This window comes from Vanessa cardui, chromosome 9 (assembly GCF_905220365.1).
Source record: "Vanessa cardui chromosome 9, ilVanCard2.1, whole genome shotgun sequence".
Classification (NCBI taxonomy): Eukaryota; Metazoa; Arthropoda; class Insecta; order Lepidoptera; family Nymphalidae; genus Vanessa; species Vanessa cardui.
In genome coordinates, this window is record NC_061131.1 from 7852094 (window position 1) to 7924182 (window position 72089).

The 72089-nt window shown below is 30.9% G+C and overlaps 8 protein-coding genes across 11 annotated transcripts in view; 4 read left to right on the plus strand and 4 right to left on the minus strand.

The window, feature by feature from the left end:
* Positions 1–3778, plus strand: part of LOC124532207 (dnaJ homolog subfamily C member 9) — a 4170-nt gene extending 392 nt beyond the window's left edge. The window contains exons 2-5 of the mRNA XM_047106957.1: positions 1–232; positions 997–1124; positions 1441–1582; positions 3509–3778. The exon at positions 1–232 is cut by the window's left edge and continues 38 nt beyond it. Coding sequence (XP_046962913.1) covers positions 1–232; positions 997–1124; positions 1441–1582; positions 3509–3675 — 669 coding nt within the window. The 3' untranslated portion in view covers positions 3676–3778. The remainder of the gene's footprint in view (positions 233–996; positions 1125–1440; positions 1583–3508) is intronic.
* A 44-nt stretch (positions 3779–3822) lies between these two features.
* Positions 3823–6817, minus strand: LOC124532203 (26S proteasome non-ATPase regulatory subunit 5). The gene is made up of 7 exons (XM_047106953.1): positions 6472–6817; positions 5857–6001; positions 5561–5782; positions 4834–5086; positions 4573–4761; positions 4173–4496; positions 3823–4103 (listed from the first exon to the last, which is right to left on the minus strand). Exons 1-7 carry the CDS (start codon positions 6645–6647, stop codon positions 3910–3912), a joined length of 1503 nt encoding a protein of 500 aa, XP_046962909.1. The 5' UTR covers positions 6648–6817; the 3' UTR covers positions 3823–3909.
* Positions 6818–7923: 1106 nt separating this feature from the next.
* On the minus strand, positions 7924–12251 carry LOC124532206 (zinc finger protein 830). The gene is made up of 4 exons (XM_047106956.1): positions 11580–12251; positions 11350–11462; positions 8216–8385; positions 7924–8121 (listed from the first exon to the last, which is right to left on the minus strand). Exons 1-4 carry the CDS (start codon positions 12040–12042, stop codon positions 7974–7976), a joined length of 894 nt encoding a protein of 297 aa, XP_046962912.1. The 5' UTR covers positions 12043–12251; the 3' UTR covers positions 7924–7973.
* LOC124532205 (ATP-dependent (S)-NAD(P)H-hydrate dehydratase) lies at positions 9064–10826 on the plus strand. 2 transcript variants are annotated; one of them, XM_047106955.1, is made up of 3 exons: positions 9064–9296; positions 9381–9551; positions 9669–10826. In XM_047106955.1, exons 2-3 carry the CDS (start codon positions 9399–9401, stop codon positions 10410–10412), a joined length of 897 nt encoding a protein of 298 aa, XP_046962911.1. In that variant the 5' UTR covers positions 9064–9296; positions 9381–9398; the 3' UTR covers positions 10413–10826. The 2 variants fall into 2 exon arrangements, with proteins under 2 accessions (XP_046962911.1, XP_046962910.1); XM_047106954.1 differs by having other exon boundaries at positions 9064–9551.
* A 4891-nt stretch (positions 12252–17142) lies between the features above and the next one.
* LOC124532234 (mitotic checkpoint serine/threonine-protein kinase BUB1 beta-like) lies at positions 17143–26246 on the plus strand. 3 transcript variants are annotated; one of them, XM_047107012.1, is made up of 15 exons: positions 17157–17198; positions 17397–17536; positions 17685–17889; positions 18275–18471; positions 18676–18925; positions 19378–19552; positions 21218–21357; positions 21474–22023; positions 22107–22297; positions 22375–22673; positions 22781–24806; positions 24888–25135; positions 25235–25331; positions 25445–25614; positions 25716–26246. In XM_047107012.1, exons 2-15 carry the CDS (start codon positions 17409–17411, stop codon positions 25888–25890), a joined length of 4851 nt encoding a protein of 1616 aa, XP_046962968.1. In that variant the 5' UTR covers positions 17157–17198; positions 17397–17408; the 3' UTR covers positions 25891–26246. The 3 variants fall into 3 exon arrangements, with proteins under 3 accessions (XP_046962967.1, XP_046962968.1, XP_046962965.1); XM_047107011.1 differs by having other exon boundaries at positions 17143–17536; XM_047107009.1 differs by lacking the exon at positions 17157–17198 and having other exon boundaries at positions 22110–22297.
* Positions 26247–29021: 2775 nt separating this feature from the next.
* LOC124532503 (tRNA (guanine-N(7)-)-methyltransferase non-catalytic subunit wuho) lies at positions 29022–30351 on the minus strand. The gene has a single exon (XM_047107415.1). The coding sequence runs from the start codon at positions 30208–30210 to the stop codon at positions 29086–29088; it is 1125 nt and encodes a 374-aa protein (XP_046963371.1). The 5' UTR covers positions 30211–30351; the 3' UTR covers positions 29022–29085.
* A 6995-nt stretch (positions 30352–37346) lies between these two features.
* Positions 37347–39094, plus strand: LOC124532384 (signal recognition particle 19 kDa protein). Its single transcript, XM_047107279.1, has 4 exons — positions 37347–37678; positions 37849–38026; positions 38204–38343; positions 38975–39094. The coding sequence occupies exons 1-4, from the start codon at positions 37623–37625 to the stop codon at positions 39045–39047; spliced, it is 447 nt and encodes a 148-aa protein (XP_046963235.1). The 5' UTR covers positions 37347–37622; the 3' UTR covers positions 39048–39094.
* Positions 39095–39153: 59 nt separating this feature from the next.
* LOC124532459 lies at positions 39154–50357 on the minus strand. The gene is made up of 4 exons (XM_047107363.1): positions 50331–50357; positions 49822–49921; positions 40557–40640; positions 39154–40355 (listed from the first exon to the last, which is right to left on the minus strand). The coding sequence occupies exons 1-4, from the start codon at positions 50355–50357 to the stop codon at positions 39157–39159; spliced, it is 1410 nt and encodes a 469-aa protein (XP_046963319.1). The 3' UTR covers positions 39154–39156.
* Between the last annotated feature and the right edge of the window lie 21732 nt (positions 50358–72089).

Genomic DNA, 72089 nt, shown 5'->3' on the forward strand with positions numbered 1-72089 from the left:
CCAGACAGAGTAAAAGATGATGAAAAATTAGATGCTACAGAAAAATTCAAAGTTCTTGGAGGGGTACATGCTATTTTAAGTGACAAAAACAAAAGGGAACTGTATGATGCCACTAAAAGTGTTGATGAAGATTATAATGTTTTGAAAGATAAAGATTGGACAGTGTACTGGAGATTACTTTTTAAGAAAATAACAGACGAAGACATCAAAGCGTACGAAAAAGAATATATTGGTAAGTAAAACTGGGAACCACTAGTAATAGGATATTTTCATTAAGACTAGTTAAAAGAAAAAAAATAATAGATATTTTATATTTGTTTAATATACCCAAAAATAAGTACTAGAAAGAACTTGGAGCTTAATTCATAAAACTGATCTAATGTAGATTGAAATATTTTTATTTGATATAAGGAAATTTTCTCACAATTTTGTGTCAACATTGAACATCAAGTCTATTCTAATTTATTTAAAGGTGTGAAAGTACCAGTCCGCCTCTGTTTCCTTTCACAGTATAACAAACACAGAATTTAATTTAATTTAATATGACGCAAGCTTCAAATCCAATTTCTATATGCTGCTATTTATACCTTAAACATAAAACCCTTATCACATGACTTTAAACTAGGGATTTATAAATTCAGGCAGATATTAAATTTAAAACTATAATCTTAAAGATTTACCATTCTTCTTTTTTACTGTTATTTGTTTTTTATAACTCATGTACATATATTTCTTTACATATATACACATCACTCACACTCTGATTAATGACAAAATATAATTAATATTTGTTATTACCTAATTATTTAATAAATATAAGTGCCTTCAGACACAAATAACAGTTAATTTATAGGAACCAATTAAGCATAATCGTATTATGTTCAGATTTCCACTTTATTTTTAACATCAAGTTTGAGTATTGGTTTGTTCTCTAGCACAAATATACTATTAGATATTTAAAAAACTCTCTTTTATTAAAGTGTACTATTATTGTAGGATCTGATGAAGAGAAGAATGATCTAAAGAATGCTTATCTAGCAGGGAAAGGTGATATGGATTATATTGTTGATCAAGTTCAATTTGCACGGTCAGAACATGAACCTAGAATTCGTGGCATTCTCACTGTAAGTACCATTAAATAATGAAGACTTGTTTTATAATTTATTTATTATAAAATTACAGAAAATAAATTGCCCCATCTATTCAGAGGCTGGCTTATAAGACTGCAGATACCAAAGACCTGGGTTTTCCCCATAAAAATCAAGATATTTCCCGTAAAGGAAATGTTTAGTAGCAACTTAAATAAACCCCACAATCAATAACAAATTAAGATTGATTTTTAAAATATTCATTTGTCATTTATATAATTGCTATGTAACCTCATTAATTATGTGTTTGTACAGAATAATTTTAAATAATAATAGCATAATAAATTTTCAGGAAATGATAGAATTGGGTGATATTCCAGCATTTAAAATATTCACACATGAACCAGCAAAGAAACGCCAGCGCCGTCACGCAAAAGAAAACCGTGAAGCTAAAGAGGCTGAAGAGCTTAAAAATTCACTTGGTCTTAATTCAGGTATGATTAAATTTAATTTTTGGGAATATGCTTAAACTACATATTACTATGACACATCAGATTATACTTTACTACCATGCTATATTATGATTATGTTATTTTATCATTTGAAAAGTTGGTTAAAATTTTAATGAGCAATATGAAATAAATATTGGACAACATCACATACATTACTCTGATTCCAAATTAAGTAGCAAAAGCACTTATATTATGGAAAATCGGAAGTAACGACGATACCACAAACACCCAGACCCAAGACAACATAGACATAGTAAAAGTAATGAACTTTTTCTACATCGAATCGGCCGGGAATCGAACCCGGGACCGTTGACTGACGTACCCAATGAAGACCGGTGTACACACTACTCGTCCACGGAGGTCGTGAATATGAATCATGTTTTTCATGACTTGTGATGTCAGGAATCAGAATCTTTATTTGATCGAAAAGGAAATACCTGATTTTGGCAACTATTTCGATTATTATAGTTACTTCACAGACTAAGAAGTCGGTTTGCATACCATTTTAATGATTGTTTGCATATGGTAGTACCATGCTGCATGGGTGGGCCAACATGGCTACCACTCTCACTAAAAATTATGTAAAATGGTAACTATGCTGTTTCCCCACTGATATGATGGTCGTATAGAATTTTATTTCCCTTTGAGGTTTCCTTCGCGATCTCAACTTACCCGACAACGTCTAACATACTATTTAACAATACAAGGCTCAGGGTATCTTAGTACTAGTTTTCATTAGTAAGTATTCAACGCAAAGCGTTTCGAACTATCGGCGATGAAGCCTTTTCGGAGAATAATCTGTTTGATAAATCTGCTACCGCATTTTGCACGGGATATATTTAGAAGAATTATTGTTTGGATTAATCCCGGCTGCTAAATTTCACGTTTGGACATCGCGCCAAAATTCGAAGTTCCATCCCGTACCTTTATGTCTCGCAAAACCGCTAAATCAGCGTTCGTAACTATACTATTTGCGAACCTTTAAAAAAAAGAGCCTTTAAAAGATACATTTCTTAAAGGCCTACGCACTTCCAAGCACTTGTTGCAAAATGACCATTGGCGGAGGTAATTATTTTCCATCATGTGAGCCTCATATGCCTACATAATAAATGTCCCTTTTATTGATTTTCGAAATGCATACCCTCTACTTAGTAAATAAATAAATATTGTACAATAAGTCTGCGCGAACGTGTCGGTTAATTGGTAATTTTTTACCTTTTATTTGATGGTTAGGCAGTCTGATAAGGAAAATATTGTGTTTATCATTTAGTAAATTTATCAACATATGTATTTGTAAAATATATTACAATAAACAATAACGCACTAATAATCTTAAAAATTACAAATAAAATACGTAGTTAGAGGTCGCAGCGCAAGCGCCACATGCAAGTAGTATGGAGAAGTTTAAATTGCAAGTTGGCACGGGTTATTGTTAATAAAACGAGTTCAAGTTTATTTTTAGGCAATATTGGGTTATTACGAAAGTTTTAAGAAGGTATGCGTAATAATATATCGAAGTTGAATTTTAAGGGTCTGTCTAATATATAAAACCTTATCCTGTCAAGTATGGAACCTGAACACTAGTGAATATATTTGTTAATAAAGATCTATTGTGAATGATTACTTACTCAATTTTGTTTAATAATAATTAGTAACAAGAAAAATCTTTATTGTATATCAATATTTTGCTTTTCTTTTGAGATTTGGCAATAAGTAGAACTGTATTTATCTTTTTTTTTTTCATTCTAATGTTAAGACTCTTTTAAACTTTCCATATTTTAATTCACATAATGCTTAAAATGTTCATTCAGCTTTGTATAGAAGTAATACCTTAAGTAACAATAATATCAATAAGCACTTGAAATTATTAAACTGTATTTCACTCATTGTTTTTCTTGATTATTTCAGGAGAAAACAGCCTAGAACTTATGATAAAACAAAAACAAGGAGCCCGGCTTAAACAAATGGATTCTTTGATTAATGATTTAGCAGCTAAGTATGGGGGAAAATCAAAGGCAACAAAACGGAAAGCCTCTTCTAAAACGGAATCAACCAAAAATAAGAAAAAGAAATAATAAAATAGAAGATAATATGTAATAAATTTATTTTACAGTTATTAGTACATTTATACTTCAAAATTTGCGAATAAAAAGTTTGTAGTTCTAATATTTATCACAATCTGCTCTTTTTTATTATCAACCTCAATAATTTATTACCATTTCGAAACATTGTAAAAATTTTCAGCATATATGAACATAGACACTGCAAATTAAGGCAGACATCTTGTCAATCATAAACAAAAACCATTCTTATTCTTCCTCCATAGCTACTTGAGTTTCTATTTCAGTGTAAAAAGGACCCTGTTCCACATATTTTTGGAGCCTTGTTAAAATATTTTCATCAAATACTGTAGAATGTGACAAGCGTTTAATTATTTCATATTTTATTTCTTTTGATTCTTTTGTGAAATTAACAGACCGATCAAGAAGGTACTCAATGAAACCTGGAATAAACATATTTGTGAAAATATTAAGGAAATCAAAATACATTTTTAATATGTAACCTAAAGTACCTGCTGTTCTTGCTACTAATTCTTCACCCCAGTGATGTTGACAAACAGCATTGAGTAAAGTTAAAGCAGACAATGTTATGTCTGGAAATGGATTTTTACAATTTTCAAACAATACATCCATTGCAGCTGGTTGGTTGCTAAGACTTCTAAACCATTCCCGAGTCATTAAGGTTACCCTATTGTCAATAGGATCACCTTTTGTTTTTGGATCTTTATCTATACCAATAAGGTTAGCTATACATTGCAATGAACGAATTTTTATTTCTGTAGGACTATTTTTAATGTTTTGTCCTAGTTTTTCAACAATTTGTGTATACTTGCTTCCTAAAAACAAATTAAACATATTACAACATGGTTATGTATATATTCCATTACAATTTGGTTTCATCATAATTTATACCTAATGCCATTAGGCACATCTTGCCCTCTATTGTGGTTCCTATGAAGCCTAGTGTGTCTAGAGCTACAGGTAATATTGTGGCATCTTCAGAGTCCAAAGCATCAAAAAGAGATTCTAATAAAACAGGATATTTCTGAAATATCTCATTTGGATAAAAGTGTGCAATGGATCCAAAAAACTTCATATAACCTACAAAAAATAAACAATATATGAGATAATTACAAGCATATTGATTCATTTAAGTTTTTACAAAAATGTTACCTGGTATTAAAAGACCCCCAAAAGGATTTTGGTGAGAGCCTTTTACTAACTCTGATATCTTCAATAACATTCCTTGTTTTATGAGATAATTAATTCCATGTGGTTTAATTGCCAATTGTGATAACAGTTCAAGAATATTCAATTGATAAAGTATATCATCTGACTGAAGTTCATTTGCCATAAAATCAATGTATCCTTGGTATATGCACAGATTGAATAGATCATAAGATTTTGAAGAGATATTGATTATTACCTGTAAAAGATTATATATGTACATGTTGGATATTTGTTTAGAAATTGATTAACAGATAGTTTCACAGCTAATGAACACTAACCAATAGAAGAATAAACCGACACTGTCAGTCAATACTGGCAGTGTCGGTTTATTCTTCTTATGTAAAATATTTAAACATATTTTACATACTACAATCTAATAAGTTTTGAATTTAAAAGTACTGATCATATGTAATACATGATTACATAAAGTGAGAAAGTTCTGTAGTCAAACTTCTATCACTCCTAATTTTTTTTAATATGTCACAAGTAAATTTATACTATGATCCGATTTTAAGGTACAATTAAATTCGAGAAATTTAAATTGGTGCACAAGTAATTAAAAGTATTTATACATATAGAAAAGACCAACTCAAACATTTTACTAATTTCTGATTTTTTTTTTGTGTTTTAATTCAACTAATTTGAAAATATTGTTTATATAAATGAGTACCTCATAAGCATTACATTTGCTACTGCTATTACTTTCCAAAGCTATCTTCATTTCTTCCAATACTTTAGGATAAGCTTCAGCTGGTAGATTAGAAGTTATTAAAACTGCTTTATTAGAAATTCCTACATCTTGATCACAGACCATTTGTGCTGTGGCCACATATAAGTCAATATATTTTGGCAAGGGCAATAAGATTGCATCATTTGTCAATGTTTTATAGACCTGAAATTAATACAAAATAGTTATTTTAAGTATTTGATAAATGGCAATGATTTTTTTAGGAATATTACACTTACCTCATCAATGGCCATTCTTCGGACACATTCATTATCATGTCGTAACAAGTACATAATATAACTAATGTATATTTTAATGACATCTCCAGGTTCGAATTTTTCGAAACATATTTTTAGTACTTCACAAGTCAATTCTATTTGAATCCTAAAATTAAATACTTAAAATATTCTCTAATAATGATAATAAGATGAATTCTCTATCAGCTTATCTTCTTTTTTTTAAAGATATGATATGATGTATGAGAAATATTGTAGGAATACCTCAAATTAATTAAGGAAGTAAATACTCATATTCCTATTTACCCTCCTTTAAGCTCATCGCTTGTATTAGGAGTGGGGACAATAGCCCAAGAGGTCAGGATTGATCTGGTGACTTTTTATGTTGCTAGGGGGCCATTTACATTGTAACCATTGAGCTATTAACACTTAGGATTACCTAACTGCTATTGACTCAAGTAATTAATCATGATTTTATGTTAAGAATATAAAGTGGGTGGAACTAACTCTTAGTATGAAAAAGGGAGATGTAAGTCTCAAATAAACCATTTAACTTCAGTAAGTAAATATATAGTTAACACTTAATGAAAAAAGTTTGTTAAAATGCATTAGACTTACTTATCCGAAGAATTTAAACATTGAAGAATTTTGGAAATTCCACTACTTTGAATTATTTCTATGACTTCGGAAGCTGGTTTGTAAGTTAGCATCAGCCTTAATTCCTTTAAAGCCGAAGGTCTGCGTTCTTCTGTTTTAAGGTCTTCTATATGATTCTCATAATCTTTAAGTGACATTGTTAGTATTTAATAAATATTCAGTAGAATAAGCCAGTAGTAACTGCCTTACTATCCAGTCTAAGTTTCTTTACAACAATATATATGATCAAACAAGTTTTTAATATTAATATTCTTGTAAATATTTTCAATCATACTCATCAAATTTCGATTTTGACAATTTGAATTATGGTGTTGTAGTGTAAAAATGTTGCCGTAGTAGAAACTAAAAATTATTTATTTTTTGTAGCTAAATTAACTGCCAACTACGCTTTAACGTGCGATTAATTTTTTTTTTCGTGAAAATATTAAAATTATCTGTTAAGTTGGCGTTTACATGATAAATAAACTTTCGTTTGATTTTCAGAAAACCAGTTATTATGCAAATATAATATTTATAAAAAAAAATCTATTAAAATGAAAAAAGTATAAAAGAAGGGCCAATATAAGCTAAACCTTTTTATTTGATATAATGTTGTTTTTTAACAATAATTAGGAATTAAAGTAACTTGAAATGGAACGCATTTCAAAAGTCGAACGTCAGTCGAAACGTCAGCGTTCAATGACGTCACTCCTGCTATAACTACTTATTTGAGGTTATAGTTGTAAAAAAAGTGAATATTGTAAAGAAAACGCAATTAGCATATTTCGAATAAAAATTGTTGGGTTTGTCAAAGCAGACTCCAGATTCCTCTTTTCAGCTTGAAACCATTTTTTTCTCACTTTTGTGTCAGAAGGTACACTCAAAATACATTTATTTGAAACCTTTGTTGAAGTAGATGAACACATAGGCACAAAACAGACATCAATACGGCTTTTTCGGAATATCGAGTAGTCCTTTTTAAATTACAAAAAAGTATCTCAAAAGTCGAGAAAAAATGCATAAATATAAAAGCCAGTGAGGACAAGTATGATCAATGGGCCAGTGACAGAATTCATACAAAATATAGATCCGTTTTCGCGCGAAAATTTAAATTGACATTTTGAAACCGCTTTTTTTTGCAATAAATTAGTGTTTTAGATTTTGAATATTATTGTGGTCTATTCTATATGATGTTCTTTAAAATAAACACAAAAATAAAAATATTGCATCTTCTCTATTCAAACCTCTGCAAAGTTCCCTTTTACTTTACCATCATTTCAAAGTTAATCATTTTGAATCAATAGTGTTTTTGACCGTAAGTTGCTGCTTGTATTTATTTAATATCTTAGATAGTGATATAGGATTTAGGTAATTAATGAAAAAATTTGTTTTTTTGACCATTGATAATTGACAAAAATTAAAACAGAAAAACAATAAATTTTCTTAGATATATTTATAAAATAAACTACAAATATTAACAATGATTAAACAAAAGATTTTTTGGCTCGCCAATCTAAAAATTCATCAATTTCAGCTTCATTGTCAGACTCATTATCATCCCCTTCATCTAATAAATCTACATCTTGTATCTTCTTTTTAGTTTCTTCTTTTTTCAACTCAAGATCCAAGACTCTGTACAATAAAAAAATAAATTAGTTGTATGCTTTTGTTTAACAAACATTATCTATGTTTGTAGGTTTCATTTATGTGGACTACTTTATAATACCTTGACCAATTACGAATTTGTTCGTCTATTTCATCAATTTGTCTTTCTGCAGTTGCTTCTTCTTGTTCACCAGCAATTATTTCCGCAGAAGTTGATGTCTCTTCTTTTATTTCTTTTTGAAATTTCTCCCATTCTTCTTCGACTGGATCTTTGTATTCTATATTTCGTGCCTGCAAGACATATATTTTAAAATTGAATATGGTTTTTCTAAGTTGCGACTTTCGACTTCAGCCTAAAAAACGTACGTAACGTGATACTCTCACCTCTCCTCTACTCAATATATTATTAATTAAGAAGTTCTTGACAAGGACAATATTTTGTGGCGAACTTCACTCAATGTGCTGCTGATAATTTAATCACACTAATATATATTTTATAATTTAAGTTGCTATTCTTTGAGTTTTAAAAATTCATCATATGTGAGGTTAAAACAGAAGCCTAAGCCGAAACTGCCGCCGAAACTTGATTTTTTTGCCGAAACCGAACTTTCGGTCAGACACTAATTAATACTAATGCTGCTTATGAGGAATATAAATTCGTTAAGATAAAGTACTCTCTGGAAATTCACCATTCTCTTTTGGTTACCAAAATACTTAAAAAATAATATTTATGTTGGGTACAATGGGATAACTTTTTGTACGTAGCTATTCTATACAATAGAAGTAAAATAAATGAGTATTTAGTTTAGATGAAACAAGGGACTAAAGAGACGAATACTTCGTTTACATACTTGATTCTGAAACGAGCGGCGAGCTGAATGTGTAAATGCGGCTTTAAACAGTATTACAATTATTTTGACGTATCTCTGTTTATATTCTGTTAATTGACATTGACATTTGACAGTATTAAAGTTATGTTGAGTCAAAATAACCAATTATTTTTGACGTCTCCCTAATGATATTCTACTTAGCTGACCTGAGAGTAAAAAGTTAAAATTATATTGTAATTTAATATATCACATTACAAATTCCAGTTCTTATTAGTAAAAAATTAAAATTTCTTCTAGAAAGTTCCAACGATAATTAATTCGATATTTTCGGATTGCGGTTTACGTGAAGTGCATTAATTTGATCAATAAAAAGTATGTAATTTCCAAAAATATCGTGCCATGATGTTGAATCTTCTTAAAAGACAAATTGTTATGAAACATTCTTACTTTTCACAGTTTTCTAAATATTCAAAAATGGATAGAACCAAAATTTTTAATTTATTGCTACCAAGCATACCACCTTTAGATGGAACACATCATAAAGGTCAAGCGGGAAGAATAGGCATTGTTGGTGGTTCTCTAGAGTATACTGGGGCTCCTTACTTTTCTGGCATGGCTGCTTTGAAAGTAAGTTGATTTAAACAAAAAACAAGTTTTTTGTTTTGTCATCGACAGTTATAAATTTGCTTAAATAAGAAGTGGAAATAATTTATTTCTATTAATAAATTATGTATTTTGTTACAGGTAGGTGCAGATTTGGTGCATATTTTCTGTACAAATTCAGCAGCTACAGTTATAAAGTCGTATAGCCCAGAATTGATTGTTCACCCTTTATTAGATAAAGTTGATGCTATCAAAGAGATATCTCCATGGCTTGAACGGCTGCATGTCATAGTTATTGGTCCAGGATTAGGTCGCGATCCAAAGACATTTGATGTGGTCTCAGATCTAATCAAATTAATAAGTGTGAAGCAAATACCATTGATTATTGATGCAGATGGATTGTTTCTAATAACTGAAAACCCAGACTTGATTAGAAATTTTACTTCACCCATTATTTTAACTCCTAATAAAATTGAGTTTGAGAGACTAAGCTGTAAATTGAATGGCTTAACAGGTTTACAAGGGTTTAATAAAAATGTGACACTTTTGAGAAAAGGTGCAACTGATGAATTCTATTGCTGTAACCCTGATTTAGAATGGAAAATCAACGAAGCAGGATCTGGCAGAAGATGTGGAGGTCAAGGTGATCTTCTTTCAGGGTCAATAGCAACATTTTTGCATTGGACTATAGCTTCTCGAGAGAACATTAATGTGGAAATACCAGTTGACAAAATGTTATTAGCTACATCTCTCTCATGTTTTGCAGCATCTTTATTGATAAGGAAATGCAATGCGAAAGCTTTTCAAGTAAAAGGTAGGAGCATGTTAGCGACAGACATGGTGGAATACATTCATGAAGCTTTCACGGAACTATATGGACAATAATACTATTTATACAAATATATCACAATGTTACTGGTAACTGGGAGCTTTTTTGATATTTATATGGGTTCTATTGTTAGCTGCTATATAAAATCATCATATATACAGGGCATTTATTTTTATTCAAAGATGTTATTATATACTTATTGTGTATGTATGTATATTTAAGTGTTTCCTTAAACCAAAATTAATACATAATAGCTTAACAAACATTATAGGGCTATATTTAAGTTAATAGTGCACAAAGATCCAGTTTATATAGTCTGTAATAAATTCTAAAGTTAGTATATTATTATTTATGGGTTTCATATATACATGTCATATGTATGTAAGAGGAAACACTCATTTTGTGTTTGTGTGTGACACATTGCATCATGAAAAGCAAAGGATTTTTCTGAAATCTACAAAAATTGTATACAGGAATCTCTCTTTCCAGTAGTTTTTTTAAATATGTTTACCTAAGCTTTGGATAATAAATAATACTTGAATATTTAAAAAAACTTATAAGGTCTACAGCAGTAAGGTATTCAAAATCAATTTTTCTTTTGAAGATTAGAGATAACATAACAGTACATATTTTGTTTTCATAATTAATTTTGTAAAATTTATCTTCTCAACAAAAATGTTCTTACCATCTCACTACTGTGCTATGTATAATATATTAATTTATTTGTTATCAGTCCTGATTCAGGCATTTGAAGAGTAATTTTTTTTTTTTTTTAATTATTTGTGTTGTATTTAATAAATCAGATATTCTTATATTACTGTGTTGTTATTGAGTATGAAATTAAAGAATGTTAATATTATTAAAGGTACTATGTAAATTGGTCTCATTGGTCACTAATTATATAGTATGTTTTAAAATATTGTAGTTGTTCCCAGGCAGCAATATTGTTACCATTTAACTAAAATTAAATATAAAAGTAAATAAAAATGTAACCTTTGCATCCAATATTGGATCATCAAAAAACCCCTCAGGAATAGGTTGAGGATTCAATGAGATTGTTTCTGTCTCCTCAATCTTGTTTTCAACTGTTGCTTCTGAAGATTCAACTAGAAATCAAATAATTGGGCAATTAGATATCAATAAAAAATAAAATCTACAAAGTATTTTTACTACTACAAAGTAATTTAGATTTAATTAAACTTATGACAAAATGTAGCAATTACCTTTGTGAGAAGTCAGGTTTTTACTTTTTCTTATAATCTTTTCATCATGATGAATAAGAATCGTAGGCATTTTATGTTCCGGAGTTTGTACAACACTGGGCATTTTTTGGTTGCTATTCTTTAAAATACCCTTAGGCTTTTTTTCTTGTGGGGCATCTGTTTGAAGACCACCAGGTCTTTTGTTTTTAATTTTATCATCAGTAAAATTATTAGTTAATTCCTTTAGTTTCTTAGCTTGTTCTACGTTTCCCTTGTGTTGTTTACTGTTTAGATGTATTTGCCATACATTCTCTGAGCGTACAATCGACGAACACAAAATACACATTAATTGTCCAGCATTATTGTACTTCGCAAGTGGATTGTTTATTAGAACTGGTTTCTTATCTTTATTTTTACGTTCTGCCATCAAACGTCGCATTTCTGCTTGAGCCTTCTTCTTCTCAACTTGCATTCGAAGTGCCATTATACTAATAATTAAAATTATTTACTTACATAAAAACGTATTAATAAAATGCTACTACAACTTTTACAATTCTTATAACTGCTATGTTGTTATTATAGACACATTTAAAAATAATTGTAAAGGAAATAGATTCATTTGAGCTTTGACAATAACTTGTGACAATTGACAAAATCAAAAGCAGAAACTAAAAGCAGAATATGTATAAAAACTCTGTCATTTATGATCAAATTTACGTCAGTTTCTTTTTAAATTTTGCTATGAGTCGTACCTCTTTAGAAAGAGCAAAGGTATTGCACCATACAGCTTTTAAAAAAAAAGTGAAACAACATTAACATAATAAGCGATGAAGAAGTAACAATTTAAGTACTATTAGGAAATTTATTTACATAAGAGTTATTAACATTAACATCTTAACTATATACATATAAGAATTTCAAATAGGTGCAGTTTCTGGCCAACCCTCCTTTTACTAGCGGAGGCAATAAGACGAGTTGTTATACTTTTAATAAAGCTTTTAGCACTTCTCCAATATCCATTATACAAATGGTTCAACAACAAAAGGGACAAAATTATACTTTGGAATAAACCGAGATGGCCCAGTGGTTACAACGCGTGCATCTTAACCGATGATTGTGGGTTCAAACCCAGGCAAGGATAACTGAATATTCATGTGTTTCATTTGTGTTTAAAATTCATGTCATGCTCGGCGGCGAAGGAAAACGTCACGAGGAAAACTGCATGTGTCTAATTTCTTAGAAATTCCACCAACCCGCGTTGCAACAGCGTGGTGGAATATGTTCCAAACCCTCTCCTTAATCACGGAGGAGGCCTTAGCCTAGCAGTGGGAAATTTACAGGTTATTACTGTTACCGTTTGTAAATAAGCCAAACATAAGAATAAAGAGAACCTGAAACGCTATAAGTAAAACCTACCATAGATAACTTACTCTAATTCTTTATAATAACAATTTAAAAGAGTAAATAAATAACATTTGATGTTGGGCTGGGCTAAGGCCTCCTCTCTGATTAAGGTGAGTGTTTGGAACATATTCCACTCTTAGTGTAAGTTTCAAGCAAATTAAGAAAATCGTCATCACCATACGCCTGTTGTCATCACCGCTCATTAATTATAAACGGTAATGATGCGTATGGTGATGACAATTAGGACGTTACATCGATTTTTCTAGAAAAGTAATAATAATAGTAGGATACCGCTACTCTTTTTGGCATCTTCACTTATAACTAAGTTTATATACAATTTATCGTAAACTTATTGAATGTACTTACCTTGAATGTAAAACTTGACGGAAATGACGTGACTTTGGCTAAACACAACTTTTTTGGACACTTACTCAAAATTTTTGGTGTCGGACCGCGTTTCGGCAGACTTGCGTCTCCTTTCACAGTTTGCTCAGAACTGAGGAAGCGGGTTGGGGTATCGCGTGCCCCGCAAATGCTATACATACGGAACTACCTCCACTTTGATGTTTCTGTGACGGTGTTGACGAAAGTCGGTGCTAATTTTTTATTTATTTATACACATATGGCAGATTTTCGATGAAATTATGCACATGCAGGTTTCCACACAATGTTTTCCTTCACCGCCGAGCGCGAGATGAATTATAAACACAAGATAATTAAGCACATACATATATATAGGTCCTTGCTTGGTTTTGAACCCGAAACCATCAGTTAAGATGCACCCGTTCTAACCACTGGGCCATCTCAGCTCAACATGCTAACGAACGGTGTATATATCTAAGTTATTTTCTATTTCAAACCGAGAATAGAGTTAGCATCAGTATAAGTTTATAGCAAACTAAGAATGGACTTAGCATCAGTATAAGTTTATAGCAAACTAAGAATGGACTTAGCATCAGCCACCACCATTCGTAATGGTCCCTTCATGTTATACCCTACCCTTAGAATTGTACGCTCTATTAATATGACTGTTTACTTTCAGATCACAAGTATGAGTAAAACAAAAAAAAGCGTAGGAGAAGTTCAGTTAGCAAAACAAAATATAGCTATTAATAAACGTGTAAAATATGCCACCATAAAGCAGGATCCTGAGTTATACAACATTATTAAAGAAAAAGAAAAGATATAAATACAGAAAAGAGGCATTAGGTCAGTTCGTATCAATAAATGAAAAAAGTCCAAGAGAGCAGAGAGTATAGCGCAAGAAATGGCGTGAAGCAGCTAAAAGATATCGGGAAAAGAAAAAAAATGAAGCAAAAGATAAGACTATTGAACTAAAACCAATATTGGTGAATCCCGATAATAGTAATGAAACGACTACAAAAGATCATTTAGAACAGGATAATCAAGACCCATTAACAACACCCACCAAGTCAAAATGTAACTGTTCAGTAAAAATTAAAAGAATTCGATATTTAGAATACAATAAACGAAGACAATTGTTAAAAATAATTATGGATTTGAAAAAAGAAAATAAACGACTAACACAAAATATTTATGGGCAAAAACTCAATGAAACCAAAGAAAAATCCAAAAATATTAACTTTAGAAAAAATTTGAAAACACAGAAAACCAAAATGTTACCAGAAACAAAGATCACTAAATTAATAAAAGAGTTTTATGTTGATGATGCAAACAGTACGATATGTCCCGGAAAGAAACAGTATATTACACGATTTAAAACACAAATGCAGAAAAGGACTCTCAAAAGTTCGATAAAAGATTTACACGAGAAGTTTATGAAGATTCATAAAATAAGAGTGAGCTACTGTACGTTTTGGAAATGTCGTTCATTCTGGGTATTGCCAGCCACTGCGGCGCAAAGAGACACATGCATGTGTGAAGTACATGCTAATATTGATCTCAAGCTGGAATCTTTATTTAAGGTGGGAATCATTAGAGAGAAGAATCATCACGAATTGCTGGAAAGTCTTTGTTGTTCAAGATATGCAGATAAATGTCTTAAAAGAGAATGCGGTCTCTGCAAACGCAAGAATATTCAATTCAATGAGTTCTCTAATGATGCTGAGATAGTTTTTTTATAAATGGATACGATCCCGAGAGTTAATTTCAACAAAAAAAGGTCCTAAAACTATCACTATCACCAAGAAAGACGAAATTAAAGCAAAACCCCTCGAAGTTATCAATGAGTTGGATACAGATATGAAGTCATTTTTCGAACACTGTTACTTAATCTATACACAATATAGTGAATTGAAAGAATTAAAAAATTCTTTGACTGTTAATTCTGCAGTCATACATGTCGACTTTTCGGAAAATTATAGATTGAAAGCAGCTAGTGAAGTTCAGTCATTACATTTTGGCGGGAGCCGCAAAGAAATTGTCCTCCATACTGCCGTTATTTATGCTTTTGATTTTCATAGCAGTGATATAAAACCAACATCAGTCTGCACCGTCAGCGAATGTCTAAGACATGACGCTCCATCAATATGGGCACATCTTTTACCTCTTATAAAAGAAAGTATAAAAATTAATCCATTTCTAGACACACTTCATTTCCAATCAGATTCGCCTACATCACAATATAGAAATAAGTACATGTTTTTTATATTATCACAATTTTGCCAAGATTTCCCACAAATTACAACAGTCACATGGAATTACATTGAAGCTGGCCACGGAAAAGGAGCCGTAGATGGGGTGGGGGCTGTAGTCAAGAGGACAGCTGATTTTCTAGTGAATCATGGCACAGACATTACTAGTATTGATAAATTTATGACTGTCTTACAAACACACACCAATGTAACAGTTATTGCTGTAAACGAAACTGACGTGCGGATGAGAGAACAGAAAATACCCAGTAAACTTGACACATTTAAGGGTACTCTGAAAGTACATCAGGTCCTGTGGCAACTTCACTGTGATAGGTTAACTTTGAGATCATCTAGCTGCTTCAAATGTACATGTGGCCAGATATGTGATCATGGAAAACATTTAGGTTTTATAAAAATACTACATTCAGCCGCAATAACCATAAATCAGGACGAAGACAGAGATCATGTCACTCTATTAGCAACAACAAAGCGTCGAACTCTTTGTAACGTTACCAATTTACCAACTAATCAAAAAGTACTTGTAGCAGGGCCTTCAAATATAAAAATACTCTCCAACAAATTAATCCAAATACAAAAAAAATAGTCCGAAATTTTATGGCTGCATGCAGGTAGATTAGTAAGTGTGAGAAGATTGCGAAATTATGAAAAAAAAAACATCTAAAGGACTATTGATTAAGTAAATGACTAAAAACTGAGAAATTTGATGATTACGTGATAATAATTAAGAATAAAATGCCTGATTACGGAAAGGTAAAGACATTAAATATAATTTTACCTCCATAAGACTGATTACCAAAAAAAACCAAATTAAATCTCAATGAATATAAAAATATAATAAGTTGATTTAAGAAAAAAATGTTTAAGTACCTACTAAGTTTAATACTTTATATTTTAGACTGTTGATTTATTTGTTGTTAATTAATCATTAATAAAGTTGATTTCCTTAAAACTTGTCATTTAATTGTGAATTAATGTATAAAGTGTCATCACCATACACTTAAGATCACCACCATCCATGTGTAAATCATCGCCATACCACAGTCGTCAACACCATCTCACCTCTTTTTATTTAAATGCTAATATTTTCTGATTTAGGCGTTAAAAATTAGTCTAATCACATTTTAGGAGAATTTTAGTTATCCTACGATTGTTTTATCTAGTTTTACAAGCATTCCAACGTGATTTCATTTTTTTTAATTTTTTACTTGAGGAAATTTTTCTTGTGTAAATCCACCCATATACAAAACTATAAACGACTAATAATATTTCTTAATTTAATGTTGTCCATTTCTAGGAAAAATTATATTAGAGTAAGTCATAGGAAATCCGAGGGGGTATATATAACTTTATTTTATAAATACAACTATTTATATTTTATAATAATGTTTATTTTATCATTTATGTAAATAATATTTAATTAATGATATCATCGTAAATGTAATTCTTTATAATTTATTAATTTAACGGCCATGTCTTTTAAAATTTGAAATGTGCCATAGACATCCAACCTTCTAGGTAATTTTGTCACTTTTGATGGTGAGTGAATTCAGGATTTGTGCTTCAGTTGTAACAGACATGAATATTTTGGAGAATATTATGGGTCAATCTTGCTATTTATGATTTGATATTGAATATTCGGTGTTTAATATTTATTTAATTCACTATTCCTTCTACAATTATTGTATAAAAGTGATTTGTAACAGTAAAATTCATCTCTGAAATATCAGTATTTTAAATCACGTATTTGTGGCCATTTATTCGTATGTTTTGTTGTAATGCATTGATACTTCAATTATAGTTAAGTACAACAATGGATATTGATGTTAGTAAGGAAAATATACAGCCGCTAAGAGGTGGAAGAAACCTTGTGCAATTAGGAACTGCATTGCAAGCTCAGTCAGATGTTGATGCTCAAAGGCAACTGCAGTTGCAAAAAGAGTAAGTTACTGAGTTCTTAATATTATTTCTAACTTAGTATATTCCTAATATAATTTTAAACACCATGTAAAAGTGTTCATCAGTATTTGAATGTGACAAGTCTTTCTATAAAATCTCAAATTTTTTAATGCACCTTACATCTTTGTAGAGAACATGAAGCAGCTATCAGACAATATCAAGGTTCTGATCCCTTGGATCCATGGTTTAACTATATCCAATGGGTTGAACAGTCATATCCAAAACATGGCCATGAAGGTAATATAGATAAATTAATAAAGGACTGTTTACAATTATTTGAAAAAGATGAGAAATATTTTCAAGATAGGAGGCTTGTCAAGTTGTGGATAAAATATGTGAGTATAAAAATATGTATTTGAATATTTATTTTTGTATTTTAATTAGATATTGGATGTCAACAACATTATTTTCTTATTCCCTCTACTATAAGCAAGGGAAAGAATAAGTTTCATATTAATATCCTGCATGGTTATATATTAATATTTATCCTTGATTTCTGAACAAGTTATCATTGTTAATTTATGATTGACAATAATATTATTATATATTTATTTTTCATTTAATATATTCAAGAATATTCCATTAAGCATAACAAATTTTTTGATATATAAGTTCATTGTCAGTAATTTTAACTTCAAAAACAAAACATGATGCAATTGTTGTTGTGATTTTGAATGCTTACAATTATTGAATAATTAATTTTTAATTACATAATTTTAGGTGGACTGTCTCTCAAATCCACTTGAAATATATCAAAGATTATACAATACGGGTATTGGCATAGAATGCTCAGAGTTTTACCGAGCCTGGGCTTGTTACTGTGAAGAGTCTGGAGACTATAAAAAAGCAAATCAAGTATACATGCTTGGCCTTCAGGCTAAGGCCCAACCATTAGATGAACTAGAACAAGCACACATGTAAGTTGAAACACACAGTTTGATCCAGATTTTTTCCATAAATTTTTTTCCTGCTATTTTTTATATTTCCTTTAAAATCCAGTTATGTTTTTTATGCTAAATCATGAATCTTACATACTTTAAACTGTTATCAGTATCTGATGGCAAAAGAGCATATACAATGTTATTTAAAAATTGCAAATTGCTAATAAGATTTTTTTTTAGGAATTTTCAACTGTATTTTGCGCAGAGGATGCTACATGATGATTCACCAACCAAAAGGAAGGCAGCTTCAGCATTGGCTGAAACTAGAATGGCTTTAACATCACTGAAATCTTTTAAAAGACGAAACATTGCTAATGTACCTGTTCAAAGAGTTGGTGACAGTATCAAAAGCACTATGCCTGGAGTGATACGACAGCAAGGAATAGACAACAGGTTGCCAAATTCGAACATCATGGTGAATGTTTATGAGGTAAAGAGCTTTATCACATGATATTTAACTTTTTAATAACTTATGTTACAAATATCCACAATTATTGCCTATGCAGTGAAACATTGGTGGTTATTGTCCATTTTCCTACATACACATTGGCAATTTAAGAAACATTAATCTATACTTATATTATAAATATGAAAGCAACCCTGTCTGTCTGTTGCTCTTTCATGACCAAATTAATGAACCAAATTTGATGAAATTTGGTGTATAGCGAGCTTGAACTCCGAAGAAGAACATAGGCTACTGTTTTACCTAAGTCATGAAAACCGGGTTGGTTAACCTAAACCACGAGTGAACCTTTCATATACAATTGTTGAGTTGTGAGTGCCTGTGTACTTTAAAAACATTACTATAACATGTCAAATTGGTTATTTAAAAACTTCTTCATCTATTTGTCTGCTATAAATGTTTATATTATTTTTTATTAGGATGCCCCATCTACTTCAAGAGGAGTTGTGCCCACTTCAGAAGACCCAGGACCTACCTCATTAGTGCAAGCCTACAGCAATGTAGAGAATGAAAAGGAAGTTGGTATATGGACAAATCCAAAAACCAAAATGGTTCACTCTAACGTTGTTCCACATCAACCTTTACCCTTTACTCGTAAGTTCACATTTTTTATTGTAATTATATTTAAAGAATCAAAGACACAAGAAATGGTCATCAACTTGGTGGTAGGTACAGCCCTCTCCTCAGATATTCAACTACTAAACAGCAATACTTAAGTCTTGTTGAGTTCTGGGTTGAAGGGGAGAATGAGTCAGTTTAATTACAGTCATAAGGCATCTTAGCTCCAAAAGTTGGTGGTTCATTAATAAAAGAATATAAGGAATGGTTAATATTTCTTGCATGGCCAGTGTGCCAATAGGTAGTGGTGACCACATTAGGTTGGCTCATTTACCTATTTGCATACAATCTGAATAATTAAAAAAAATATATATTTGTGTCTATATTTTAGTCAGGTAGCTTAAGGAAAAACATAATTGCACTAAATAATTAATTTTTTAAACCATAAACCACCAAAATATTCATACATACATCCATTTTTAATAATGTATGCTGTTTGAGTACAGCTTGGTTCTAATGTTACTATACTAAATAACATAAATTATTGAACTGTTTTATTGTAGCCATTGTTTTGTTGTACCCATTATTAAATTATTCAAAGAGTAACTGGTAACATGATGAACCTAATTTATTCCTTACACTTGATTACCTATGATAAACAAATGATACATTTATGAACTTTCAACTAAACAGAAGTTGTTATTTCTGACTTCCTGCTGTCATATTTTAGAATTTATGCAGTGTTATCCATTATTAATAGTATTCTTTATTTTTAAATTGATTTAAAAAGATTGATTCTTAAATTAACAATACCATCAGATAAAATTATATTTTCATACTAATACTGATAACCTCTTATTTAAAGCGAATATGGTGGATGTGAAAGCAATCCGAAGTTTAATTCATGTAGGTTTACCATTCTTTTGATTGACTTGTGACACAGTGTATTGTCTTGAAACAACATTTTCTTCTTCTTCATAAGCGGACGGTTCTTTACGATTTCGGCCTTCAGATGCTCCAGTAACGCTATTCATTGTTGATGTTTTCTCCCTAAAGATAGTCGATAAATATAACACTACGCACATTCTAAAATGACGAGGCCGCAACCTTTATAGTCGATTGTTGGCTTTCGGGCGCTTTGGATGAATTTCATCAGATTCTGTCCACTCAGATGACGATCGTTTTGACGCAACTTCTATTTTTCAATCATTCAAAATGATTGTGTTTTTTTAATTGTATTTTTTCCCATCAAGATACAATGTTAAAACAAAACGTGAAGTAAAACGCAAAATTGTTTTTGATCTATTGCTTCGAAAATAATAAAAGTATTGTCACTCTTAGCACAATAAACTAATGAAATTTTAACAACTGTCTTGTTAAGGTTCTTACTACCCGAAAAAACTAGCGTCATATATGTGTTAGGCCCGGAACTTTTCAGCCATGTAATATATGATAAAATGATTTTTATGCAAAATTTAATATCAATGGAATCATTTTGATATGAATTTGTGTCTTTTCAAGGTCTTATATTGTGATTGGTGGTGACACAGTGACTGTCGGTTTCTAGTATTATGTTAAACAATAAAAAGATAAAATTTAAAATCCTTTAAAGAGATATTAGACATTATGAAAACAATACAATTCATTTGGTGTTCCATAGATTATAAACTCCAATTAATAATGGATAACTTTTTTTTGCAGCCTATGAAGATGTGGATGATGATTTAAAGCTTTCATCAAACCATATGCCTTATTGTTTGGATGATTTGACATTTAATGTGCCTCTATGTGTACCTGATCCTGCAGACCCAACAAAAATACCTTGTTATAATAAGACGCAGGTACTCTTTACTAAATAATTATCTCTTGAGAAAGGATTTAGTCTTTAAATTATTTGCTGTTATTGTATGTATCATAATATTTGAATTATTAATGTATGGAAACTCTTTTTTTTTAGGTCTATGTTAATGATAAAGAATACAGTTTAGAAGAAATTAGAGCAAGAAAATATAGTTTAAAAAAAGAAGTTAAAACAGAAAATGTTGATATGGTACAAAAAACCTATAAAAATATTAATGAAACACTTGCACAGTGTAGTGCCTTAGAGACATTAGCAAACTGTGCATTAGATACTGAACAAGATCATATGGCACAGCTGATGCCATTATCTGTGCCTACATTGCAAAATGTAACTAAAATTACAAGTATGCATTCACCCGGTGAACCAAAAGTATTAGTTAATTTAGATTCAAATGAAGTCAGTGAAATGGCTGTTAAGAAAAATGATGAAAGTGACAGACCTCATAATTCCGAAACTGATAAGGAAAATCAAATAGCTACACAAGGTACTCCCAATAATAATTTTAGAACTGAAAATACAAACTATGGGAGAAATAATTTAATGGAGGAGTTTAATCGAAGTCTTATGAGTAATCTTCTAGGAGACTCAGTTACAGTAAACACTAAAGAGGCACGTTGGGAGTTGAGGAATATTTTTAATGATAATGGTGAGTTTTGTTGATAATTCCGGTCATGAAATGTTTAACAATATGATAATGGGATAAATTTCAAATAAAATTTGTTACTTTAGCAGAACCATCAATAATGCAGCCAGTTGTTCAACAATTTGAAGTACCTAAATTTGACATTCACGAAGATAGATCTATGACAATGGCCATTAATACAAAAAAGAATTATGAGATGACTGGTATCAGAAGTTTTCCTGAAGACAAAGAAAATGCAAATAAGTTTAATGCCCCACCACCAATAGCAACTCAACAAGTAATATATGATTATATTATAGTATAAATTATGTAATACATATAAACATTTTAATAATCAATCAAACTTATTTACAGGTTAATAAAACAGCATATTATGAAGAGCCATCTTGCACACAAATATTCAATTTTAACATAAAAGATGCGAGTACACCAAATATGTCACAATTTAAAAAACCTTCCAGTTCTATTGACCAGTCAAGTAAATTTGCTTCCGTGCCTAAATTTGCAATTGATGAGAGTGTTATAGAACAACCTGATCAAGTAAATAGCAAAAGAGATGAATGCTCCAGACAAACAACAGACCAACATGCTACTGTAGATAATCAAGGAGGTGGACTTTCCGTTATCATGGAAGCAACCAGGGAATACAATAGGTAAGTTGTAAATAAAAAAAAATACAGAGATGTTTTTTTAGGTTCTGAAAAACATATATCTTTTTAAATAATTATGGTTCTTATAGTAAAATATTATATTTTTGCAGTAAATCAGGCTCAAGTTCATCTGGTCAGTCGAGAACAAATTTTACTGGTTATACAACAAATTTTGATTCTATTTACAATAATCATGATCCAAATCAACCAAATACTGCATCAAAAAGAAATTCAATAACAGCTCAAGCAAGACTACCGAATGGACAATTTGCTAGATCATATCAGCAAAAGAGAGATCAAACAGATAGTAAAGTGGCTAATACGCCGTCCACTTCAGTGCCTTATCATTCTCATGATCATCAATATCAAAAACCGTTGCCAACAAACTATAGTGGGTATTCTCCACAGAGGTCTCTACATAGTCATTATCAACAGAATTATAACTATCAACAAGGATATTCCAATAATCATTTAATGGCTCATCAGCCACCTCAAGGCTATGGGAGCCCAAATCCTAATGCTTATCATAGTCCTCAACACCCTAGTGTACAAAGTTCCCATGATATGAATCCATCAGTCCCTGCAGGCTTTCAAAGTCCTACATATTCCAACCAAATGGTGTATCACCAATCTCCAGTTACTAGTCCTGGTCATCCTTTAATGAGCCCTCAACAAGGGTATACAAGCCGACAGGAATATCACTATCAAAATCAAGCTGAACGGAATGTCTACGCTAACCAACAACAACACCAGCCTAATCCAACAATATTTCAAAGTCCTCCACATCAGACCCAGTACCAAAATTCAATATACTACCAGAGAACTAACCAAGTATCAGCTCCAAATCAAGCATATAATCAACAAAACTATCATAATATTCAAAACCAGTACAATAACCCCAATATGTATGCAAACACTAATCAAAACACAAGTAATTCAAACTACAGCAATGCTACTCATAGCCCATATAGACAAGCTTCTAAACAAACTGTAGAAAATAATCAATTACCATATGGAAATGCGATTTCAAATAATCCGCAATTTCAAATTTATCAGAGCCCACAGCCTTCGCAAAGTAATTACCGAAATAACACAGTGCAAGATAGTATGGTTCAAAATCCTTATGCTGAACAAATTAGGCAAGAATCCGCCGACATATCTATGAAATGTCAAGAAGAAAGTGATAAAAGTTCAATGAATGGATCCAGTAGCCAATCTCAGAAAACATCTCAGCACAAGAGTCCAAACAGTTCAGTATTAAGGAATGTTAGGCATGATCAGCCTAATGTTAAAGCAGAGCAGAAATCTCCTGATATAGGATTTTCTAATCAGTTCCTCAATTTTATATCTAACAGAAATGAACCCAAAGACAATGCTAATACACCAAAATTTACCAACAGTCCCAGCATATCTCAGAAAATGCATAAAAATTTGTATGTGTCAAGTCCGGAACAAGCTCAAGTTCCGCCATCTTCAGGACTCTCCGATACTGATAGCAAAGATGGGTTGACAGCACAAACTGCTACACCTATTCAATCTGCAAAAATATCGCATTCTATTGAAAAACAGAAGGATATATCCAAAAGACAGTTGGATTTCGAGCATAGGGTTGAAATTCAGTCTGAGGATAGCAGAGATTCTGTAGGAAAAGAAAGTAGAATTTCCTCGATATATTCACGACAGTCTGATTTTCAATCAGATGGATATGGGATGGATGTTGATAGCGAAAACTCAATGGAGTGTAGTGCTTTTAAATCATCTCATTCTATATCTTTAGTGGAAACCAGTGATATACCTAGACCTGCTGATATCGAATTCCCAAAAGTTATTGACCCATTTAATAAAAAGATGTTAACTTCTCTGTTAGAGTATGTGAAATTTCCAAATAAAACACACGCCGATGGCTACGTAGAAGTAAGATCTATACCTAAAGTACAACAAGCGACTATAATGCGGGTTGGAAGTTCGAAATTTTCAGTTGAAAAACAATTAGGTAAAGGAAATTATGGAGCAGTATTTTTATGTTTGGATATTCATAACAATAAATCAGTTGCTGTTAAATTTCAAAAACCAAGTCGACCATGGGAATTCTATATTTGTCAAGAGATAAAAGCTAGGATAAAGGATCCTTTCATGGTAATATATAAACTGTCGTATGCAATTCATTTTTAATTTGAAATATGTTTACATTAATGATTAAAATGATTTTTATCATAGCTTCCAGGTTATATGGACATAACAACAGCTTTCTTAGGAGAAAATGCAAGTTTATTTGTATCAGAGTATTCACGATATGGCTCTTTGTTGGATGTTGCAAACAAAGTCAGGATTGCTACTTCTAAATGTATAAATGAGTTTATTGTTATATTATTAACATCAGAAATGCTCTCAATAGTACACTACTTACACAAAGCTCAAATTATACACGCTGATATCAAACCGGATAACTTTTTATTAATGAAAATGTAAGATTGATTTTAAATATTAGAAGTACATGAAACATAATACGAATAATGTATAATACATTAATTAAATAAAAATATCATTTTGTTTTTTGTTTATAGACCAACACAGGAATGGCGAACACCTTCTTTACAATTGATAGATTTAGGATGTGCAATAGATATGTCTTTGTTCCCAGAGGGTACCACATTTAGAGAGGTAAGTATTTTAGTCTCTTATTGAATAATAAGTGTGTTGTATAATCAATTTGTTTTTTTTTTTTTATTTGAAATCTAGGAGTAATAAACATGTTATTTATTACTTTTTTTTAGTTAATTTCTACGGAAGGGTTTACTTGTACTGAAATGAGAGAAGGAAAACCTTGGACTTATCAAACAGACTTGTACTGCCTTGCCGGTACGATACATGTTATTCTAATGGGTAGCTACATGAAAGTAGCAAATCGATTGGGGCAGTGGAATATTGACAAAAAATTACCCCGGTAAATATTTTGTAATAGATGATGTAATTTTTATAACATAAATGCGAAACTTTGGATACATGGATATTTGTTTGTGTATTTAATGTATTATTATATTCCAGGTATATGAAAAATAGCTTATGGGACAAAATATTTACCACCCTCTTAAATGTGCCTGACTGCAATAATTTACCTGACCTCATGGATCTCAAAAATGAAGTGGACAGTGTTTTGAACGAAATTGACAGTCTTGGTTCTCAGCTCCGTAATTTTGCTAATGTGCTTAAATCTAGGTAAACTAAGACGGCCCAACTGTATTTATTGCATTTAGATATTATTGTGACTGTAAAAAATATGATTGTATGGATAATAATTACAATTAAGTTCAATGAATTTCAGTAGTCATCTGTAAGGTTCGAACAGTTCGAAAAACCTATTTGTAAAATCAGATATCACTTTACGATAATCTTGTTGTGTTTAATTAAAAATGTGATATGTAATTTAGCTTTTTTGTTAGTAAATATAAAAAAATGGCTTAGCATATCTTGTTAGCTTAATGTTGAAACTTCACTTAGGTTTCATTTATTTTTGTACAACATATAAGACTTGCACTTCATTTTTTTTGTTCAAACTGTAATAAATAATTACGTGGTTATAAATGATTTTTTTTATTTTATAGCCATTTAAAAATACACACTTATACTTTTATTTTTAGGTCAAATTATATTTATTGTTTAAAACAGAAAAAGTCGACAGTATATTTTGCTTGTATATTAAACACAGAAATGTTTTTTAGTTTATGTTTGAAGTAGACTAAGATAATCTGTTTCGCGACGATGTAATTGGGAATATCATATTGTTTATACTTTTATTTTCTCAGATCAATAATCAATGGTATTTACCTACTAAGTACAAAATTAGAAGTCTATTACTAATGAGTAATGGGAAAATCATACATTCAAATATTTTGCTAAAATAATTTACGTAACTAGTAAAGGTCAATTATTATTAATCCTAATCAAAACAAATGACATACCTAATCATTTTCATTGCATTGTTATATAGTTTCAACAATAGCTTACGAGCAGGGATGTTATGAACACAGATATAATTTCAGAATTGTTCTGGGGTTGGTCGTCAGCGTTCGTCGATTTTTAATACGAGCACAAAAAGGAACCTATCTTCTTCCTCGGAGTTCAAGTTTGCTTCATACTAAATTTCATCAAATTCGTTTCATTAAAAGAGCAACAGGTTAAATTTTTACTTTTTTAAATATTGCAGGATTATAAGCAGTCCTCGTACTTAAGGCATGGTTAGGTTCTCATAATACGCGACCTAAGACGAGACATTTATTCATGTTTACATGTTAGGGTTCGGTTCCACACGGATCAAAATAAAAAGAAAAACTACATTTATAACAAATGATATACATATTTTATTATCAAAAGTAAGTCCTTAAAATAATTATATATAAACTTATGAAATATATACTTATATGTTATTTATGTTTTTTTTTTTTTTAATAATAATGATAAAGCTTGAATAATCAAAATATGTAATGAGAAATTATAAATTAATGTTTTGGCTTAGAAAAGCCATCCATTCTAGATTACTTCGCTTCATTCCTCTTGCTATCATATAGGTCTTGGTAACACTGATAGGCTGTACACATTTTGTTATTAACATTAAAACTTCTCTCAAAATTAGGATCATTCTCTTCAAAAACTTTCATGGCATTCTCCAAATTAGCAACAGCTACGGAAAGCTTTTTCAGTGTTACTAATAGAAGAAGCTATTTCTTGTGACTCGATTGCTTCCTTTTGTATTTGTGCCTCCAATTCAATGAGATCTTCATCAGTCAGTTCTTAGCGAATGTGAGCATAACAGATCATCAATATCATTAGCAGTAACTGCAATGTCAGGCAAACGGTTAGCCAAATCAACAATATCATTTGTTATCTCATCGATATTTGATCTGTTGATTAAGAACTTTCAGATGGCTTAAAAAAATGTGGGCATAACTTTTTCCAAGATCTTTTTAAAATGTTGGGGTGTCACCTCATCCCATGAAGCAGCAATATTCTTTACACGATGCAAGATATTATAACCTTGCCAAAAATCTCTCAGCTCCATGTCATCTTTTTCATTAGCCTTTACAGCACGTGAAAAAGTTCTCCTAAAGATAATAGGCCTAAACAGAAGCTATAAGTCCTTGATCCATCGGCTGTAACAACGAAGTGGTATTTGGAGGTAGGAACAAAACTTTGATATGAGGATCGATATCGGCAATACGCACAGGATGGCCAGGTATTGCAGGCAGGCAGCATTGTCCAAAAAAGGCAAAGCTTTATAAGCTAAATTATTTTTCAAACAGTACTGTTTCACTTCAGGTATAAAATGCTCAGTAAACCATTCTCCAAAAAGTATTGATGTAACCAATGTCTTTGGATTAGCCTTCCATATAATGGGAAGAGTACTTTTGACGTAATTTTTAAGTTCTCGAGGATTTTCAGACCTATAAACCAAAAGCGGTTTCAATTTAAGATTACCTTCAACATTCGAACCCAATAACAACGTTAAACGATCTTTAGCCGCTTTAAACCCAGGCATAGACTTTTCTTCATGCGATAAAATTTGTTTAGGCAAATAGTCTCCACTTTCAATAATTTCCTTTAATGTTCCAAGAAATCTTTGAGCAGCTGCATGATCGACGCTAGCAGCTTCTCCTTGCTCACGAAAGTTATATAACGATTGTGTCGTTTTAAAACGCGCGATACACCCGCGACTGGCAGAAAAAGATCTTTGTATTTTAAAATCTTAGATTCACTTCTTCACTTTAGGTACATAGTTAGATTAGGTGTAATAGTTAGATTAAAATTAACTTAAATATTTATGCAAAAAAAAGTATTACGCCTTGATTTCGTAGTCTCTGAACCAGCTAACTAACTAATCAAAAGTATGTGCTGGGTAATCCCTGTCCCGCGACACCGCGCCCCGCCGGCCCCATATTAACCTCGCGACAAGTAAATTCTAAATTCTCCGATGCCGAAAATCAAAACAATTGATGTATGCTTGAGGAAGTGTCAATACATTGCTCGTCGTAACTTGAAACGACGTAAGTCAGGGACAAGCATGTCTTTAGAATCGTAAAAGATAAAATTACTAGATGACTTGTAACTAGTAACTATTGATTGGGTATTAGGCATCAAACAAAAAATAGGCTTATAAGTAATTTGTTACTCATTTAAAGTATACCATTAATTAAAAAAAATCATAATTTTTGAGGTTTAAATACACCCTGCAGGATCCCACAAATACCTGGATTGTAATTATTGGACAGGTTTGCATTCCCTAGTAATATTTATTCTAATGTTTAATATATTTTTTTTTTATGTTCTTAAATATATTGCTCATTAAACACACTAAAAAAAGATAATAACTAAAAGGCAATTTAATCTTGGAAAAATATTTTATTTTTCATGTATTAACTTCTTAACTTGCTGGTTTTTCTAATCTCATCTTTTTTCTTTCTTTGTATTCTTGTACATTGTCAAATTTTCTCTTAAATAATAGTTTAATAGGATTATGTTCATAAACAACATCAGTTTCCATTTCTTGATTTTCGAATACTTGAAGCTCTCTATGTAAGTTAATAATAAAATTTTCATTTTCAGTAGTGATCTTATATTCAAAGATTTTAGAATTTATACCATCATAAACAAATAATGATAAATTGTGGAATTTTATAGAAACAGGGAAATTTTTAAATGGAAGCTCTAAAACAAGGTTATGACTGAATTCTTTATTTACTGACTTTAAATTGTAAACCAGTATCTTGGTGTAAGAATGAACTGTAAGAGCAATAAGGCTTGAAAATTTATTTAATTGTGTAATTGTGTAATCTACAATCGGTAAACTATTAATGACAATGCCTTCTTCGTCCATTAATTGACTAAACTTGTGTTTTAGGTCATTGTTGTTTTGAATGTCAACGTAAGTATCTATAGTATGATGAAGTTTTCCATTGGTGTAATCCCAAACTTTGATGTTTCCATCGCCTGAGGCACTTGTTAAATATTCAGTGGCATGAGGCAAAAGTTCTATGTGCATTACAAATTCCTTATGTCCCAAACAGAACGTTTGAATATTATATGCATTAGGGAAGCAAGACACTCTTATCTTTTCATCTCTGTCAGATGTTATGATATATTTACCATCATTAGTTTGCAAAATATTTAATAAAAGACTCAAATGTCCAAGAATTTTAGTTCCTTTGTCTTCTTTAAGCATTTCAAATAATAAAACATCGCCTGTTTTATCTGCTACCAATATTTTTTTGCTTGAAATGTCGAATCTAATTTTACTCGTACTTCGTGGTAATGTAAACGTTTCGACTTGTTTTAGATTAGGCAAATCGTAGATTATTAACTTTTTAGAAAACAGCACGCCTAATAATTTTTTATCAGGTGAGATATTAATATCCACTACAAAATCTTCTTCCTGTGATTTTGAATCCGTTTTAAACTGAAGGAATGCATGATTTGAATTATTGTATAATTCGATATACTGTGCCTTTGAAACTGCTATGATTCCATCACTTACTGCCATTAAAGACATATTTCTGTTAGCATAATTGTGATTTTCTGTTATATTATGATTTTTTGAAACTCGCTTGTTTCACGGAATATAACCTATTATTTATTTTAAATAACCTCATTCCTTAATCTTTACATTAAATGTCACTTTAAATAGTGACTGTCAGTCTGACAAATGTCTGACATCTATCATAATTTCTTTCAATATCAATGTACTGTGGCGAACCTTGTCCATAGGAAACTTAGATTCTCGAAAATTTGAAAAAAAAATTGCAAACCTAATTAAATCTTAAACGTACACAGTTTGCTATTTTTTTAATATTGCTATTTGGCGGTAGAAAATAGAAACTGCAATACAGTCCTGTACAACTTCGTGTGTTAGTTAAGTAATAAGATAAATGGGGTGCCTATATAATTTATCTCTATATATAATATAGAGATAAATGGGGTGCCTGAAAATAAAACGGAGAACTTACTCTCTGTAGTCAAACAACTCACGTCTACTGTTTCAGTTCCGTTGGCAGATAATGATATTATTAGCTGTGTAAGAGTGAGAAAGATGGATGATACCAACAGCCGACCCCGCGCTATTATTGCAAAACTTAGTAGCACTAGAGCGAGAGATGAGATATTAGCCGCCGTCTCAAGATTTAATAAATCTAAACCAAATGATAGGTTACATAGCGGCCACCTAGGCTTCGGATCCAAAAAAATGGCTGTATATGTGTCGGAACACTTGCCGCCTCACCTTAAGTATATACATGCCAGCACAAGACAAGTGGCACGGGAGAAGCTTATAAGGTATGTATGGGTGCGTAATGGGCGCATTTTTATTCGAAAAAATGACACATCACCAGCTAAACAGATTCGTAGCATTGAAAACTTAGACCATATTTAAATTTAAAGGAAAATTGCGTTTAAGTCCGTAAATTAAATAACATCATTCACTATTTATTATCAAAACGTCCGTGGTATGAAAACTAAACTACCAGACATTAAGCTGGCTTCTTTGAGAAACAACTACGAAATAATAGCGTTAACTGAGACTTGGTTGGATGATTCAATAAATGACAAAGAAATTCTAACTGATAGTTATACAGTATACAGAAGAGACAGATTAACAACTTCATCGGTTGGACATAGAGGGGGTGGAGTGTTGTTCGCGGTATCAAAAAATTTACAATCTCACCGAGTCAAACATCTGGAAAGCAATAATGAGGATTTATGGATATCAGTTCGCTTAAGTTCAAATGGCATAACTAAAAATGTACTTTTTTGTTTATTGTATTTACCACCACCTGTAACTTCTAGTAATTTAGAGTCAGTATTAAATAACATAAGTAGGGTAATGGAAAGTAATATATGTGAAACTATTGTATTAGGAGATTTTAATTTAAGTTTTATAAACTGGACTTTCAAACCAAATGAAAGAAATTTAGTTCCTAGTAATAGTACAAAACGGTTAGATTTTATGTTAGTGGATTTTATGGCCTTGAATCATTTATCTCAATTTAATCATGTAAATAACTATAATGGTAGAATACTTGATTTGATATTTAGTAATTTCTCTGGTGTAAAGGTTGACAGTAGCCCGGACACACTATCAAAAGTAGACTCCCATCATCCCCCTTTAGATATACAACTAGAATTAATGAAGTTAGATATTTTAACTGAGAAAGTATTTGCAAAGCATAATTTCAAAAAAGCTGATTATACGATAATCAATGACAAACTAAAAGAAATAAAATGGGAGTCCGAGCTAAGGTCAACTAATGGTGATGTTCTTGAGCTTAAGTTATTAAACTCTCGCATAGGCAAAGTGATGAAAAATTGCTTTAAAAACTATACAAACGGAATAGAATCAGGTGTTTGCAGTAACCCACGTAAATTCTGGTCCTTTGTAAAGACTACGCGTAGAACATCTTCAAAAATTCCCAGTAAAATGAAAATGTTGGGCAGTCCTGTTATAGCTGAAACTGGCGGGGATATTTGTAATCTCTTCAAACAAAAATTTTCATCGGTTTATTCTGAAAATATACTTAAAACAAATCAAATTCAAACATTTAAACAGCAGGACTCTTGTCACCAGTTCTCTTTAAGCTCTATAAAATTTAACGAACGTACCATTTACAATATTCTAAAGAATATCGACCCTCATAAAGGGGCTGGGCCTGATGGGATCCCTTCTCTTTTCATTAAAAGAACATATAAGAATTTAACGTTGCCATTAAAAATAATCTTTGAAACATCCTTCGAAACCGGTAAATTTCCATCGGCTTGGAAAATTGCTAATGTTATACCGATATTTAAAAAAGGAGATAAAGATCTCGTTGATAATTATAGACCAGTGTCAATTTTGAATCACTTTGCAAAAGCATTTGAACGTATTATATGTGATGTCTTATCGAAATATAGCAGTAAAATTATCACAACAAAACAACACGGATTCTGTAGGGGTAGATCTACTTTAAGTAATTTTGTGTGTTACCTTAACGATGTATCAAAATATGTGGATAGCGGAATTCAAGTGGACTCGGATCTATACTGACTTCAGCAATGGGTTCGACAAAGTCAATCATCTCTTATTGTTGTTGAAACTAAAAAGATATGGGATTCATGGCAAACTATTACTTTGGTTAGAGTCATATGTTAGTAATAGGCAGCAACAAGTTGTGATTAAGGGATTTAAGTCGCGTCCTTACTTGGCTTGTTCCGGTGTTCCTCAAGGTTCACATTTAGGGCCGATATTATTTATATTATTTATTAATGACATTAGTGATTACATTAAACACAGTGAATACTCTATCTACGCTGATGATATTAAACTATATAGACGTATAGAAACTATGGATGATGTAACTCTTTTGCAGCACGATCTTGATTCTGTGAAACAGTGGTGCAATAGTAATGGAATGCTACTTAATGCTGCAAAGTGTCAATTCCTTAAAATAACTAAAAACAGAAACACAGTGCCATCTGCTTATTATATAGCTAATCATAGGCTTGCTGAAGTCGAGGAAATACGGGATTTGGGCATTACTATCGATAAGAAATTACTACTTACAAAACACATAGACAAGACTATTAAAAAAGCATGGCAGATAATTGGTTTCATTAAAAGAACTTGTCGCCATTTTAAAAATATTCGTGCTATCGTGGTTTTATATTGCGCATTGGTTCGTAGCATTATCGACTATGTATCACCAGTGTGGAACCCAAGTTATAAAACTCATATTAACCGTGTGGAAAGGCTGCAGAAAAACTTCACCAAATTTTTAGCGTATAAGGATAACAGTTGTCCATATCGTGCAGATTACATAAGACGTCTGAAGCATTTTAAAATGGATTCATTGCAGAAGCGCCGCTCCATTAACGACTCATTATTTCTGCATAAACTATTAACGGTGAAATACAATCGCCAGAGCTTATATCTAATATTAATCTGTATGTCCCACGTAATATCTTTCGCCCTCTTACTTAAATATTATACATCAAAATATACAGGGCATAGGTGGCAAAGATCATGAAATAGAATTATTTTCGGAGTATTATAAAATACATGTATTTTGTTTCACAGAACATTGGGTTAAAAAATTTGACATATTTAATATTTCAAACTTTAAACTGTCAAGTTCGTTCGTAAGAGGGAGTGCTATTCGTGGTGGCTCATTAATATTAGTACGGAATGATATCGTTTGTAAATCTCGAAAAGATATTGTGGCCCTCTCTATCGAACGTACTATCGAACTATCCTGCGTGGAATTTCCACAGTACATTATAGTCTGCGTGTACCGGCCCCCATCGGGAGATTATTATTTGTTTGAAACCACTATGGAGGACATTCTTAAAAAGCTATGTAAAACTAATAAATATATAATTGTATGTGGGGACTTTAACGTCGACTTACTTAAAGAAACTACGTTAAGTGTTCGGTTGGTTGCCTTGTTTATGTCATTTAATTTAACTCATAGAGTTAATGAACCGACGCGAATAACCGACGGCACTTCTACGTGTATTGATAATGTGTTCTGTGACTGTGAAATATATGAAGTATCAATTATAAATAATTTAACTTCTGACCATTGTGGTCAGAAGTTTTCATTAAAACACAAAGAAATAAATCATTTAAAAAAAATAACATACAGGCCAATAACGGCTAACAAATTACATTGTTTTAAAGATATTGTGGCGTATAAATTGTCTAATCTAGATCTTACGACACAGGATCCAAATGAGCTTTATAATTCATTTTTTGAAGTAATACTAAAAGAATTTAACAATATATTTAAAATGAAATCATGTTATAGTAACACAAAATTAAAGTTTAGTGACTGGGCTACTGTTGGTATTTATAAAAGCAGAAATAAATTATACGACTTATATGATATGAGGCGGTGGAATCGAAGCGTAGCCTTTTTAGAATACGTCATTAAATATTCAAAAATTTTTAAAACAGTATGCATTTCTGCTAAGTCCTTATATTTAAAGAAAAAAATCCTGAATTCTGATAATAGAATTAAAGCCACATGGGATGTTATTAGTAGTGTTAGTGGAAAACACAAAAAGGAAATGATACCAATAGAATTGAACACAGGTAGTAGATACACGAGTTCTGAATCAGAGGTTGCTAATTTATTTGAATCATTTTTTGATAAAGTACCCCATAAAATAACATTTCATTTAAAATCATCTACATCAAATGCAGCTAGGTTATTAAATAATAGTGTTTCTAAATGCGTTATTGATTTTTCATTTGAAACGGTTTCTGCAATAGATGTCATAAAAGTATTTAAAACTATAAATATTAAAAAAACTAACGACATATGGGGCATTTCGGTAAAATTTTTTAATAACATCATATACGATATTGCTCCGTATATAGCAGTAATTTTTAACAAGAGTTTGGACACGGGTTCATTTCCTAACTTGTTAAAATGTAGTAAAGTTTTACCACTTTTTAAAACTGGAAACAGAAGCGATCCCGGTAATTACAGGCCTATTTCAATACTCCCATCTTTAAGTAAAATTTTCGAAAAAATTATTTTAAATCAACTTCTCGTCCATTTCGGTACAAATGCTATTTTTCATGGTGAGCAATTCGGTTTTAGAAGAGGTCGCTCGACAACTGATGCGGGAATTGCGCTTCTCAAACATATTTACGATGCTTGGGAGAAATCGCAGAACGCTATTGGAGTATTCTGTGATTTATCTAAAGCATTCGATTGTGTAGAACACGAAACGCTTCTTTATAAGCTCAAATATTACGGTGTTAAAGGTAAAGCTCTTGATCTCATCGCTTCATATTTAAGTCAAAGAATCCAGCAAGTTTTCATTAATGGAATAAAGTCTTCTGGATCTACGTTAAAAATGGGAGTTCCACAAGGTTCAATTTTGGGTCCCTTTCTATTCCTAGTATATATAAATGATCTTCCTTTCTATGTTAAGGGTATTTGTGATATAGTGTTGTTTGCTGACGATACTTCGCTGATTTTTAAGGTTGACAGGAAAAAAAATGACTATGACGATGTGAACGGTGCATTATCACAGATACACAATTGGTTTACAGTAAATAATTTAGTTTTGAATGCTCAAAAAACAAAATGTGTAGTTTTTACCCTACCTAATGTTAGCAAGCAAAATTATAATATATCTTTAAATGGTGACCGTCTTGAAGTAGCTGATACTACGGTGTTTTTAGGAATAGAATTGGATTCCAGACTTCAGTGGACCTCTCATTTATCATCCCTAACAGGAAGACTCAGCTCCGCAACATACGCGGTTAGAAAAGTTAGACAACTAACTGATATTGATACCGCTCGTTTAGTTTATTTTGGTTATTTTCACAGTATTATGTCATATGGCATATTACTTTGGGGTAACGCTGCAGATATTGAATCTGTCTTTATTTTACAAAAGAGAGCAATTCGGTTTATTTATAATCTTGGAGCTAGAGACTCTCTTCGGGATGTTTTTAACAGAGTAGGAATACTTACTGTTGCGTCGCAATATATTTACAACAATATCATGTATATTCACAGTAACATTGATCACTTTGATAAAATCAGTGATAATCATTGTATATGCACTAGAAGTAAGGATAAACTTATAACGCCAAGTTTCCGACTCCGCAAAGTCAATGGATCCTTCTTGGGGCAAGGTATCCGTTTCTATAATAAAATTCCGCAGAAATTTTTAACTTTGCCGTTTAGTAAATTCAAATCGTTTGTTAAAAATACATTGGTAGAAAAAGCATACTATTCGATACAAGATTTTGTAGATGATAAAAAAGCGTGGAGTTAATACCTGTTGACTTCCAAGCAGGATACATTAATTGAAATAATTGTATTTAATTAACATGACGTTGTATTTTTTAAATGTTAAAAAAGAGTAACTACTGAGTTTCTTGCCGGTTCTTCTCGGTAGAATCTACTTTCCGAACCGGTGGTAGCTTCACTTAATTGTAAAATGACGATTCAAAAGTGCTTATAAAAGCCTACTTGAATAAAGTTTATTTTGATTTTGATTTTGATTTTTGATATACCCCGACACCCCATCAAAAATACGTTCGCTATACCAAGACACCGTACGAATACAGGAAAATTTTCTCCTATTACTCGATGCATCAGAACTTACAATTCTATAAACAGATATGACATCGATATCCACCACCAAAATTTATTTAGTTTTAAGAAATCCTTATTATACGCTGCAAGTGAGTAGTATGTTAGTATGTTTTTACTATGCTTTTATTTTTATTTTTTTGAAAAAATCTTATTAGTCTATGTTGGTTCTAGTTTAAGTTTTTAATATTATATAAATTTTTAATATTATATAAGTTTTTAATAGTATTTAAGTTTTAATATTACTTAAGAGTGTAATACTTTGTATTTAATTTAACAGTGCTGTAAATGCCTGTAGTGGTGTAGCACACTGCACTGGTCCGTGTACTTTTATTATATATGTGTTATTGTGAATATGCCGATGGCGTTTCAAATAAATAAATAAATAAATAAGGGTTTATTATAAACCAAAAATAATTATTGAAATTAATATTCAGTCATTTGTTATTTAACGTTTTAGTAAAATTATGTTGGCTTTCAAATATTTTATATTTATGCGGATACACAAATGGGACAATAATTAATGTCATCGATGTATGACATGTCATCTGTTTTATGTCAGAAAAGGGCTTTCGACATTCGAATTGAGTTAAAATAGATAGATCCATAAATAATGAACTGAAAGTTATTGGTTAATGAATTGAGCTGTATATGTATAACAGTTAATATAATAAAATAAACATACAATCGCTTTTTTTCAAAACCATTTGAATGTACGTTAAACCGGGATATAAATTAACGTCCAGCAGGCATTAATCGTGATTAAGTTATTTAGAAAGAAGGAAAGGTATCATTTCAATTTAAAAAAAAAACCATGGCAACTATGATTACCTCGTGGAATCCTGACAAGAAGCACAGTGACGTAGAAAGGTATTTTATTTATATCCTAACAATGTAAATAACAAATAAAGATTCACTAATAATTTTATGTAAAACTTTAGATTATTACTAACTATTGCTTTATAATATATATGTAATGTTAGCATAAGAGTTTTTATAAGGTATTTCTTTACCAACTTTTGTTTTTTTTTAAATTTCAGGTGGATTTGTATATACCCGGCTTACTTAAATAATAAGAAAACTCTTGCTCAGGGCCGCAGGTTACCAAAAGATATATGTGTTGAAAATCCTACTCATCAGGAGATAAGAGATGTTTTATTTCCTACTGGATTACGTATAGGTGTTGAAAATAAGCTCTATCCACGTGAGCGTAGCAAGGTACAATTTATTGAAAAAAAAGTATAATTGTTGTATAGCTTTATTTTAATATTACATAAATAAAACACAAAGTTATGGTGTTTTGAGTGTAGAAAAATATATCCATTTTACCAATTGTATTGTGTTATTTTCATTCATGTAAAATTCTAAATATTACTTCAAAAACATTTTTTCTAGGAAATGTTGCACAGAGGTCGTATTCGGGTAGAATTAAAAAGCGATGATGGAATCCCATTAAAAGCAGAATTTCCCACTCGGGAATCTGTTATGAAGTATATTGTCGAAGCCATACCAAAATTGAAGACTCGTCAAAATAGGTATATTATTTATTTTATTAAATTATTGGGTATTGTTAGATATGCTGACATGCCTTGCTGGCCTGTTGCTTTTTATAAGAATTAATGTAAGGATTTAGATATGGTAGAGTGGAAATTTTTAATGTTTTTTTTTTTTATAAAATATTATTTATCAAGAATTTCAGAAATGTAAAGGATATGTGTTTGTGCTCTCTCTGATCATAAAATCTCATAAATACTTTAGCCTTTAGCCCTCAGCCCTAATTTAGCCTTTTTAAGTGAGAAAATAGAAGTATATATTTTGTTACAATTTTAGTCAACAAGTATTGATAACTGAAATTTAGTAGGAAGTTTCTTTAACTTTTTTATTTAATAATGCAGCAGGTGCAATGCTAGAAAAAGTACTTACTGATGTCAGAAATTCTTATTCTTGTACTGTTATTTTAAAAATTCAGTATTCAGTATTTATATGTATAAAATACATTGTTTTCTAATATTTAACAGTAAGATTAAAAGTAATCAAGAAACAATTTCATAAGCAATATCCCAAATTTAATTAATTTTGTTGTAGTGGACTTTAGGTTTAGGATTCTTTAGGTTTTGTTAACAGTATGTAGAGTAAATAATAATAAAGAGTTTTACATTGTTGCAGACCTGCTGATCAACAACCTCAAGCAGTTCAACAAGGCAGTAATAAAGCTAAAGGAAAGAAAGGAAGACGATAATGACCCAAAATTTTGTTTTTAATATAAATAAAGTACTATTTCATTGACATAAGTTTATATTTCATCATACAAATTTAACTGTAAATATCGTAATTAGTTAGTCGGATATTTATGAGTGAATATGAATTACTTTTTCTTTTCTTTTGTTCTCGCCATTAACATCTCTAGCTACACTGTAGCCATCAAAAATCATTACAACCTTACCAAATGGAAAAGTGGAATTTGTTGAAGAATAGGGCGTTATTGCTTTATCTGTTCTACGATTTTCTTTATTTTCCTCGGTATCAGAGCCATTTCTGCCAATGACTCGTTTATTACTGGTGTAATCGAAGATTTTTTCAGTAGATTCGGCGATTCGTATCGATGTGTTTTTCTCCTGGGTGTCATATTCTCGTAATCTTGAAGTAAATTTCGGTAAAAATATTGCGCTTTCTGTTTCGTTTCTTCGAATTTCGAATTCAGTATTTCTTTTGTATTCTGGAATGTTTCCTGAATAGTCTTCAATGGTTTCATTTGTCGAGAGAACAGATTTTTTTGTTTCATCGGTTCCTCTATAAATCTTTGAATTTCGGGGATCTGTGCTGATTCCTCGTATTCTTCCACTGGATCTATGGCTACTTGTATTGTTTCGTGTATGGCTGTTGGTATTTTCTTCATTGTGTTGTATATCGAGTTCCCCTTGTCCGTTGATGGTAATATATTCATTATTTCTTCGAACCCCGGTGATATGTCCCTCAAAGCTCCCGTTATATGAGGGGCCGCTTCTCTTACGGAATCTAGTATTGTTTCTCCAAAAGCCAGAGGAATCTCTTGTAAGTATTGAGGATACGTTCTTATTGTGTCTGATACTGTGGATGTTATCATTGGCAAAATGATAGGTTGGCGTGGTGGTAATAAGGACAATGCTGGAAGTCTCAGTCTCGACTTCAGTGGTAGAAGGCGTGGGATATGTCTCTTGTTTCGGGTCAGATCTGATCTTGGAATCATGTTTACTGACGCATGTGCACGGCCTTTCGTTACTGTCCTCGGTATTAAATTGATTTCTCTTGTATTTGTATTTTCTTGTGTCATAGGTTTCGCTCGAACCTGAACTGAGAATATTATCAAATAACATCCCAATATTTCTAAGTAAAGGTATATACTTAGTATGTTTTTCATCTTGTTGAATTTCTCGTTTTGCGGTAAGTTTTTTACGTTTGTTTCGGGGTCTTTGTAAATGTTTTAATTTCTTGGGTTTTGAGGGTGATTTTATTTGAAATGTCTTCTTATACTTTAATGAAGATATCTTTTTGGTTTGGGGTATATTATCTGCAAAATAGAACAATTCCAATATTATCTTTCTCAAAATAAGTATTCTAAATTAAGGTAGCTCGTTAGCAGTGCCTGTTGTTTTACTGATCATAGTCCCGTGTCTGTTTATCAAGAATATATTTGTTTGCTCACTCATTGGGTTTGAGACACGAATAAAATTGCAATTGTAAAAGTATTTAATAAAAACATTTTACTTACGTGGTTCAAATATCTTCTCAGGAGGTTGGGTTGCTTTTTCTGCGGCAATAACGTCGTTGAGTGAAAAAGGTTTAGCATCTAGATCTGTAATTATGTACACAATAATGATAAAATATATTTTTTATTAAATAATATCATAAAATTGGGATAATGGCGGCAGGATGATGACTATGTGATCTGTAATATGCTACACAATGTTTTAGAAACCGTATTTTTATTACGAAAATAAGGGCTAAAGTACACATATGGCAGGCCAGTGTATAAATTCTGTTACTTTTGACTTAATGTTATAGCCTCTATATAGTTAGTGGTTTGTGAATTAACTTATTGTATATGACAAAAGTTTTTAATAAATTATTTATTTTATAAAACTAAAATTTAAATTACATTTTATTTAAAAATATTGATAGGAAAGTATAAGAACTGCAAAACTAAAACAAATGAAATCTGCCTTTTATTTTTTAAGCGTAACGTTTGCGCTAAAATTGTGCGAGGTCAAGGCATTTTAAGTTATTAATATCACTCACAGTATACAGAAAGATATCTCTTTAATTAACACTGAATATACAAACATATATGATTATTAATAAAAATGAACAATGTCTACTTACAAGGTGTAAGAACACTACTAATACAAATGTAATAATATAATATTCTTATTTCCATTTTCTACCATTTTCAAATAAGTTTAGTTACTGACTATAGGAAGTTAATTCAAAATGTGTTTTGTTTTGAGTGTGCTAAATGTTTTTATAATATACAGCAATATGCCTTACGAAGCAAATTCAAGCACGTTTTAATATTTTCAAATACGTTTCTGCGAATGTATTTATTGGGATTTGGTTTTCAAGCAATTAGTCACTTATATGTATATAAATACATTCTAGTTATAATAATGATATTTAAAAAATATATAAAATTAATAGTATCAACATCGTCAGATTTTTTAAGTTGAATATTTTTTTCTAAAAACAATATACAAAATACAAATAACTATCGCTTACGAGGAGATTCGGGGTAAAACTGCTAGACTAAATTAATTATTTTTTAGTTTATTTTTCCCCCACTAGAAGTATGGGAAAAATAATAACGGTCACATTTTGTCAAATACTTTCCAAAAATTCAAATGCAATACTGGTACAAATCGTTTGGCGAAAAAAAAAACTTTACTCCTTTGCAGTGGTATGGCGGCCATTGGTAACTCTCGGAAAAGTATGGCAAGGTGATTTTCGTGATTGGCTACTTGACGATGATATGCTATCCAAAAATTAGCCTGGTACAAATGGTTGAATTGTTTTATTAAAATTAACTTATTCGCGTAGGTATGGCGGGCTGTAAGCCACACCCAAGAAGTATGGCATTACGCTACCGCCTACCTCTTTTTTTTCGACTATCTGAAAATACAAGCATTTTTGTGGAACAAATCGTTCGACACTCGTTATTTTTCTTACGCATTCGATTAATGCCCACGCGATTGGGCCGCCGGTGCGAGCGCTATGAACATCATTTTCCTTTTTGTCTTCATGTGATTAGACCCCTGAAGAACCGCTATATATATTTGTACCAGACAAATGACTAAATATTTTGTCATTATCATCTTCCGGTCTATTATCTTAATTTGAAAATTGATATAAAGAAAGTAAATCATTTAGTTCTCGTTAATATACATTTGTACCTATATTCTGTTTTTATATTATATGTTATAAATATAAATAGAAATTCATGAGGACAAGAATGTGTAAAATTTAATTTAGAATTGAGCCGAAACAATTGATCTTGCTTCTAGCTCTCTTCTGTAGCTTCAAATTTAACATTTGATATAAACGTACTTGGTAGAGATATGTAGTTTGAAGCAGAATATAAGGCTTAATATTTCGAGTGAGTGTTGGCCGGTATGTGATCTGAACAATTTGCCAATAATCCCAGCTCAATTTCCGAGGCAATATGTAAGGTATCGAACTCGAATTTGAGATATCAATAGATAAGAATAAAAATAGCATGAATGTAAGTCACGTTTTAAAATTATGCCAAATTAATATTTATTTTAAAAAGTCTCAAGGCCTAGAATAATTTCCAAGAAGAGTAATTGTAAAGCAAATATAAAATTCTCAGTAAATCCTCACCTCCTTTTAAAATGATCTGACTTATAAAAAACTGACTTCTATATACCGCAACGCAAAAAATGGTGAAATGTAACATTTTATGATTGACTAGCTATACCCGCCCGCTTCGCTGGGCATTAGTGGCAGAAAAATAAAGTTTGAATTTTTCATTTTGCAATTAATTACTAATCATCAACATTGTACAAATAATAAAGAAACAAATCAAGATACAATTATAATAAATCAAATACTTAAAAATTATTTTTTTAATATCCGTCAAATATTTAATCTTTTTGAATGATGTTCTCGATAGGCTGCTGATTGATCATAACACCCATAAACTTATTTGTCAAGATCACATCTTCTTTTTGTTGAATCCGGAAACAGATATGATTCTCATTCTCATAGAATGTTTTTGATGGTATAATCTCGGTGTAAAGTTGGTACGATGAAAATTTTAATTAAATTTCTATAGTTTGTAAAAGTTTGCAACACACCAAACACGTCCTCTTTAATCCGGTACATTTACAACCTTGTCAATACTTTCGAACGTATGTCAAAGCATCCTGAGCGTATTCGTGCATATGTTTTGGACATCCACTGTACGAAGATCTGTACGAAGAGCCTGTCGTAAGATTATTTTGATACAGTCCGAGATGATATCCATCTTCTGCTCGCATAAACCAAATTGTATAATCGTGATAATTGTCATACGATTGATGTGTTTCAGCGACACCTAGATTGTTTTTGTGTCGCTTAGTGATAACATTACCTTGTTTTGTAATTTCTGTACCGAATTACAGCTGTGAGTTCAAAAGCTATGGGAGCATTAAAACGCCTTTCATGCTCTGCATTCAATAGCGTTCTATCAGCATTGATAATGACTTTGAATCATTTGTCAATAAATCACAAAATCTTTAACTAACCAATTATTTTCATAAAGCATAATCCTAAATTAAGCGATGATTTCTCGATCAGTTGTGGTACTGAACATGCATCGAAGATCAATCTTTTTCTATGTTGTCCATTAAATAAATGTCCAGAAACTGGGGATTTTATTTAGATACTGAAAGAAGTTAACCAATCATATGATACACTTTAAACGTAGACGCGAAATTATTGTATTGTAGAATATTTGATGCTCCAAATGATGTCATTTGAAAACATGAATTAAAATTTATAATTAGTGAAGGAAATATTGAGACTCCTTAGTAGTTCTAATAACGTAGGTAAGAAGAGATTCTGGTGGTTCAACCAGTTGTGGGAAATACATTTTGCCAGAGGAGTAGCACATGCCAGCAGTTTATTTTAAACATCATAGCGTGACAATGGACATACTATATTCATTAAACCAATGATCACATCGGGATGCATCTTGTTATCATAACCTATACCGTAATTGAAGGCTGATTTATTGAGAATGGTTCTAGTTCTTGACTTAGTCTATTTTAATCGTTGATCATCCAGTCATTGGGCTCGCTCATCAGGTTTTTCAGTATCTGTTGATGAAGATGCTTGTTCGAAGATCTGAAACTTGATCATTACGTTGTCTAACTGTTTTGGCAACTCTCAAAGTAAAAATTCGCTTCTATACGTATTTCTTGTTGGTGTGTTGTTTCCGTAGCTCTTTTAGATGACGCTGCGCATATATTTGTTTATGTTCCGATCTTTTCTTTCTTCAATGGTATGGTGGTTTCTATTTATGTATATTAATAAGTAGTTTTTTGGTTATTTGTCTTACGTTTACATTTTATACTAAAGATTCATTGTTATTGGAGTTATGAGTATACTTACCAATTATGATTATTGTTTACTTTCTTATAATCTGACAGCTAATCACTTCTTCCCGTACATGTAATCTATGTATAATTATTTTAAAATGACAATTATTATTGTTGTGATTATTTTATGTTTATTGACATATGACGGAAATTAAGTTAGTTTGTTTGCTTTTTGAATAGATTTCATTTCATTTTTTTTGTAAATATTTCATAATTATAGAATTGCATCGTGATTTAGGTAAGGGCCATCTGTTGGTTATTTTTAATGTTACGGATGAAATAATCACTTTCTCCATAAAGAAATACTTTACCGTTACTTTACGTTTTACGTAGTACGTTTATTATTTCATGACAATCGGTTGAACGGTGTAGAAATCTTTATATCGCAGCGCCACATGGTGGTGAGTTACATCAATGGGGATAGCATAATCACTTTCTCCATAAAACAATAGATATACATACCAATTTTCGTAATACAAACAAATCGACTTTATAAAGATAGCCTATGATTTGCGCAAGGACATGTTTTTCCTGTATACTAATTTTTATAAAGATCGGTGCAGCTGTTCTCGAGTTTAAGCAGAACATATAGACAGACAGACATAAATTACAAAAATGATAAAAATTATGTCAGTCAATCATAAATAGAACATTTATACGAATTAAGACAAAAAATAAGTGTACAGACAGACTCTAGAGATTTATATAGTAGTATAGATTTAGTATTCACGTGCGATAACTTTATTATTAGCGTATTTCATGTATAGCTTTGGTGTTTCTATACCGATTTCTATGATTCTTTAATACGGAATAGTAAATACTGTTAACTTTTTTAATTTGGGATGATTGAGAGTGTTATAAACGTAGGAATAGTCAAATATAATCAGAAAGATTCGATGTACTTAGCTATTGGGAGTGTCACGTGTTATTGTGAGTCTACCGTAAAAGATAGACATAGGCTGTCATGGGATATTTTTTACATAATTTTAAGGAGAACATTTCCGTAATACATGATTTCTATGTACCTTTAACCATTAAGGCTGTACACGCGACGGAAGCTTAAAATAGGGAGTAATTTCTACCGTTTTCCCAACATTTACCTTCACTGCTCTGCTCCTATTGATTTTAGCGTAATGAAAAGTATACTATAACCAGCTCAGGAGTATGAAAAATAATTGTACCAAGTTTCGTTAAAATCCGTCGAGTAGTTTTTGTTTCTATACCGGTTATACAGACAGACAGACAGACAGACAAAAATTTTACTGATTGCATTTTTGCCATCAGTATCGATCCCTGATCACCCCCTGATGGTTATTTTGGAAAAATATTTCATGTACAGAATTGACATCCCTACAGATTTATTATAAGTATAGACAAACATTTACCATGAGCAGAGATCAAACCAATAGAACAGCTGATAGTAAAACGGTGTACAGTTAACAGAATGCGTCGCAGAAATTAATTCATTTTATTCATCTTTTTACTAAACTAAAACTAAATCTATCTATAATCTTTTTACATCGTGTATAAAATTATTAACTTTATGATTTGATAGACTTTTTAGTGATGTACTACAAAGTCTATAAAATAAAATCATAAACATCACGTTTCAAATTAATATAAGTATAGTATCGGAACCATATCAATCCCTGTCTAAATTGGGTGATACTAATAAAAATGCTAATGCTGGCGCTTTAAAAATTTTCATGGTTATTTTTTTTAAAGTAATCGAAAGAATTAATTAATTTTGGTTTAGCTAGTCCCGGGTTTGATGCTTTATATTATTGTTTTTTTATTTTTACATCAAAAGCATTTTTGGTTAATGTTTTTTTGTAGATGAACTTACATGCGTTCTGTGTAGTGTGTGGCAATAGAACTTTGTCATCTATGATTTTTTTATTGAAAATATCATTTTAAGTGAAAAACACATACAGAATAAATGATCAGTTCACTAATTTTTGCTTTTGTTGTCTATACGTATTGGGTGTATAAGATTTTATCATGTCCAATCACTAACTAAATAAATTATATTTTCCTTTTATTTAGATCAATGAATAGAATGAAAGCCCCAATAGGATTATCACCAAATGAGTATCTAACTTGGATTGTAATTTTCTCTTTTACGATACATCAAAGTCGGCATTGATCGAATGTTTGTGAACGCAATACGCATCGTTGGTCAACTCTGTCGGAATCTTTAATAATAAGATAAATATTTTATCAGATTTGCATATTTTCCTTTGAATTACTTGGATAAAAAAGAAATAAATAATGATATCATATCTGAAATTATATAGGTTTATGAAAAGAAAAACGTTAAATATTTAATTTATAACCTCATTTTTCCACAAACCAACCAAATTAATTATAGGAGTTTCTATTACTATAGTCAATACATGTGATGATCGTATCTTCATATTATGTAATGTTCATATATTGAGTTATATATGAGTTATAATTGCAAAGTATAACAAACATAAATAATAAAATTGCTCTACTTGAGTATTGATCTGCTTTTCACATGAATTTTAAATTGTCAGTCAGGAGCAAGAATCTCACGAACGTCATTTTGCATTCGAGAGTAAACGGTTTTCACGTGTAAATCTGGTATACGTATTGAAAATAAAATTGTATTAATGGTTTTAACAAATATAGAATTTCATTTAAATAAATTCTAGTTTTCAAAACTAATATTCAAAGCATATTTTGGAATACCAGGTATCAAGTATTGGAATGGAATCTGTGACTTTGATAACGCTAGACGGTCTGCATAATGTTTGAGCTATTGATGTTTTTATAATGGGATGTATAATTTTCAACTGATTAATTCAATGAAAACATTTATACTAAATTACTAATCTTAACTAAATTACTTTCAAAGTAAAGATGACAGTAAAATTGTTTTATTTTTATTTTTGTGTACACTCCCATTTGGTTGCCCAATCATCAATTATTCGACCGCCAAACATCAATACTGTATATTTCTGTGATTTGATTTTGAGGGTGAATGACCCTGGATACATGCCATTGTGGTATAACGCATTAGATTAAATTTGTATAGAAAATTTTCACCCGCAGTCCGTGGAGACCTCTTAGGCAGCTTGGTAATATCTTGGCAATATTAAATTTTAATTTTTGAAATGGTGTAACTATTATTATTTGATATAACTCATTCATAAATATAGAATTATACATATTATTGTACGTAATTGTACCTAGGTATAATTCCATGGTGTCGTAGCTTTGTCCACGCCAAATCTAATTTCACTCATGTTCTCCACCCCTGGATTCATAACGCTTGAGGAATCTTAGCTTAAGCGGTGATATATAATTTTTGCACTGCTAAGGTGTATGGGCAAGTGTTATCGCTGGTCATCTGCCTTCCTGAAATAAGAAAACAATTGATATATCTATCTAATATTTTTAGTTTTAGCAAAATAATTGGAGCAGCATTATGTATATGAAGCTAAGATGGCCCAGTGGTTAGAACGCGTGGATCTTAACCGATGGTTGCGGGTTCAATCCAGGCAAGCACCACTATATATATATATATATATATATGTGCTTAATTTGTGTTTATAATTCATTTCGCTCGGTGGTGAAGGAAAACACCATGAGGAAACTTGCAAGTGTCTAATTTCTTCGAAATTCTGCCACATGTGCATTCCACCAACTCGCATTGGAACAGCGTTGTGGAATAGGTTCCAAACCCTCTCCTTAATGGAAGAGGAGGCCTTATCCCAGGAGTGGGAAATTTACAGGCTGTTACTTAATGTCTGTCAATAATTATACGGGTAGGTATTATAGATGTCGATTTTCCGTGGATAACTCATTTGTCATGTCTTTGGTGAAGGCTCAATAGCTGCTATTGGAAAGGCTTGGCAATTTACTGACCCTTATACGGTTCGGTTAGTGGTGAGTGTACGTACAAGTTATTTTCGAAGCTATCCTCTGAGTCGAAGGGTTTGAAAGAATCTGCGTATTACAAAAGTTTAAAAATCCGTTTTAAATATGAATTTAAATTGCTTTTATATTCTTTAATAAAAAATCCTTAAGTAATTGAAGTTGTAGTAGAAAAATATTTGATTTTATTATTTGCAGAAGAAGCTAGGCTAAGTGAATATTATAATCCGATTTAACTCGGTCGTACCTGGCCGCAATCCTCATCTAGAATTGATTGCCTGCCACCCTGGAAGGAAATTGCACGTGAAAATTTGCAGAGCATTCACTATGTATTTGATATTATAAAAGTCGTTTTTATTAAGACCATGGTATTTATAATGTTCGTCTAAAAACTTAAATTTATAATGATAAGGTACTCATTCAAATTAAATTATAAAGAACAAAGAAAGATAACTTTATTTGTTAAATTCCAAACAAAATGTTATAAAACAGCCTGTAAGACAAGAAAGAAAAGAGAATGATCATTGATGACTTAGAGATAAAAAAATCGTAATATGAGTAATAATATTAACGATTTGTATGCGTTTTGAGTTTAGAATAATTATGAGGTAAATAAATAAACACATATAATGTTTGTGTGTTCCAAACCCTCTCCTTAATGGAAGAGGAGGCCTTATCCCAGGAGTGAGAAATTTACAGACTGTTACTTAATGTCTATTGTCTATGGTTTTTATACATAATTTATTATTTATAGTTATCATATAGATATATGACGACCGCTTAAGTGACAGAAGAGATTCAACTGGAAATATGCTCCACTATAAATTCCCAATTGATATTCAAATAACGGTACTTTTTATTCAACGTGCACTTCAACTTCTTGAAGACTGAATTTAAGTATGTAATGCCTTGGCGTTAAAAGTATTGGATTATAATAGGAAAGTTAAAAAAATATTTATAAGAAAAAATTATAGCCAGTATGTATGTACTTAAAATTAGTCTGAATGGCTGCTTATTTCGCAAATATATGAATAAAAACGCGATGAATTTTATACATTTAAAGTAAAGCGAAAATCTTAATTTTTCTAATACTCGTTTTATTTTTCTTGTTTGTATATATTGACTCAAACAGTAGGTACTGTTTCTTTAAAATCGGAGTTATTAAAGTATAATTTTGATCAACATTACGACTGGCAACGTATGGTTTTGCTATATTCTATATGTCTTCGATTTGATTAAGGTCTGATGGTATGAGGGCAAGGGTAATTAAGTAAAACCATGACGATTTTATAAGTCGTCGACTATGTCATTTCTACGTTTACTGTTTAGTAAGGTGCCTTATCCAAAATTACTACGAATTAATTCGGAAGATTGGGTAAAATTGTATACTCTGACATGTCGTAAAAAAATAGAGCAACATTCTCTATGACTCAATATTTATGGCGACGTGAATTAAAAAAATGAACTATGTACACCTACCCGTGGTCGACTCGAGACTACCGCTTGGGTTGAGCTTCCCGCTACCCGCGCTTCCCCCCAACGGAAAATAATGGGGCGCGTCTTCGTAGTCGAACTGATTCTAAAGATTATTTTAATATTGAAAAAAGTTCATACCTTTAATTCTTTATCTGATAATCAATACTAACAATTGAGATTTTGTCTTAACTGAAAACTACGAAGCCAATACAACCATAATATAAATAATAATAAGATACGTAGTACGTTATGGCGATGGTTATTGTATATAATATTATTAATAAGTAGCCGCGCTTCACAATAAATTATCAAACTATAATGCGGTCCTCCCATATTAAATATGAGTGGTTTTAAAAATCACTCTTCTTACAGAATTATAATCACGATATATATTCGCCTTATGTGAAAAGTATAAATTATTAAAACTTATATGAAATTTGGAGCGTTTAATCGCCGTGAATCATGATTGGACGATTTTGTAGCGCGACGGCTGCTATCAAGACTTTAATTACAGAAGTCGTTTTGCTCGAGGAACCCATATTGCTATCGATAAAACTAATTAATGTCCAATTTGAACTGCGCTTTGAATGTTTCTAAATAATTTTAACTATATCTAATACAGTATATCAATACATTGATGATTATGAAAAATGTTAATCTCCAAGCTAATGATTAGGCAGTGTAAAATAAATAAGTACCTACAGACTTCCATTTTGATAAATTACTTTATATATATTCAAGGCCACTTTTTTTAAATTAAAGACTAACAGAGACAAATAAATATTTAATTTTTTTGTTTGTGTAGCACTAACAGAAAATAAAGACAATGGAACATAAAAAAAAAATGTTCTGTAGTCTGTAGTCTGTTTTCCCTATTTATGTAGTAAATCGTTCTAAATGTTGGAACAAATATGATATAAAACATCCGATGGGTCAATCAGTGTGCGTGTTAGTCTGAACATAAGAAAATTTCATATTTTCTACGCCCGTTCATTATCGCATTTTTTGTTATGAAACTTTGCTTCACAACCTTAACAACAATTAAGGGTTCAATCCTGATTCCTCGAATTATTCGGATTCTTTTATTAAGAGTCTGACAAACTTTACTACAAGTTGAAGATAAAGTAATAATATTGGATAACAGTATCTTAAATATTTTAATAAAACTGCATACATTGTGAGGATGAGGGTTATAACGAAGTTCAAAAGTATACTACAGAACCCTAAAAACAACGCGCGCAAGCGTTGTTCAAACATTGTTGCTGATTCATGGCACTTCATTGCATACCAGGCACAATGTCAAACTCGACTAAACTAAAGGAAGCGTTGTGGGAAATGTGTTTACACTAAAACGTGATCGTTAACAAAATGCAAGTTACATGCAATGTGTGTTGACTTTACGTGTCAAATTTTAAGAATGTATACTTAAACCAAAGTTTTCTATTGTTATTATATTTGCTTTTTGGGACCAGATTAGTCTACTCTACTGCAAAAAATAAATGGAAATTGATATTTTTCGATTTATTATTCACGCCATTCCTCTACAAAAACAATGGGAACTAAGATGATATGATATTAATTGGGAGGGTCTTTAAATCGGAGGTGAAATTCATATAATTTTTCTGTGTGTCGACAAAATACTTGTTAATGATTTCTTTTGATTCTAAGTAATATTATGAATGCGAAAGTAAGACTTTTTATTTGTTCGTTCCCAACTCAACTGATCATTATAAAAATTTCGTATAAATATTGTCAGGATACAGAAGAGGATACCTCTTCACACTCACGGGTGGGCGAAGATAAGGGACAAAAAGTATTATTTTTGTACTAAATATTAATTGACTTTGTTATCTTGACTTATTTTGTGTGGGTACAGAATTACAGATTCATTTGGCTCGAGAATTAAAGTACAATACAGAGGTAATTGTAAAGCAAACTTATTATAAAGATACGTCAAAACGACTTGTCAACGAAGCACGTTGTACTCGGTCAGCAGAAAATGATATCGTAGCGTATATTTTATACCTACTAATAGTAATGTCGTCTTTCAAAAATTGGTATTTCTTAGTTTTTATTAGTATCGTAAATGTGACCTTTACTTTCTTTATTGATATTATTGTAGGTATAGACATAACCTTTTTTATATTTATCACGTATGTGTGTTGTGCAAAGATCAGATGCAGAAAAATTACATCTAAGTGTGAAAAATGTTAAATTATGCTCTTAGTTTGTAATAACTTCTAATCAAAACCGGAAAAATCATATAAAACTTAAAAATATATTGATATGTATATTCAATATAGTATACTGTCACATCTTGAGTGAATAGTCATTATTACTAAACATATTTGCTTAAAAATAAATACAAACTAATTATATTTTTGTTTCTAACTTCATAATGACTTTGAACAATTTTTAGTCCGACGACTACCTTAATTAAACTTTCCCACGATTCAGCTTTTTTTAATTTATTTTGTATTGAGTTATATGTATAATTATCAAAACAATTTAAGTTCGTTTTCATGTTACTTGTTTAGCTAATTTGATTTTTATGTTAAAAATAAACCAATTAAGAATAAGGCCAAAATAATTATTACATCAATTGAGGATTAAAAACTATGATTATAAAAATATATAAATAATGTTATTATATTATATACAAGATTATAGTATACAATTTTGTCAAGTTAGTATTGGTTGAATTTCAGGTCTCAGTAGTAGCAGTTTCCTGTGGATTATTTTTGTTAAAACGTTTTATTCAATATTAACTTTTATTGTAAGTCAAGTAAGTATAAACATTATTTTTTTGCAATAAAACAGGTATTACGCAGAAGTTTTCAGATGCTTCAGAAGTTTAACACTTTCTTTGTGGACAAAACGTCAGGGTGAAATTTTCATTGAAGTGCGTCGTGGAATAGTACTCCTTTGACGGCGATCACTCAATGGTTCTTGCATGCATCTTTTGTGCTATGCAAATATAAAGTGTGAATTTTCTCCGGATAACTTGTATCTTTAATGTAATATTTAGTCTTTGTTATGACACTTTGGGAATCTTTAGTAATAAATAAATCATAAATGAGTTTTAAGATAAGAAATTATTTTTAAAATTACTTATAAATTTAGCCTAATTGACTTCGCTGAATTTAAAATTAGATTAATGAGTAATGTTGTTTTATAAATGCGATGACGCATTGCCGCAAATAATTTCAAAGCCGTTTATTATACATAAGCGCCCAACGAGCTAAGTTCAACAATTAAAAGACTTAACAAGGTCGTGAAGTAGGGCTTTAAGTTTACCGAGCACTCGATATTATTACAGAACATGAATGCCTGTCATCAACGCTTTTATACCTCATTGATTTGCTTTCAGTTCTTAAACAGGTTAAATATATTTAATAAATAAATCGTTCTGATAATTATTGATTTCATAAAGTTTTTTAATATTCGCAAAGGCAAAATTTTATATATCTTTTAAATGTTGTTTACGTTATAGAATATATTTAAAGATAAAAAATATTAGCTATTAATATATTTGACTCTTAAAGACTTTACATACATACAAAATTTTCAATAGCTCAATAATATACTACATCTGGGCTAAGATCACCTTCTCGCTAAAGAAGAAGCTGGCTACGTAAATAAGCCATTATTTCACATAGAAAGTAAAGGATAAAAAACGGTTATTGTGGTTTCTTCCTACGAAATAGATATGTATAGTTTATTTACGATATCACATTAGAAATCTCTCAAATTATCAGTATTTCTCTACAATACACATAAACCTTTTTGAATCACTTTTTTTTTTAATAATACTGCATCTAAATCCGTTGTGTAATTTTTAAGATCTAAACATATACAGAAATGGACAGACAGTTGTAAGGGGCTTTGTTTTATGATATGTAATAAGTAAATAAAAAAATAATTAACATAAAAAACATATTAACAATTATTTTTCAACAAATGTTTTTATTGAAAAATTTTGCTATCTATATATTTCTATTAGAAAATCATACAATGTATTTTCATATGAATTATGGAGCTGTATTACGAGTGCAAAATATTAGCATGAATATTCTATTAAATGTTTATTAACCATTCTCAATATTGTGCGTGATTAGCATTATGAATCAATATAGGTAAACGCTATTCGACAATAAACACTTTTGATTAATATCACGTTTATAGACCGCACGTATGTATTTTATTTGTGAATTCACATACAAATTTAATTTATTCTTTAAAGTATTCTTCTCTCACTTTATATAAGGATAATAAAAAAAATTGCTTAAAAATCTTCAAGTGCCTTAAAAATACTTTTCTTATAATAGACATTTACCACGTACCATTACTGAAGTACCCATACTTGGCACACTTTCACATGGAAATGAGGAAAACGCGAGCCTGTTGAGCTCAGAATCTCATCACACACCGTCTTTCTCTCCAAATGGATGACATGAAACACGTTTCAGATAATATGCATTCAATTTGATTACATTAAGAAAGTGGAACCAGCTCCGAGATTATTCCTCCATCCTCTCTTAATAACTTAAGAACTGATGTTCGGTGGAAAAGTTAATAAGCTGAAGATATTCTTGTCATGCATTTGTAGTAATAGCAAAGTCAAAACTTTTTTATGTAATTTAAATAACTAAATAATTTTTATATTTTATGGTAATTTAATATATTTCTTTGCAATAAAAAAACAAGGAAGGCGAAGAATACACAATGGCTATAATCACGCTATTATATTGATTTTACTTCATTTTGTTGTTTCTTTAATGTTAATTGTTTTAAGAAGTAATTTCATGTAATATGATATATTTTCTAATTATTACGAAACATTAAAAATAAACCATAATATACGCAAAAGCCAGCTCCAACTAAATAATGACTACGACTCGATGAACGATGATTTCAAAGGCGCGCATTGAATTGCATTGTAGCAACTTTTCACAGCTGTAACATTATTTTACAAATAATGTCTATTTCTACTTGTAACGATTCCCCAAAAAATTTCTTTCGTTTTAGTCTACTTGATACTAAGGGTAACTTGGTCGTTCACGACGTGACATAATTTTAAGAGAGTTTTTATTTTAATGTAATTTTAGACTGAGAAAAAATGTACATTTCAAAACAGTAAAGTTTTAGGCATTCAGCATTGAAAAAAAATTAGCTCTATTTAGGAGATGGAAAATGTTCCATTAAAAAGTTTCGCAAGGGGTAGTTTTAAGGTTTAAAAAAATATATATTTTATTCAATGCTTTTTAAAAGTTTCTGTTGCAACTTCTCTAGAGTTCGAAATTTAGTGAAAAATTTGTTTGTGAGAGCGTTGAAACAGGGAAATACCTACGGGAAAATTTAACAATACAAACGTTCTGTACTCAAAGGAAAACCTCTGTTAGGTCTTATTATCATTCTCATTATTCTTGTGTTTGAAGCCAAGCGTTTTATATTTGTATAACTGTGTTAAAAATTATATACAATTCGACTTCAAATCTATACATTTTCTTCCAGTTATAATTTTCAGAAAGTATTGCAGAATATGTTATTAAAATCTGATGTGTTAATCGACGCCTATTTACAAATTTCAATAGATTAAAGATATCTCTGCAAATCATTTAAACTTTGAAGAAAGCCGAATAAAAAAAATGCCATGGACATGTGCTTCAACGGGAAATTGAATTCACGATTTGCAATATTCCATTTTGTCTTTTAACTATGTGTTCAGTTCCTTCTTATATGAAAGACGATCGACGCGCAATTTTTTCATATGATTATCTCATATGACAGAAAATGTGAATAAAGATAGCTGTATAATAAAAGATGAATCGTGTACCTTCCTGTCTCTTTTTGTATTTTTTTCATGTAAAACAAATTCATCCTATTATTAAAAAATCACTTTAAAACAGTCAGTATTGTGTCGACTAATATTAAAAATATTAAAGAAATCGTCATTAACAAAAGTGAGCAAATGATTGCCCTTAATTGTCTGGACTAAATCAATCCGTATTGATTTGAACTTAATGTTAATAAGAAACTAGTAGTTAATATAATATGTGAAATAATAATATAATATGACTTTGTTACATGTCATTGCGTGTAGTGTTAACTAAGCGTCTCAATTATAATTATCTGTTGTTCTGTGTATATATTAGGCACATTCTACGAATTTATTAACATTATTGGCTAAAATATTTAACCTATTCTATTCATAAATCATTATACAGGGAATCACACCCAACAATAATTTTGCCTATTTAACTATTAGTTGTAATGTATACAATATAACTAAAGCAAAAACAATTCTAAAATAGTCTATATAAACAAATTAACATGACTAATAGTTTAAGAAACATCACACACATTTGCTCAAGAAATGTTTTTCCTTTTGTTTTATGTAGCGGAACTACGAAAAAATAGCTACTTTTATAAACTATGTTTGAATTATATTACCTACCTTATAAATTATCTTTGTGCGTTTATCTTAGAACATGACAGATTTCATCTGAACGACATAATATTTCGTAAAGTAGAAACTTAAGTAATACTAAACATGAAAATTAAAAATACTTATTCAACAAAGAAAATTTCAGGCACCGAATAAATTAAAAAAAAAATGTTTTTTTCACACTAGATAATCCTTTATTGCGAGAACTCGTTTGTCATATAACGATACTCGTTTTGAATATTAATTAGTGTTTAGTAAATTTCGTAAATAATTGTATTTTTATGTAGCCTTATTAGTATCCAAAAACCATGTAATACTTTAGGAAAAAATGTATGATGCCACTCATTAATTTCCAAGGTATACCACATATATAGGATAGTCGTTACTGAATTTCGCAAAGTTATACTGTTCACTACATATCATGTTTAAAGCCTTCCCTACATAGCTGACCACTTGGTGCTTAGTATAGCTCACTTACATAAGGCACGTAGTCGGATATGACTGGGTCGAGTCCGTACTTTATGTTAACCCCATTTCCCAACGCCTCGTTGAGTTGTTTCCGAACAGATGTAGCTAAGCTATTTTATTTGTACGCAAATTCGATGGCTCATAACGCCGAGCTCGATGGAGTCACTGTAATGACGGTAGCTGGTGACGGCTTATAAGCTTCATTTCCTCGACCGACTCGTCTACATCGCTGACGTTTACTTGACTCGATATCATTCATGTTGATTTTTAATTCTTGTAGCAAAACTGTTATGTACATATGTATGTATGTTTTTTGAGTCCGTTAATCATTATTATGAACAAATTTGACTTTTGAACGATTCATGTTGCGAAGCATCAGGGAGTGCTTTACGATTAAAAAATATTTGTCTAATTTGGCAATCTTTTTTTTTATTTTCGTTAGTCACCGAAACCAAAATGTGTAGTTTTAATACTATTGTAGAGAAAGAAAAACACTTGTAAAAATCCAATTTTAAGATTCAGTAACAAAGAGGATTTTTTCGATTAATTGTACCTGTTTACTTAACAAAAAACTTGTCACGTTAGCAAGATCTGAAGATATAATTATTGTGTAGACAATACACATACTTAAAACTCAACACAATATAATATTTTGTTTTAAATTTATATAAAAAATAATGCTAATTTTTAATAACAGCATATATAAAGATGAATACTGCGTTTGAGACATTCTGTGATGTTAGGAAAACAATCTAGGTTGTTTGAAATTAACGTACATATGTTTTTAAGTACATTTGTGCTTTATTATAATTTATACAAATAATATACAGTCGAAGTTTTAAGGTATCGTATTATTTTATTTACGTCAAGTGAACATTTAAAAGGCTTCATAATTAAATTTGGAAATTTTGATTTCTTAACCGTATAGTATATATTTGAATGAAAGTCACCGTAGCAAAAATCTGCCATTTGAGATTCTGTTTGTACACGTAGGCTGGTACTGGAGTGAAAATGATTCGAATTTCGCTCGCATGGTCGCTAATGATATTTCAACTCAGACTTTTTATTTGTAAAAAGCGAGTACATGTTATAAAAAGGTTTTATTTTATTGTATATTTTGACTTCGTAACAAAAATCTTAATTAGGATTAAGTACACGTACATATACAATCAACTCAACAATGTTTTATAATAATATAATCATTGCGTTAACATTTTGTAGCGATATTTTTGTCATACAAATTAATTATCTATCGTATTTAAACTATCGCCGATAGTTATATCATAAATAATTTTCAATTAACATAAATCTAAATCCTGCACTTCAGTCTGTATACAGTTTTGATTATGTAAATAACATTGTTAAGCTTTGCATACTAACGAGGAAGCCAGTGCTTTAATATTAAAATATTATAATAAAAAATATTTTTAATCTTACATTGTTACCGTTATTAAAATATTTTGTCTTGTAGAATTTTAATAATGAAGTAAAAAGGGCAATGAGTAAAGGAAGGAAGTAGATGATGTATGAGCTATAAAACTTTTCCTAGTACACTTGTATGATTCCTTTGTTTGTTTAGTTTTCGATGTCTCTAAACTTCGACAGATATTGTCAATTAGTGCACAGTTTATTTGTACAGATTTTACTCTATTCCAAATATTTCTCATACAAAAAGACATATGTCGAAATGGATTGTAGTTGCTTTTGCTACATTATTATAACGTATTAAATAATTAAGTTTTAAGAAATAAAAATGCCATAAAAGTCCTTTGGAAATTAAAACAATGACAAAATATAATGTTATATAAAATATAATATATTAGAAAGAGACACAAAGAAGTAGAAAGAGTGGGAACGTCGCCTGGAGGCATAACGCTTTTTCCTTATGTGACGAGTTCTGACAGTTTATTCTAAAGAAAATCAGAAGATTATTTTAAAATCGTTCATGTTACTTCCATAGGATTAATATAAAATCTTACTCAATAATTTTTAAAACGAAATTGGTGAATTAATGTATTTTTTTTTAATAAATATTTTTATAACTTAGATCGAATATCTTCGGTGATATTTAGAAGTTTAGTTGAACATATAATACTTAAATAAAATGTATTAAAGTCTTCGGTTTTGATATAAGCATTAGATAAAGGCCGAGAATCACGAATTCCCACAAAACTTCCGTTTCTATACTATCTTATTCTACAAATCACACCGGATGTCCCAACGAGGGGAAATGAAAATTGAGATACCAGGAAAGCTTTGTTTCCGAAAATACCGCCTCTTAATATTCCCAGTGCGCGAAACATTCAGAAAAGCAGATATTGTTACAATGTTTTGTCGTCTTGGTAAATCAAATGTATTTTATTTCGGCGAACAAATGATTAAAAATGAAATACCAAGTTGTTCCTAATATCTTACAGGTATATACTTAATGCTTTTGTAAAAATTACATTATATTTATTTATTGTAAATTCGTCTCTGTCAGTATAGCCAGAATAACAAAATATTTGCAACAGCCTGTAAATCGCGATCTCTAGCAGTTTTGCCTTCACTCCCATTACTAAGAAGGTTTAGAGATTATTCTATCACGCTGTTTCAAGGCGGGTTGGTGGATTGGCTATATGTATTATGTCAGAATTTCACCGCTGAATGCGAGATGGATTATACAAATTCAGCATACGAAAACTCAGTGGAGCTTGCCAAGATATGAAACCGCGGTCGTCGGTTAAGACTCAAGCGTTCTAATGCTTTAGTCTATCTAGAGTGACTACCTACTGAATAAGATTAAATGAATTTTTAAATAGCTTAAACTCATACTAATTGTCATCTCTGTCAAACGGATTCATCTGGATTACATAACCTTTTCTCTAAATTCCATGTACGAGTATCAGTTAAGCATAGCTCCTCGTACAAAATATCGAAATTGTTTAACTTATAATAACATACTAATATTTAGTATGTGTAGTGTTTCAAGGCAGAAAGTATTTGTATTTCATTTTCTTAGATATACGCTTTGCAATAAGTCGTAAACAACGTTCTAAAACATACTCGTCGCAGTCAAATGATTTTATGTCGTAACGACGCAACATAATGGTGATTTATGTGTCGTGTATGTAAGATAAATTAAATGAAAAAAGGGCAAGAGTGAAGGAGGAAGGAAGTAGGTAGATAATTTACGGTTGAACATACCCCGCAATAACAATCACAAGTGGCTACTAAAGTTTATTGTAGTGTTTATGGTTTTAACCTACTAGCAAATAAATGAGCTGGATATTTGTACAACTGTACCGCTTATTTTATCTATTTATGTGTTTGTCTATTTGGTTTATCTTTGTAAATGATAAAAATCTACTAAGAAGAGACTAATTAATTGTATAAATTAATAAAAAATCAATATAATAAATTGATTAGTCATAAGGTACAATTTTTTGTTGAAACTGTAAGATTTACTTAGAACATTGGAATCCCCGTAGGTAGGTGCCACCTACTCATAAGATATTCTAACATCAAACAGTAACAGGTATTCAATATATGTAGTATGTTTGTGTTTGTGTGAAGAGTGAGTTATCCGGTATAACTACTTAAACAAAGGTCATAAGATATTAGTAGCTAACCTATCTGATTGGCTAAAAACAATATTTAAAAAGGTTCTGCATATTATATACTTAATTTGAAATACCAATTTAGCAAAGTTTGATATTCGAGTGGAAAGAAAAATTAAATGAGAATTTCGTGTATTTTAAGTGTTTGATTTGTGCACGCAATATATCTGTTGGTCAACAGATAAGGAAAACGTAAACTGTATGATACTTAATACCAAACACTGTGGATTAGACTCCAAAACTTAACATGGGTTCAGTTTAAGCCCTTTGACTCTAAGAAATATTAACTGTTTCTTACAACACCAATGCGGCACCGCCCTGGGAACTAAATTGTTATATCCTTTGTGCCTGTAGTTACATTCGTTAACAAACACTCAAGCCGGATTATAGGTACTGGTATTGGTTGAATATATGATGGGACGGTCTTGCACAAAGCCCTTATATATTATAAAGACAGATACTGCATTATTATAAAACTGAAATAAAATTATTACTTGTTATTTTATTGTTGTATATAAAACAATTTTCTTTAAGCGAAAATGTTATTGCGCACTTTTCACCACATCGAAAAGCATTTTTCTCCTTAATAAAGTTCCTGATTTGTTTGAACGCAGATCCGGGGCCAGTTGCGGCTCGGTCGAATGCTAGTTTACTTACACAATTTACCGCCCTTCTAACGTAGGGTTGCCAAATATTCTTTATTTAAAAGATATTTTTTGATACTTTCTCTTTATTAATTTTTGAAAATATTTTGAAGTTATGTTCCGCTTATTTTATTACAGTAACACTTAAAAGTTACAAAATTTAGAAGTTTTCTTCGCAACCTTAAAATTACATTTTCGGACTAAAATATAATTATCCGGTTAATTTAAAATAATCTTTCCATCCATTATCGCATTCTTTATTTAGACAACATGTAAAAAACAAAATAATAGTTATTATATTTTAAATATTATATATATTAAATTATCAAAACGAAAACAAGTTTTCGTTATTGCGTTGGTGACAACCCTAACTCAACGGAGTTAGCATTATTGTTGTCACGCTTCCCATAGTATAGATTTATTTACAGTGAAAAGATATTTTACAAATGTGTTATGTCTATCGCGTCGTTTTGATGTATTTTCCATATGGGATATTGAAACTGTTTTTTTTTTAAGTATTAAAGTAAATCTTTCTTATATTTAATTATATTTTTAAAAACGACGTATATTTATTTAAAAAGTTAATGCGCTGTTTACACATCGAAAATAAATAACCGCAAACCGTAATTGCATAAAAAGGCTTTGCAAAGGGAGTATTAAAATATTATTAAGCAAAATGAATACCAAAACAGGTTACTTATATAACTAATAATTTAATGATATTATCATTTCTTAGTAAGTACCTTTTAAATCGTATAATACTCTACGTTTCAGAAAATAAACATTAAACAATTTTAACCCAAGTAAATACAATTATGCTAAGGACGAATTATGAACTTTACTAAAAAGATGTATTACTAAAATAAAAAAATATAACATATGAAATTCCAAAAACATTTTTTTTTAAATTTAACAATTGTAAACTTGTTATAAAATACAACAACTTAATAATAATAAACGAATTGAATAAATAATAAGAAACGATAGAACGGGAAAGGGTGGGGGTGGGGTTGCTATCTATCTAAGAACGGGAATCCCATACACGATTGTACTGTCCTCTCCTAACCAATACTCCGAATCCGCTGAATTCCTTTTCCTTGAAATTATCCTTGGCCACTCCAAAGTACTCCTAGGTGTCCTGTATAGTCCCTCAATTCACATTGATTATTTCTCCTCCCTAGACAATATCCTAAACAACCTTTGTCCTTTGTACCAACATCTTCTATTGTTAGGAGATTTTAATACATGTTTAATAAAAAATTATTCTCGTTCGAATATGCTTCTATTTATTCTGTCGTCCTTAAACTTACATTCCCTCCCTCTGTCTACTACACATCACTTTCCTAATACTACACCTTCTCTTCTCGACCTGATTATTGTTTCTCTTCCTGATCATGTTGCCACCCACGGTCAATTACCCTCCTGCTTCTCCTATCTCGACCTCATATTTGTCTCCTATAATGCCCGCCATTCCAAACGAAAACCTTTATATACCTTTCGTCGTAGCTTCAATCAAATCGACAATGACGAGCTAAAGCGTGATGCTGGTAACATCGACTGGACACCTATCTTAGACGAAGATTGCATTGAGAAGAAGGTCAGCCTCTTTAACACCAAATTGATGGACCTGTATGATTGCCATGCTCCTATTAAGCGAGTTAAGTTGAAGCACCGACCAGCTCCCTGGATCACTTCCGAAATAAAGGAAATGATGTCAAAGCGTGATAAAGCTAAAGCTCGCCTTAGAAAATGGTCGTCTGATGATAACTTGGACCGGTACAGATTACTGCGAAACCGATGCAACAAATTATGTCGTGAAGCGAAGCGTAGATACATCCACGACACTATTCATAATTCTGACAGTAAACAGGTCTGGAATTTCCTAAAAACTTTCGGTGTTGGTAAACTTCCCGTTTCTGGTGACAATTTAGTGGATCTCAATGCTTTAAATTCACATTTTTCTACATCCCCTATTGTTTTGGACGATGTAATTAAATCAAATACTATTTCGGACTTGTCCAAACATGTATTACTGCAATGTTCTTCTTTCTCTCTTCAGCCAGTTACCGAAGATGATGTAAAGAAACATGTATCATCGATTAAATCAGCTGCAGTTGGTAGTGATTCGATTTGTTCCAGAATGATTCTCCCTATTCTCTCTGAGCTCCTTCCTGTCCTGACGCATCTGTATAATTACTCCATATATACCTGCACTTTTCCGTCAGTATGGAAAAATGCTCACATTATCCCTCTACCTAAAATACCTAACCCTAGTTCTCCTTCACACTATAGACCAATTTCAATCCTCCCTTTCCTTTCTAAAGTTTTGGAACATATCATTCACGAACAGTTGGCGTTTTACCTCGTGTCTAATCGTCTCCTGAGCCCTTGGCAGTCTGGTTTTCAAGCTGGTCACAGCACGGTTACAGCGCTTCTAAAGGTTACGGAGGACATTCGATACGCTATGGAGAATCGTCAACTTACTGTAGTTGTATTGCTTGATTTTAGCAATGCATTTAACTCGGTAGATCATGATGTTCTTTTATGCGTTTTACGATCTTTAAACGTGTCATCCTCTGCTTGTATCTGGTTTGAATCATATCTTCGAGGACGCTCGCAGTGCATTCAGTTGGGTGAATTAAGCTCAAATTGGAGCGCGCTTAATTCGGGCGTTCCTCAAGGCAGTGTGCTATCCCCTCTTTTGTTTTCTGTCTTCATTGATACTATATCAGCGGTAATTTCTTCTAAGTTTCACCTTTATGCAGATGATCTACAATTGTATCGCCACTTTAGTGTTGTGGATGTTACTACGGCTATTACTGGTATAAACGAAGACCTCAAACGGATTCACAATTGGGCTAACAGTTTTGGCCTTGTCGTGAATCCCGCAAAATCGCAGGCATTAATTGTTGGAAGTCGGTATATGCATAAATGTCTCTCTTTAAATAGCATTCCTCCTTTAGCATATAACGGCATACCAATCAATTATACCGAGCATGCCAAAAATTTGGGTCTTCTTTTCAGTAGTGACCTGTCCTGGTCCAAGCATATCAATGAGGTAAGTAAAAAGATTAATTTCTCCTTTCACTCCCTTAAACCTCTTCAATATTTCCTTCCTACAAAAACAAAAACTCTTCTTGTTCAATCTCTTTTGCTTCCTCTGATAGATTATGCTGATTCCTGTTTTCTTGACACTACTGAAGAACTGCTTGATAAACTTGAGAGGCTACAAAATTTATGCATCCGCTTCATTTTTGGTCTACGCAAATTTGATCATGTCTCTAGATTTCGAGCTGAACTCAAGTGGCTTCCTATACCTCTTCGCAGGGATACTCACGTTCTATGTCTCCTTTATAATATACTTTTTAATCCCTTATATCCCAATTACCTTCGAGAACGTTTCAAGTTCTTGCATCCTCCTGGTTCTCCTTGCCTTCCTAATGTCCAGCTCCTACTACAAATCCCTTCTCATAATTCTAATTTTTACACCTCCGCTTTCACAGTGCATGCAGCGCGTTTGTGGAACGATCTGCCGTGCACGATTCGCATTTCTAATTCAATTCACATTTTTAAAAAGAAGTTAAAAGAGCATTTCTTATCAGTCTCCTAATTTTGGCATATGTATTTATATGTATGTATATTATAAGCATTTATATATGTAAACTTTAATGTATTATATATATATTTCTCATTTTTAGTTTAGTATTTGTTTTAGTTTTATTTTGTAATTGTAAACTCTTGCCTGTCTTACCTTTCACTGTTCTGTCTATTCTCACTCTTCTGGGTATGCTGGAAGAAATCTCTTATAGGGATAAGCATACCTTTTAAATTTTGCTTTCCTGAGACTTATATATTTGTATCTGTACTGTATCTGGCAAATTTTAATAAACTGTTAAATAAATAAATAAAAATAAAATAAATAATAATGGCAAATTATTTTATTTATTAAATATAGAATTTTGAATGAATGGGTTTGGTGAGAGGTGCGACCTAAATGTTTCAGTTTCCCTTTTAAGTATTAACTAAATTCACCTGAGATATTTTATGACATTTTTTTATATTAGTCTAATACTTAATTTATTCAGAATAACTTTTTTCTTGGTAACGTAACTCAATATAGTTTTCTAATGAGTTTGCCATCTATGGGTATAAAAAATGAAACCTTCGGCTTCGTAATTAAGACTAAGAAAAAATTCCGTTTCAAATTATACATTATTCATACAAATAGTTTTTAAAAGGCGAATCTATATACTCTTCCGGCGAAAATCAGGTTATCCGATTTAGGAAATGTATGTGACATGTCGATTTCACGAACTTCGCACGGTATGTTTTTATTTTAAAACACAAACCGTTTTGCCGAAAACGAATTGATTTAATTATTTAAAATATTTTTGGAAATAATTTTTAACTTTTAGTCTATGGTTTTCAGCAAAGAGTGATCCGTTGCATTGCATATCTGGAATACTACGTATATCAGCGTCTATAAAATGAAATCGGATATTTCAATGAGAAAACATTAAGATTTATACCGGGGAGACATTGATATATCTCTTTAATATTCTTAATGTGAGAGGAATTCTATAACGTACCGATATTGCGATAATGTGACGTCATCGAACAAAACTGTTTTTGATTTTCTCAAATCAATTTTCACTTTAGGGCGACTATCAGTAAAAGCGTCCGTTGCTTGAGATAACTGCAAATGGTAGCTCATTTGTCGCCACTATAGCAAGATCTTTAGACAAATTAGGAAATGATCATGAGATATTGCAAAACCCATACGCATTAATATTTAACTTTATTACTTTCAATCATAGACTTTTATATACTAATGTCAATTAATTACTTAATTCTTCAGCTTTATATGGATTCATCAATAATAATTTATTGTAATTTTATGTTAGCGTAATTAGAAAATAAGGTCGGACCGTGAATAATAACTTGTGGCTGTGAATGTTATAATGATAGAGCTTTGTGTTTGCAGCAAATTCTCTCGGTTTTGGTTTATGGTGCGCATGAAACTTTTGTAATAATGTTTTTCCTAACGATGTATCACTTAATATGAAGTAAATTGTAATTTTACGAAGTAGTATTCGCTCAGTTGTCAAAATTTTATGATTATTATTTTTTAATACGAACATTTCATCTTTTTGTATATATATACAACAACACACTTTGATTTAAACATGCTTAGTATTATGCCAGTAGTCCGAATATATTGAGGATCTGGGTTCAAGTCAATGAGAGTTATTCTGGCTTAACTCTGCATTTCGTTTTGATCGATTGATTTTGTAGAAGAAAACCCACCTCAAACCACCTCCTATCGGTTTCTGTCACTTGCTCGAAAAAAGACAACTGACCAATTTAACAATGGATATACAATGTATATATGGACTACCAAAACAGCAATTATCTAAAAAAATTGAGGATATTTTCAATTTTGGTCCAGAATTTAGATTCGTAGAACACTAGATACCATAACCTGTCCATACAAGAATGTCTGTAATAGAAGCCACATATTAACTTTCACTCACTTCGTCACTTTAAATTGTTACGCGATTACTATTTTAGGAATATTGTGATGTAAGTATTTAGTATTAAAAAAAAGGATAAATTATAATATGAGTCTAGTCTTATAATTGTAAAATGAAATATATTTTAAGTCGATAACTAAGATAAGAAAGTACCACTTTATTATAATTCGAAATACAAATTTTATTTAGTTAAAAATTAATTCAAACCCCTGAAATGTTTATGGTGTGTATTTACGGTAGGTATTTCAAGAAGTTACTGAAACTTCTATCTGACGTTGATCAAAGACATAGCTTAATCATGAGATGAAATTATTTTAGATAACTTATCCGATATTAAGTGTAAAGTTAAATTGTAAATGCAATTTTAAAACTATTTCTTTATGTAGTGTACAAGAAAAAGGGCTTGTTTTTGACTTGGTTTTTTACATTACTTTTTTATAAAAATGCAGTATCTAGCTACAAAACTGTGCTTGTGATGTCCGATCGAGTGTACATCTGAATTAAATTTTGTTTGGATTTCGTAATATGTCACGGGCTCCAAGTGCTTAATTCGAAGAAGGACGTAGAGTTGACCGAGTCATTTCTGAACAAAGCGTGTCTAATATGCGCCCATTCGTAGCACTGGTTCGCAATTATATTTGCATACGGCCACCTCTTAATCGTGCACGAAATTATACGAGGAAATCCACAAAAGGAGTGATTTCAATTTAAAAACGATTTTTGATTGGAAATTTAGAATTTTTCAATTTTAATATATATTCATTACAGAAGTACCTAGTTATAGTTTTTATTATTAATATAATGATTAAATATAAAGGAACTTGATTGTGTAAATGGAACAAGTGATAGCACTAACAAAAAGAGTATTTAATATAAGCTAAGTTATGTTACCTTTGTTCGAAATTCGTGAAATATAAATAAATGTATATTGAAAACAGTAATCGCTAACGGTTATGCGGACGTTTTTTTCTAATAATAACAAAGTCACGGCATGCCGTTTCAACTGGGACTTAACAGGTTTTATTAATATTTTCAATGAGCAATTTCTTATGCATGAAAGCATTTTTCATTTTATTGTTAAATCTCGTTGAATTTATTTTAAATTAAAAACAGGAAAACGTTAAAATAATTTGTACTAATTTGTTAGAATCCATCTTTGTCTTGGTACACTCACACATGTTAAAATAATTTGTCATTTTATAAATAATGTACTATTGAACGATAGCATTCAAATTTAAAAGAATATAGAAAATAAAAACATATAAAATTTTGATAAAGATATGTCGCAGGATCAGATAATTAAATATTTTGATTGTAATCAATTAGTTTAGAGATTTGATTATGGATCGTCAGTGCCAATCAAGCTCTTTGTCATTTTAGAAAATGAAGGAATGTGAGCTATCAAGAAGGACATGACAAAGGGTGTCGCGGCTTTTAAAATTTGTTAAAATCAATATACGAATCCAGCTATAGATTTGTTGTCTTATTTCGTGAATATGTATGTCGAAGATGATGACATATATATAATCAATATGTCATATATATAATCAAAATTATAAAATAAAAGATTGTAGCGTCGCACGAACATTGCTTGGATGTCAACATTCCTTTCATGTCAGCGTTGGCAAAAGAAAAAAAAAAGAAAGAAATTGAAAAACAAAGTTGGACTAGAAACCAATACCAATATTACTCATGCTCTATGTTAATTTGTTCTATAACAACTGTAATATATTTAACAATGTCTATCTTGGTGGTAGGGCTTTGTGCAAGCCCGTCTGGGTAGGTACCACCCACTCATCAGTTATTCTACCGCCAAACAACAGTACTCAGTATTGTTGTGTTCCGGTCTGAAGGGTGAGTGAGCCAGTGTAACTACAGGCACAAGGGACATAACATCTTAGTTCCCAAGGTTGGTGGCACATTGACGATGTAAGGAATAGTTAATAATTCTTACAGCGTTGATGTCTATGGGCGATGGTGACCACTTACCATCAGGTGGCCTATATGCTCGTCCGCCAACCTATACCATAAAAAAAAAAAATCTTTAAATCACTACGACTACTGATGTAAAGTTTTATTTTTAATTTTTACTTTAATAAATTTATATATATATTTATTATGTCCATTGTCCAATTAACGGCTTTATGACAAAACTCGTTTGTATAATTTCCGTATATTGTTGACCTTAGACAATTGTCACATAAGCTCATACAGACATTAATGGTAGATATTGATAAAAAATAAATCAAGTTTCTTTCTTTCGCAAAGCATAAAATATTCATAAGAACAAAATAAATAGTTTTATTTATGAGAAAATGCAGGTACTACTTGAATAGTATTTTTACATTGTCCATTGTAGAGATCTAGGTATTGTGATCAAAGATGAATTCATGGCGCTCTAACCACTACAGATAATGACACAATAAAAATAATAATTCCGTTATATAATATCTTATATTGTAGGAATTTAATTTTTACGCTACAAGTAACTTTCATTTCGTTTGCTTCTTAGTCAAAACACACACAACACAAAGTAGGATGTTTTATTTTATAATACAAATAAATGGCATTATCTTTGGTTATTGTAAGAAATAATTAATAAAAGATAAGTAAACAGTCAAAATTTCAAAGTAGAGATCTTAATCAGGATAAGTATTATTACTACTCATTAAGTCACAAAAAATGTTATAAGTTCTATATTCGAGAGTGTTTATAAGGAAAGATATAATATCACGCCATATTATTAATATTGAATTCTCAACGATCGCGGACTCAGCTAAAATGATACCAATAAATATGCTAATGTTCGCGTCCCTACTTTTTTATAAGACAATCATCTTCGCCATGCTTGATAAGTGAATGTTAAAAATTCTATAGATGGTATTATTATACAGTGATAATATAATCATTTGAAAGATTTTTTTGATGATCATCTGCAGTGAGAAAATTTAAGTATTCTGAAAATATAATCACTGTTATGCTTACGGCATAATTTTTAAATTGTTTAAATTTAATAATAGTTAAAATATATAAAATAAATTATAAATATTTAAAGCTATCGATAATGTCAAATTTAAATGATACCAGGTAACTAAGCAGTATATATTATGGTGCACCCTTGTGCACCTGTCGTTGCACACAAGTTTGCGCTTTTCCTTATTCTCATAACCCAATAGGATCACAATGAGTTCAGGCCCTGGACGAGCTCTGAGAGGCACAGGTTGTAAAAATTTCCACCTCTGGCCCGTTATAAAAACCTTTGAGGGTTTGAACCTAGGACTCTGTGATTTATTGTTCTATAAACAATTCAATGAATAATCTGTATAAATAAATATATTCATTAATATTTTTTGTTATAAGCTAGCGTTTGATCGATTCCAGGTAACCTAATTTATTTTTGACTCATAATATTTTCAAATGTAACCTGGTTGAAATCTACAAAGGAATTCTACATAAACTTTATTATCACTGGAATCTTGCACTAATTGGTATGCTTGTTATTTCAAAGTTCGCACAAATCTGAAACTTTTAGATTGCATTAAGTACCTATATAAATTAATTTCGCTCCTCTTCTGTGGGATAATTGTCGTAGCTATTTCCATTAAATATTACTTGTAATTAAATTTAACGTAAATTAGAGATAAACTAGAATTAAGACTTAAATGATACTTTTAAATAAAACTGATACCATCATAAGTTTTAAATATGCTTAATTGCCTAACAAAAAAACAATTTTTAAAATGTTTTTTAAAGTAATTTTAAGTATATTACTTACTAGCAGTATGCAGGATTAATAAAGGAGGTGTTATTCTCATGAAGACAAACAGAATTAACATAAATGAGCTAATATATATTCAGTTAGAGAGCACCCTTGCAGCGACATGTGGCTCTTGACTTGCAGATCTCAGACATTAATTGTGTCTGTATTGCTATCCATTATATTTTATGAGATAATAAAAAGCCATACTAATATTAATCTATTAACGTTATAATTTAAAATCCTTTGTCGACAAATTGAGATAAATTTATCAAAGTTTCTTTGTTTACTTTTTAAAAAATGATAGTAGATTGTTTGGATTTGCGTAAGTTAAGAATTATATGATGTGTAACTTACACCATAATCTTATATTATTTTATATCTTTCATTCCAATGACTGTAGTAACGGTAATTTAAATTACTTAAATCAATTTTTTTTTTTTTATTGATTTCATGCATTTTTGTCTGAATTATCAGAAATCATATTTGATTCGTAAGGTAAGAGAAATACTAGTTAAAGCGCTTGGACCAACTTTCTGCAATTCTCGATTGACATGATTGTGATTTATGGAATTTGAGAACGCTGGAATTATAATAAAATGGAGTTTATTGTGTGTGGAAAATTTAAATTATAAATTCAAAATTGAAATACTTTAAAATAATTTTGTTAAAAATGAAATTTTCAGCTGTAAAAGGAAACAGTGTTGAGTGAGCCAGTGTAACTACAGGCACAAAGGACGTAACATCTTAGTTCCCAAGGTTGGTGGCACATTGACGATGTAAGTAATAGTTAATATTTCTTACAGCGTCATTGTCTATGGGTGATGGTGACCACTTACCATCAGGTGGCCCATATGCTCTTCCGTAACCATAAAAAAAAACAAAAATAGATGTTTTTATCAATTCGAAAATCACTGTTTTATAGCTGCACGTCTTTGAGTTGAACTTTTTATGAACAATGGACTATGGTCTTTACCTATAACAAGGTATATCATGCTCAGGTTTGGCGAGCATGCGGGTCAACCTGAAAGTTTAATTTCAACATCTCTAAGGTATACAAAAACTATTGCTTGTATGTGCCCTACATATAAGCATTATCATGTATTCAACGAAAATCCATTTCTCTCACTAATCAGTTAAGTGATAATCTTTCTTTTTAGTTAATATTTTCCTGTCATTGTAATAATGTGATAATGTCATGTTACTCCTGGATGTAAAAAATTCTGGACAAATTAAAGTAATATAAATATAAATTGTCATTATGTTTTTATTCCAAATATGTTATACATGACCCTGTTTGGGCCATGGCGTCTAATCTTAAGAAAGACTTGCTGTTGGCAAGTCTTTCTTAAGATTAGACGCGCATGCATACTGTGTTTGTAAAAGAAGATACACCCTCTTCCATTCACGCTCATAATACAATAGGATTGAAATTTAGCAAATATAGGAACAAGGGTTTTACGTGCTTTTCGAGGTAGGGGAATATAATCACTGCGAAATATTGACTCTGGTCAATTAAGAATTGCGCTCCTGAAAAACTAGATTTTGTTTTGGACGGTCCCAGGGCTTTTTTTCTTGGTTCAACTGCCTCAGCTTCTGCGGCTCTATAAGTTAACCTTTAGACTAGCGAAGAAGTCAAACGTTTAATTTCACATAACTTGAATTGATGTATCGGGTATCTATCCTAATTATTGCTGAGCTTTGGAGCTCAATATATTATGTAATTACTTTTAATATTTGTACATTTAACAGATTTTGAATAGAATGGTTGAAATATACAATGATATTCATCAGAATCTAACGTAATTAAAAAAAGTAATT

Coding starts and splice junctions, on each gene's coding strand:
- LOC124532205 (XM_047106954.1), top strand. CDS start 9,324: ATGATGTTGAATCTTCTTAAAAGACAAATTGTTATGAAACATTCTTAC. Junction 9,552..9,668: donor CTGGCATGGCTGCTTTGAAA/GTAAGTTGATTT, acceptor ATTTTGTTACAG/GTAGGTGCAGATTTGGTGCA.
- LOC124532234 (XM_047107011.1), top strand. CDS start 17,409: ATGGATATTGATGTTAGTAAGGAAAATATACAGCCGCTAAGAGGTGGA. Junction 18,926..19,377: donor TCATGGTGAATGTTTATGAG/GTAAAGAGCTTT, acceptor ATTTTTTATTAG/GATGCCCCATCTACTTCAAG. Junction 22,298..22,374: donor CACCAATAGCAACTCAACAA/GTAATATATGAT, acceptor ACTTATTTACAG/GTTAATAAAACAGCATATTA.
- LOC124532206 (XM_047106956.1), bottom strand. CDS start 12,042: ATGGCACTTCGAATGCAAGTTGAGAAGAAGAAGGCTCAAGCAGAAATG. Junction 8,386..11,349: donor ATCCAATATTGGATGCAAAG/GTTACATTTTTA, acceptor TATGTCTTGCAG/GCACGAAATATAGAATACAA. Junction 8,122..8,215: donor CAAATTCGTAATTGGTCAAG/GTATTATAAAGT, acceptor TTTATTGTACAG/AGTCTTGGATCTTGAGTTGA.
- LOC124532459 (XM_047107363.1), bottom strand. CDS start 50,357: ATGGGTTCCTCGAGCAAAACGACTTCT. Junction 49,922..50,330: donor CCTCGAGCAAAACGACTTCT/GTAATTAAAGTC, acceptor AATAATCTTTAG/AATCAGTTCGACTACGAAGA. Junction 40,356..40,556: donor TGAGAAGATATTTGAACCAC/GTAAGTAAAATG, acceptor TCTATTTTGCAG/ATAATATACCCCAAACCAAA.
- LOC124532503 (XM_047107415.1), bottom strand. CDS start 30,210: ATGTCTTTAATGGCAGTAAGTGATGGAATCATAGCAGTTTCAAAGGCA.
- LOC124532203 (XM_047106953.1), bottom strand. CDS start 6,647: ATGTCACTTAAAGATTATGAGAATCATATAGAAGACCTTAAAACAGAA. Junction 6,002..6,471: donor TGTTTAAATTCTTCGGATAA/GTAAGTCTAATG, acceptor ATTTAATTTTAG/GATTCAAATAGAATTGACTT. Junction 4,104..4,172: donor ATTAGTAGCAAGAACAGCAG/GTACTTTAGGTT, acceptor TGTTTATTCCAG/GTTTCATTGAGTACCTTCTT.
- LOC124532384 (XM_047107279.1), top strand. CDS start 37,623: ATGGCAACTATGATTACCTCGTGGAATCCTGACAAGAAGCACAGTGAC. Junction 38,027..38,203: donor ATCCACGTGAGCGTAGCAAG/GTACAATTTATT, acceptor CATTTTTTCTAG/GAAATGTTGCACAGAGGTCG. Junction 38,344..38,974: donor TTGAAGACTCGTCAAAATAG/GTATATTATTTA, acceptor ACATTGTTGCAG/ACCTGCTGATCAACAACCTC.